At 45.9% G+C, this 72,089-nt stretch overlaps 2 protein-coding genes across 2 annotated transcripts; one reads left to right on the top strand and one right to left on the bottom strand.

The window, feature by feature from the left end:
* Positions 1 to 17,358: 17,358 nt before the first annotated feature.
* LOC123403126 (serine/threonine-protein kinase RIPK-like) lies at positions 17,359 to 20,017 on the top strand. The gene is made up of 3 exons (XM_045097089.1): positions 17,359 to 18,068; positions 18,183 to 18,319; positions 19,139 to 20,017. Exons 1-3 carry the CDS (start codon positions 17,510 to 17,512, stop codon positions 19,817 to 19,819), a joined length of 1,377 nt encoding a protein of 458 aa, XP_044953024.1. The 5' UTR covers positions 17,359 to 17,509; the 3' UTR covers positions 19,820 to 20,017.
* Positions 20,018 to 20,419: 402 nt separating this feature from the next.
* LOC123403125 (protein OPAQUE1) lies at positions 20,420 to 40,433 on the bottom strand. The gene is made up of 38 exons (XM_045097088.1): positions 40,156 to 40,433; positions 38,854 to 39,003; positions 38,217 to 38,362; positions 37,987 to 38,143; positions 37,775 to 37,833; positions 37,424 to 37,580; positions 32,885 to 33,034; positions 32,599 to 32,735; positions 31,747 to 31,893; positions 31,576 to 31,677; positions 31,193 to 31,250; positions 30,962 to 31,063; positions 29,873 to 29,910; positions 29,664 to 29,790; positions 29,421 to 29,594; positions 29,114 to 29,245; positions 28,545 to 28,654; positions 27,733 to 27,793; positions 27,298 to 27,475; positions 26,697 to 26,902; positions 26,245 to 26,364; positions 25,530 to 25,628; positions 24,992 to 25,213; positions 24,334 to 24,473; positions 24,122 to 24,209; positions 23,929 to 23,979; positions 23,755 to 23,841; positions 23,423 to 23,593; positions 23,175 to 23,321; positions 22,707 to 22,859; positions 22,486 to 22,617; positions 22,309 to 22,379; positions 21,834 to 21,933; positions 21,543 to 21,599; positions 21,396 to 21,452; positions 21,232 to 21,312; positions 21,068 to 21,150; positions 20,420 to 20,837 (listed from the first exon to the last, which is right to left on the bottom strand). The coding sequence occupies exons 1-38, from the start codon at positions 40,276 to 40,278 to the stop codon at positions 20,717 to 20,719; spliced, it is 4,494 nt and encodes a 1,497-aa protein (XP_044953023.1). The 5' UTR covers positions 40,279 to 40,433; the 3' UTR covers positions 20,420 to 20,716.
* Between the last annotated feature and the right edge of the window lie 31,656 nt (positions 40,434 to 72,089).

Raw genomic sequence — 72,089 nt, 5'->3', positions numbered from 1 at the left:
ACATGCATCTGCTTGTGGCATTTTTTTGGAAAAAGAGGATATACCCCCATCTTCTACGTCTCAGTGATGCATGCAGTCACTTTATTGATTATTCATAAATATCAAATAAAATAATACATCAGTAATCTTGAAGCCATCATCTAGGCAACACATGTTGCTACTCCCATCCCTTTGATAAAGGGATGAGGAGCCATCTAGGCAACACATCTTGCTACTCATATCCCTTTGATAAAGAGTTGTTGAATATCCGAGTCAAATACCAAACACACATCGCATCAAAGCCTAACATCTAAAGCCGGATGCCACAGCCCAGCCACATACCACGTGCATCGTCAATCTGAGATTTCTTATGGTGATGAATGGAGTTAATTGCAAAAAACATCGACATTGAATGCTAGGTTTGCAGGAATCACGAGTCTACCATTTTTTTGCAGGAACAATGAGTCTACCAAAACACTAATTCCCAGGCTTATTTTTTTGCAAAAAAACACTAGTCGTTCGATTCGGTCGTTTTAAGCATGATTAGGACAGATGGGTCCCGCTGGACAGGATGACATGACACGAAATAACGGGTCACTGATAGACATGATAGAAGGGACTACATTGTAAAAAAGGCCTAAGAGAATAAAATATTTTATAATTAAGAAAAGGGAGGATAAGGTTCCACCTTCGCCCATCGTTGACTGTCTCGATCGGGCCTCCCCTCCATGGGCCGGTGGAGCTCGAGCTCGCCGGTGTGCAAGCCAGTAGCAGCACTCGTGCGCCAGCCGGGCCACGAGCTCTATTGTGCCCCACTCCGAGCAGCTCGCCTAGAGCATGGTTGCGTGGATGCCGGCACCGCTGCTCATGTCTACGCGTGATCAGCGCTGTTGCTATTGCTCGTAGCCGGCACAGCTACTCGTGCACATGCGCGGCCGGGGCGCCGCTGCTCGCATCGACGTGCGACCGGCGTTGTTGTTGTTGCTCATTCCCTCGCGCGTCTGCTGTTGCTCGTTCCCATGTGTTGCCATCGTCGACGCAGTTGTTGCTGCTCGCGCCGGCGCAGCTGCTCATGCCCACAAACGATCGGGGCGCGGTTGCCGCTGCTCGCGCCCACACGCGGCCATTGCAGCGACTACTGCTTGCTCCCATGAGCGCCCGACGTCACTGCTACTGCTCACTCCGGTCTCTGAGCTTCGCCGCAGCCCATGTCGTGCCCCACATGAGCTTATGCCGCCCCTGCCCAACACTGGCACCGGAGAAAGGAGCTATTGCTCCGTCTTCGGGCTAATGCGGCCGTTGGCGCACGGGGAGGGAGTGGTCGCTGGTCTCCTCCATGGGATATGAAGGTCAGGAGGACCCGATTGCATTTTTAGGGGTCCTTTTGTAATAAAAATGTAACGGAATCTGATTGCCTTTTCTATTTGTCACGTCGCGTTGTCCAGCAGGACCCAACTGTCATAATCGTGCTTAAAACGATCAAACCGATCGACTAGCTTTTTGCAAAAAAAAGGCTGGTAATTAGTGTTTTTGGACATAAAACTGTAGACTCGTGGTTCATGCAAACCTAGCCTTCAATGTCTATGTTTTCTGTGATTAACTCGTGATGAACGGTAAGCTACATCGGATGGGATGTGCTTTGTCTTGCATGTCCATTTCCCCCTTTTCCCTTTTCCCTCTCCGCTGTAATCTCTCGATGTTGTGATGTTGTAAAATCATGACCTAAGTCCTACCTCATTTTAAGCTCAAAGAGACTTCCAAGTCAAATTGACTCCCGGGTTGGTTGCACATTGTTAGATCATATACAATCAAACCACACAAACCCTCTTCAAACGCCCGATCACGAAAATGCTACCCACACGGACCTCCCAAACCAGCCTCAAACGTGTGGACTAACCGGCACCCCCATTTCCAACCCAAATATGGGACAGATATGGGGGAACCCGGACGCGTCTGGGCATGACCGCCACGTCAGCCTGACGGCTTGGCCCCACGTGAACTCGTCGGTAAACCCAATGGTTCGATGGGCGCCTCAACCGTCGGCGCGGTGTGAACAGTCGCGTGGCGCCGCTCCGGCTTCCCGTCCGACGTTAGGGCTAGCTATTTAAGCCGGTCGGTGCCCCAAGCCCTAGCTCATTTGCCTCCTCCCTGTATCTGCCGCCACCCGAGCCCGTCTGCCTCCTCTCGCAGTTCCCTCTCCATCAGGATGGTCCAACAGCTCATCACCACCTACGTGCAGCTCACTATGGAGCGGCGCGTGCAAATCGAGGCGGAGATCCAGGCTCGTCGTGCCACCCGCATCGCTGCGGCCTCCCTCCGGACTCACCGAAGACGGAGGAGGAGGAGGAGAAGGAGGAGCAGGAGGAGGAGGAGTAGGAGGAGCCGAAGGCCATTGAGGAGGACGCCCCGGAGGTGGAGGCTAACCGTCGGCTCATCCGGTAGAGGCGGGCGGAGGCCGACGCCCTTTGACAAGCTGGAGGCGGATATCGAGGCGGAGGTGGAGCAACCGAGGCATCAAAGGCGCCGGAGCTGCGGTAGGCGGCCGTTTATCCACCGGAGGACACGGAGATCATCGACATCTCGAACGAGAAGTAGATAGATTCTACATAGTATGCAGGTTTGATATCTTGCATGTTTTTGTTTGGATTTGAGGATCTAATATGAGAGGTCCAGTTGTAAAATCAATTATTTAAAACGTGATCGGCCAGTGTCCGCGGACACGCTCGAGCATGTATCTACAGACGTTTGAGGGACCGGATTTGCAAGGTCCGTTGTAGATGCTCTTACAAGCGTGCGTGTCGCTCACTTTCAGCTTGAATGATCAAGGATGTCCTAGCCAGTAGTACTTGCCATATGGTCTCTGGGACTGTGATCTATGGCCTCAGATAGCGTGGCAGATAGTTACGGTGTGGTCGGCAAATCAATGCATAACAAGCGATCGATGAACAATCAGTTGGCCATGAGTTATCCGTCCCGCTTACTGGATCCAATGACTTTGTTCTGTGACAACACTGATGCCATTGCTCTAGCCAAGGAACCAAGGTTTCACAAGAAGAACATACACATAAAGTGAAACTTCAATTCCATTCGCGATTACATCAAGGAGGAGGACATAAGTATTTGCAAAGTGCACACGGATGTTAATGTTGCAGGCCCGTTGACTAAGCCTCTTCCCTGAGTGAAACATGATCAACACCAGAACTGTATGGGTGTTAGATTCATTACAACGTAAATCACATAGTGAAGTGAGATAGATTATTGACTCTAGTGCAAGTGGGAGACTGCTGAAAATATGCGCTACAGGTAATAACAAAGTGGTTATTATTATATTTCCTTGTTCATGATAATCGTTTATTATCCATGCTACAATTGTATTGAAAGGAAACTCAAATACATGTATGGATACATAGACACAACACTGTCCCTAGTGAGCCTCTAATGGACTAGCTCGTTGATCAAAGATGGTCAAGGTTTCCTGGCCATAGACATGACTTGTTATTTGATAACGGGATCACATCCGTAGGAGAATGATGTGATGGACAAGACCCAAACTATGAACGTACCATATGATCATGTCAGTTTATTGCTATCGTTTTCTGCATGTCAAGTATCTATTCCTATGACCATGAGATCGTGCAACTCACTTACAACGGAAGAGTACCTTGTGTGTATCAAACATCGCACGTAAGTAGGCGACTATAAAGGTGCTCTACAGGTATCTCTAAGGGTGTCTGTTGAGTTGGCATGGATCAAGACTGGGATTTGTCACTCCGTGTGACGGAGAGGTATCTCAGGGCCCACTCAGTAATACAATATCACAACAAGCTTGCAAGCAATGTGACTAAAGAGTTAATCACGGGATCTTGTATTACGTAACGATTAAAGAGACTTGCCGGTAACGAGATTGAACTAAGTATGGGGACGTCGACGATCGAATCTTAGGCAAGTAACATACCGACGGACAAAGGGAATTATATACGGGATTGATTGAATCCTTGACATCGAGGTTCGACCGATAATGATATTCGTAGAATATGTAGGAACCAATATGGGCATTTGGGTGCCGTTATTGGTTATTGACCGAAGAGTGTCTCGGTCATGTGTGCATAGTTTCGAACCCGTAGGGTCTACACACTTAATGTTTGGTGACGATATAGGCATAATCGAGTCATAGTGTTGGTGACCGAAGGTTGTTCGGAGTCCCGGATGAGATCCCGGACGTGACGAGGAACTTCGGAATGGTCCGAGGTGAAGATTGATATATAGGATGAAGGGTATCGGAGTACGGAAGTGTTTTAGGACATATCGGGGAAACGACACAGTGTCGAAAGGAGTTTCGCGCGGGGGGGGGGGGGGGGAGGGGGGCAAGTGTTGGGGGCCTCATGGGCCAAGGAGAAGTGGCACACCAGCCCACAAGGGGCTGGGCGCCACCCACACGTCAGCCCACTTCGGCCAAGGGAGGGCCTCACCAGAATGTCACCTGAATGTCACGGAGGGCCTCACCTGAATATGGAGAGGGAGAGAGAGAGGGCAACCGCACCTGAATGTGGTACGACGCTGCTCCTCCTCTTCCTTGTAGTTCTTCTCCTCTAAACATTGGGTGGTGAAACCCTGCTGAGATGTCACTACCATCACTTCACCACTCCGTCGTGCTGTCGGAGGACTCAGGCTGCTACTTCACCATCGCTCGCTGGATCGAGGAGGTGAAGGCGTCATCAAGCCTTACGTGTGTTGAACGCGGAGGTGTCGTCCGTTCGGCACTTGATCGGGAGTTCGTGGGACGGATCGTGATTGGATCGTGAAGACGTAGCACTACATCAAACGCGTTCTTGAACGCTTCCGCTTAGCAATCTACAAGGGTTTATAGATTGAATCTCTCCTCTCGTAGATGTGCATCTCTTAAATCGATCATGATGAGCGTAGGATTTTTTTGCTTCCCATGCAACTTTCCCCAACACTCCCACCATTGACTATCTCAGGTCGGGCCTCCCCTCCGCCGGCCGGTGAAGCTCGAGCTGGCCGACGTGCAAGCCAGCAGCAGTTCGCGTGCGCCAGTCGGGCCACGAGCTCCGTCATGCCCCAGTCCAAGCAGCTCACCTCAAGCATGGTCGTCTGGCCACCGGCGCCGCTACTCACACTCGCGCGCGGCTGTCGCGGCTGTTGTTGCTCACAGCTCGTGCAACAGCTCGTGCACCACTGCTCGCACTGACGTGCGACCGGTGTGGCTACTATTGCTTGTTCCTAAGTGTGGCGAGCGTCAGCGCGACTGCTGCTGCTTGTGGCCGATGCAACTCTTCGTGCCCACGTGCAGCCGACGCGACGGCTGCTGCTCATTACCACGTGTGACCAGCGCCGGTGCGGCTGTTGTTCGTTCCCACGCACAGTCGACGCCGGTGCAGCAGCTGCTGCTCATGACCGGTGCAACTGCTCGTGCACACGAGCAGCCGGGGTGGGGTTGCCGCTGCTCGCGCCAACGTGCGGCCGGTGGTCGCTCCCATGAGCGCCGAGCTGCTGCTCACTCCCGTCGGTGCGCTTCGCCGCCATCCATGTCGTGCCCCCACATTAGCCTCCGCCGCCCCCGCCCGACACTGGCGCCGGTGAAAGGAGCTGCTGCTCCGGCTTCGGGCTTCTACGGCCGCTGGTGCACGGGGAAGGAGTGGCCGCTGGCCTCCTCCATTGGACATGAAGGTCACGAGGACCCCCATTACGTTTTTAGGTAGAAAAAGTGTAACGGGATCTGATTGTCTTTTTTATTTGCCACGTCACCTTGTTCAGCAGGACCCAATTGTCATAATCGTGTTTAAAACGACCAAATGCTACTAGTGTTTTTTACAAAAAAGAAAATAACCTGATAATTAGTGCTTTTAACACACACCTGTAGACTCGTGGTTCTTGCAAACCTAGCCTTTAATATTGATATTTTCTGCAATTAACTCATGATGAACCTTATGCTACGTCGGATCCGTTGTAATCTCTCGATGCTGTTGATGTTGTAAAATCATGACCCAAGTCCTGTCACATTTTAATCCGAAAGAGACTTCCAAGTCAATTTTGACTCCCGGGTTGGTTGTACATTGTTACGGTGTGCTTGCAGGCACTCTATGTCCGTACGGTCGTGCCTGTCACTCACTTCCAGCCTGAACGGTCAAGGAGTTGCTGGAGCAGACACTGCCAAAGACGCCAACGCCATGCACGACCATGCTCCTTGGCTACGCACAGCCCAGTGCAGCAACGCCAACGCTCATGACGTTTGAGCCTCGGCGGAAACACCACGGTGGACTGACGTTTTCATGTATCAGCAACGTTACGGTGGACTTACGTTTCAATGTACACCGACAACGTCATAGAAGACTGGCGTTTCTATATACACCGACAACGTCACGGGTTCTGGCGTTTGTAAAAGGATCAGATCGTGAAATACTTTCACAATAAGTTTATTTTATGCTATTCTTTGTTGATAAAGGTTAAAACCGTGAAAAAACTCTATGGTCTCTGTGACTGTTATCTATGGCCTCAGATAGCCTGGCAGATAGTTACCGTGTGGTCGGCAAATCAATGCATAGCAAAGCGATCGATGAACGATCAGTTGGCCATGAGTTATCCATCCCGCTTACTCATTTTGGCTCCTGAAAACATCTGTACGCACGTGTCGATTACCAGCTAGGCCCATGTCTTGCTTCCACTGGATGGATGGGGAGTTTGTCGACCTGCTTGCGATAGCAGAAAAGCCCGACCGGCACTCCGTCGGCCGCGTCACGATGGAGATCGCGGACTGGACGATCGACATCGCATGTCGCATCAGGACCAATTAATCAAGGAAATGCTCCATCTTGTCAGTGCGATCGGTGGTGCGTCGTCGCCGTGGCGCCTCGCGTGCGTGATCAAGCTGCTTGCTTGCTTGTTTGTGCTTGTGGGAGGCTCCTGTAAACAAGTCGCACTACTAGCTAGTGGTGTTAAATTTTGACTTGGGAGTTTGTTTACGTACATAAAATTTGATTGACCGATCGACCGACGCGCGTTGTGTTGACCTGGATCGTTCTCGCTCGGTTGGCTGTCAAGTTAAAAGGCGTGTGAATGAATGGGGTCGCTTCTCGTCTCGGTAGTTAATTACCTGTAGAATGTCCTGATACCTTTGTTTCGACGAAACTAGCTACTAGTACCCGTAGTGCATCCTATGTAGCCCAACTTTAACATGTTGACAATACATGGTATGTACGTACGTCCTGATCAGCCCGCGCCGCTGGAGTTTCTGTTTCCATCAGCAAAGATAGAAAGAGACCACAGGTTTTCCTTGAACATGCCAAATCGACCGGGTGATGAAAAATTGCATGACCGGAAAAGGCAAATCAAAATCTCTAAATTGCGCTGGACCTAACTTTCAACGGCGCTAGTAGAACAGTAAAACACAAGAGAAGGCAGCACAGCTTTCTAGATTCTCATCTCTCAAAGAGAAATTAAAGGCCAGCTGAAAGACACACGTTCAAACGTTGACAAGAGCTACGTACGGGAGCTTTGTTCAGCATGCTAAGTAATCATAGGCAGGTTTTCCTTGTTCAGTTTCATGGACATGGTTGACATTCGGGGGACAAAAGCTCCCTTGTGACGACACAAATATACCAAGTCCGGAAGCAAAATATGAGCAAGAGAAAGCAGCTAGCTAGCTGCCTTTTCTCGGAGTCAACGGGCGCGCATTGGGACGTACGGACGGGAGAGGTCACGTACGTCACGCACGCGTATTGCACATTGGCATATTGCTACCGACGTCGTCGCACGCCCTATGCATGCGCCTTTGGGTGCTGCACGCTCGAGGGAGAGTCCAATCCAAACGTGCGCAATCCACCTTGCTTTACTTTACTGTTTCACGACAACAAGATGCTATACTATTCTTGCGCCTGGCCTTCCCAGCGACTGCCCTTTGAGGCTTTGACAAACGATGTATGTAGTGCAGAGAAAAACCACGCGGCTGGCTTATCAAATCCATATTTCTTCGTTGACAATTTTTTTCTAAACATAATACAAACACAAGCGAGCTCGTATACAATAGTATACACTTATTTTTATGAACGCATACAAACACATCATATCTCTATGACCATCTCCGAATGTTTGAGCCGACATATCATCTTAAGATTTAGGAAGTCATCGTAGACGTGTCGTCGGCAGCGGAAACGTCTCCTTCCACTGAATGCGCATGTCAAAAATCCTGAAATAAATTTAGAAATAATGCGAGCAACAGAATTTAAACCCTAAATTTTCTGATAAGCAGGGGATATCACTATCCATCTAACTATCCAACATATGTTGGTTCGCTCATACTATACAACTACTAGTATCATTTTTCGTCCAATAAAAAACTAGTAGTGTAGTAGTACTATTTTCTTCAAAAACACCTCCTCATATATTAATTATATAAAATATGACCTCTGCCATAATCATGATGTTGAGAACACATAATAGTATTACAATTGTTCATTACAACCTTTACCATACAGGGTCAAACACTATTAATGAACAAAGGCACTATGTGTCGGGCGGACCATGCAGCTTGCACGACAAATGAACGATGCCAATCCAACCGTATGTCACTTCACACATGATAACTAATTTTTAAAAACACTTTTTAAAACTTATAGCCGTATTATAAGTTTATTATTTTATCTGGTATATATTTGTCACATATAATAATATAATGCAAAGGTTTTTCATTTTTTTGATTTTTTTAAAAATTTCATTCCCATTTTAAAATGCGGTCAGAACGGCGGGTATGACCATTCCTAGGTAGTGGTCGAATCTTGGAAATTTTTGGATGTTTCCTGATTAAATAGATACTTATGTATCTAAAAATAATTTTTGAAAAAAAATAAAGAGCAAACTATGAGACACCTGCAGTTTAAATTTGACCGACTTCCTACTGAATCGTCGGAGATTTGTCTTTTTCATAAGAGGTGGATCAAAACTTCTCACACCCAACCATTTGATCAATTGTACATTAAATATGGCGTAATATTAAGAAAAACAAATTTATCGTAGGTCCTTCACAAAAAAATCTTATTTTAAGTACTCAAAAAATTACAAATAAATTTTTCGTCCAAAAAAAATGATAACTTCCTTAGGCAACATTGTCTGTCATTTCAAGATGCACCCTCTACACAATATGAGATCATTTGAACGAAGTATGCCATGAATATGGCCATAACATTCGTCATTTAACTTGAAAGTCATTAATCTTCACACATGATAGCTCATTTTTTAGAAGAAATTTTAAAATAATTATCGTATCACAAGTTTTTATTATCTTTCCTGGTAAGTGGGTCACATATAATGACACAATGAAAAGGTTTTCCATTTGTTTGTTTTTTTGAATTTTTCATGCGCATTTCAAAATGCGGTCACAACGACGGACATGATCGTTCCTAGCTAGTGGTTGTATCGGAACCCACAGCCAGTGCAGTAAACCTAAAGCGTACACCACATGCACACGTTTTAGACGCCGCCATCATCATCGGACCGCTGACCCATCTTCAGGAGAGAGATTTGTATCATCCTTGTCAGTCCGTCCATCTGTTGACGCCACCACGGCGCCCAACTGCGCCACCGCCCCGTGCTCGTCAGTCCAGACGCGAAGATTATGGAAGATCTTTCGTGCGTAGTACCTGCCGACCAGGCATGACACAACTTAGCACCTGTCGCCCAGGCATGACTTGACAGCTCCACCGAAAGCTCCGTGCAAGATGAAGCCGCTCCACCACCAGCCTCTGTCTTCCAGCTCTGCTCCACACACAATGCTCCCAAGAAAGAAAACGACGTCGCAGTACCGCCATCATCCGATCTGGAAGACCGGATCCTAGGGTTTCCTCCGGAGCAGCATGAGTGGGTCGACAATAGTTACACGACGATGCCTTCATCAAGGTAACGACACAGAACGCCGCCATCGTCTGTTATCGGCTCGGTTTTCACCGGCAACTATGTCTTCCCGACTCATAGCCGGAACTAGATGGCGGATCTCGAGATCTGACCATCCAACCTCAGACCGACCACCTTCGACGGAGGAGATGACCACCACCGTCGGCCACACGCTTCAGCCAGAGAGGACCTTAGCAGGGAGGGTGGTCCGCCACCCCATCCCAACTCGCCAGACGAGCTGCCAGATCCGCAACCCGTCAGCCGAACCACCAGCCGGCACCACCACGGCACCAAGCAGGAGGAACGCAGCAAAGGCCCCTCCAGGACGCGCAGCAGGGAGCCGAGCCTCCCTCCATTCCAGCACCACCGTCCTAGACGGCCGCAGTGTTAGAGGGTCTAGATTGGGTCCCGCAGCGGCGCGCCTACCGCCGCGATCAGATCTTGCGCCACACACGGGAGACCTCCTCCACCGCGAGCCAGGACGCCGCCCCGGAGCCAAGCGCCGGTCAGCTGCCGACCACACGCCGTATCCCCATCCCACGAACGAGGGGCAGCCAAAGAGCGCCCCGTCGCCGCTGGCTCCGCGCAGGCTTTCCCTGCCGAAGGCCACGACGACGACAAGGAGAGAAGGAGGCGGGAGGGGAGAGACTATGGGTCTGGAGCCGCCGCCCGTGTCGCCCCGGGGAGGGAGCGGCGCGGGGCCACATGCGATCTAAGTCTGCCGTCTGTCTTTCCTGGTGTAGTCTTCAGATCAACAATATAGAGTATCGTTTCGTGTGTGCCATTTGATCGGGCCGTGTGTGCTTAATTGCAGTCCAAGAAAAGGGAAGGATCGTGTCACACTCACATGAGTTAATTAACCATATCGATCGCAACGTATGGTTGAGTCTTTCAACACTGTCAAAGAAACACGTTTGAGTTTTTCAACAATTTCTGCTCAAGCGTACGTGTTGAAGATCCAGGCTAGAATATAAGATCAGTGAACAGCGTCATCAGCTTCCAGGGAAGATCTACTTTGAAATTTTCCTCCCTTTCCAAAAAATATAAATACATATGTTGTCAAGTTCCCTGTTATGGTTGAGAATTAAGTTAACAAGAGAAACATACCTACGCCCGAACTGGTCTTATCAAAGAAACCTCTTAATTAGCTAGCTAGGATGGTGGGTGGGTGCGTCGCCATCTTACCTTCGCCATGAGACGACGTACGGTACGACGAGGCAAAGCTAGAGCTAGCTAGCATAACAAAACAACTTAGCATAGTATAGTAGCCGGCCAAACGCTTCCTTTCCAAAAGCGAGAGACACCCACAAGAGTACTTCGCACACCATGACAGTGACACATCGTAACGCTCAGTTTCTTCCATCATCATCAAATTATTAATCACTTGACTTCTCAATGTCAAATGCTAGCTAAGAGCATCTACAGCCGGATCTCGCAAATCCGGCCCATCAAACGTCTGCGGACGCGCTCGGTCAAATGTGTCTGTTTTGAGTCCCTATTTTTTTTATCTATGCAGATGCATTTTTCAGATTTTTTCTCATATGTCCGGTCACTTGTAATTGATTGGTGGGGAAGAAAAGAGAAAGAGAAAAAAGAGAAAAGGTGGTTGGGGATGGGGTCGCGTCCTACGTGACACACTAGCCGTACATGTCCAAACGCGTCCGCGAGCCCTCATATCGTCTTTATATTTGAGATAGATATAAGGGTGCCGGTCATTCCAAACGTTTGAGATGGGTATGAGGGGTCCAGCTGGATCAATTTTTTATGACCGGTCAGTGATCGGGTTGGCTGTCCGAACATTTGAGGCTGGTTTGAGGGGTCCGAGTGTAGAAGCTCTAAAGGTGGCTAATTTCAGCGGCTCTGCTGAATCCATACTGCAATTTATTTTTATTTTGAGGGAATCTATGTTGCTAATCAGCTCAACACCTACTCGAAGATGCAGTGTTGGCTCGTCACCTTTCGCTTCGCTCCCGCGAGCGATTGGGAGGGCTAACCCTAGCGCCGTTGGGTCGGGCTCTCCCTCTCCTCCCCTGTCCTTGCTGCCGCCGGTGTGCGCCACCACGCTAAGCCCGGTGAGCGTCGGCGGCGGCGGGGCTCCTCACTCCCCCCTCGAAGACGACAACGCTGGCCGGGATGTTCGGGCGGCGGCGGCGCGGCGGCGGCGCGTGGGTGCAGTGCACGCCGGCGTGGTAGCTCGCGTTTGGCAGCGATGTTGCGGACGCGTGGCCCAATGCGGTGGTCTGCACGTGGTGACGCCCGTCGCGGCGGCGGTGGCCCGATCTGGATCCAGTGGCGTAGATCTAGTCGGCAGCTGGCCTGGTGGCCGCCGATGGCTCCCCCTGCTGCTCCTGAAGGTTCCTCGTGCCTTCATGGGTGCGTGGGGTGGTGGCTGCTCGGCTGCGGGGCTGGTGGCGGCGCGCTCGCCCAGACCTGATGGCGGGATTGGAGTGGGTGGAGCAGGTGGGGCAGCGGCCCGGCGTGGCTGGTGCTCCGGCCCTGGGCGTTTGCGCGTGGAGGCCCGACACGGGTTGTGGCCTCCTGGTGGCGCCGCGGCTACACGGCAGCTCGGCGGGCCGGCTGGGGCAGCGGCTGGCTTTCCGGCGTCGGTTCGTCTGTAGGCTGTCTGTTTCGACCTTCGGTCCCTCTCCTCGTCGTCTGGTTGCTACCTTCGTCGTAGGTTCGGCCCTTCCCCGACTACAGTCCATCACTCGTCTCGCGCCCGGCAGCAGGACCAACCTCGTCTCGCGCTCGGCAGCAGGACCAACCTCGTCTCGTGCCGGGCAGCAGGACAAGTCGATGGAGCCCTGTTGGGGACCACCCAGGGGTGTGAAAGGCGGGTCCTTCTCGCTCATATCTGTGGTTGGGGTAGCAGTTGTTCTCGGGTGAGGTGGTGTCCAGGTCTGGGTTGTTGGGGCGGCGGCCCTGATGATGATGCCGCGGTGCTCATGGTAGAGCCCGTGGCTAGGTGCTACCCGGTGCCCATGGCCGTGTGGGCGGCGTGGTCACGGGGTGTGGCTCTGGTGGTGGTGAGTGTTGACCGGGGTGAAAACCTGATCCATCTTTGGATGGACCGGCGGCGGCGTAGCTCGCTCCCTTCTTGAAGGCGTCGTCGTGGCTCTCATTGCCCTCATGTTGCTTCAGGGGAAACTCTGATCCTCGGGTCGGGCAGTGGCGGCATTCTGGTGTCGTAACCTTCCTGAAGGCGCCGCCTTGGAGCACACGGTTTGTCATATGCGGCTTCATCTCTTCGCCGTGGCGTGTTTACGACTGAGAACTCCTCTTGCTCTTGTAGTGCTAGGGGTAGTGTTGCTACGCTCACTGTCTATGTGTCCTGCCTTGGATGTGTGCGTGGTTTGTGGTGGTGTGCTTGTGTTGTGATGACGTGGGTCTATATAAGATGATCGACGTTGGTTGCTTTATTTATAAAACGGACACGAAAGTCTATTTTATAAGGTACAATGATAATAAAACGCTATCAGGAAAGATAAAATAGAAATGCTACAGTGTGCATCACAGCACGACACGTAGATGATGGCTGAAAATCTGTATACCCACCATGGAATTGCAGCATCCCTACTCTCTCTTTTTAATGAAATAACCGCATCTCTACTCTTACAGCAAAGTGCAAGAGCCACAACACTGTCAACACACGTGCATCCTGGTCATAAGTATATAATTAAATACTCGCTCAGTTTTATACTCCCTCCGTTCCATAATATAAGTCTTTTTAAAGATTTCACTAGAAGACTACATACGGATTTATATAGACATGCTTTAGAGTGTAGATTCACTTATTTTGCTCTGTATGTATATAGACTCTATATACGGATGTATATAGACATGCCCTAGTGAAATAGCTTAAAAGACTTATAGTATTTAGGCTGGCCATAGTGGGGAGTAACATAGTAGTAACATCACACATTACAATGCAAATTTGCTTATGTGGCAGTGAGTTAATGAGGAGAGAGGTGCTTGTGGTAACTAGCTATGTTACAGTAACATCACACATACCAATACAAAATGAGTCTATATCCTAATTAATATAACATCCCACAAATGTTACTACCCACTATGAAGGTAGTAACATAGACCAGTAACATGTGCATGTTACTTGGCTAAGTTACTCCCCACTATGAGCAGCCTTAGGAACGGACGGAGTATAATTAAATGCTCACACACACGGCCGGCCAGATCGCGGCGACGCCATCACACAGCCACGCAGGCACACGCGCGCCCATTGAGTTCTGGCTGGCTAGCCGCCGCGGCGTGTGGCGCAAGATCACACGTTGCTTCCGTTTACACGTCCGTCCGTACACGCGCGCGGAATTAGCAACGGCCAATCCCCATCCACCTGCCACTTCCATCGAGCTGCTTGCTTGCTTGTGGGAGTAGCACCTAGTGGTGTCAAATTTATAGTGTAAACCATTGACTTGTGGGAGATTGGAGTGGTTTATTCATATACTATAATTTGACTGGCTGACGTTCAGACGTTGTGAGAGGGAACGGTCGCGGTCGCGCGTTGTGTTAGACCCCGATCGATGGATCGGTTGGCTGACAAATTAAAAGACGTGTGCATGTGAATGAATGGGTCGCCAGCTTCTCGTCCCGTCTCGGCGGTAGTTAATTAATTAGAATGTCCTCAAGACTTTGTTTACACGCGGTAGAAGATGGCTCGATGCATGCAGTGCTTGTGGTTGATATATAGTGTAATATAAACTTGCAGCATATATAGTCCAAACTAACATGTTGACAATACACAGTATGGACGTCCGGATCAACCCGCGGCGCACAAGTTTATGTTGCTAGAGCATATCGGCAAAGAAAGAGACACCACAGCTTTCCTTTGAACACGCCAAATCGATGCATGGGGTGGCGAAATGTTGCATGGCCAGGAGAAAGGCAAATCTTTAGTTCCGCCTGACCTAACTTTCGACGGCGCTTAGTAGAACGAGGGCACGTACTTAGTTATTACTGCTACAGGAACAGCAGGTAGTAAAACACAAGAGAAGGCAACCCAAGCTTCTAAAAAAAAGGCAACACGGCTTTCTAGATTGTGATCTCCCAAAGAGAAAGACCAAACATCCACGCTCAAACGTTGACAAGTACGCCCGGCCGGATAAAGCTAGGTACGCACAGGAGCTTTCTTTAGCACAATGCTATAAGCAAATCGTAGATGGATTTTTTTATTCAGTTTCATGGAAAATGATCGACACTCGGGAGGCAAAAGCTCCTTATGATAAATAAAACATTATCATAGATGTACAAATAGCCCAGATGCAAAATCTGGTCCAAGACCTTTTCTCGGGAGTCAATGGACGGTTACCCGTCACCCTTTGGGACGTACAGGTATGTAACGGGAGGTCACGTACGTCACGGACGCGTAATGCATATCGCCAGGTCGTCGCCCCATGCACGCATGCATGCACCTCGCATGCCGCGCGCTAGCTCGAGGAAGAGCCTCCAATCCTAAACGTGCGTAAATCCACATGTTTCACCGTTGTTTTTTATGACAAAAGATGCTGCTCCAAGACCGTTGCCTCGGACAACACGTACGCACATGCAGATCGATATACAGAGGCGAAGAAGGTTCTGCGCTGCACTTTCGCCTGGCCTTCCCCAGCCACTGCCCTTTGACAAAAGACGTCTGTGCAGAGGAAGAAAAAAAAACCACACGCGACCAGTTGGTCAAATCATATTTCATCCTACGCAACTGCTAGCACCGTTTGATCGGGCCGTGCGTGCTTAGCTTAACTGCGTTATAATCAACTGCATAAGTGGATATCGATCGCAACGTGTGTAGTTGAGCCTTTCAACACTGTCAGCAAACATATTCGAGGTTTCCAACAGCTTCCTGCTGCTCAGGCATCTTCGTTTCCAACAGCTTTTCAGCTAGACGTACGATAAGATCGGTGAACAGCGTTATGAGTTTCCATGGCAGTGCTTTGAAATTTTCTACACTAATCTTTTCAAGAAAATATACATGTTGTCGAAATCCCCATAGTTGTTGAGAATTAAACTAGTATAGCAATTAACAGGAGAAACATACCTACGCCCGAATTGGTCTTGTCAAAGACGCCTCTTGATTAGGCTACCAGTGGGCGCGTCGCCATCTTACCTTCGACGTGAGAGCGACTGGCCTACGGTACGACGCTGCAAGCTAGCTAGCGCACAACAAAACACCTTAGCATAACCGCATGGCATATGTGGTAAGCAACCTATAAACTATTCAAACAAACAAAAAAAACGCCTTAGTATAGTACGATAGCCGGCCAAACGCATCGTTTCCAAAAGCGAGAGGCACCCACAAGAGTTCCCACAGCGCTGACACTGACACATATATAACGCGCAGCTCAACCCTTCCATCGTCAATCTCACACTATTAAACCGTTAATTTCCCCCATCAATCTCAAACTATTAAACTGTTAATTTCTCAAATGGTAACTAAAGGCAGGTGGCCATTTCTCAGCTTGTTTGCCCGATCGATGCTGCCGATTCCCTCAAAGCATCTCCAACAGCAGCACAAAAATAGCGCGTTCAATAAAAAATTTAGCACATCACTGTAGCACTTTTAAAACACGAGGACCGGAGTATCTTCAACGGATGCGCGTTAATGGAGCGCCCAATCCAACCCAATCCAACGACCCCACCGGCAGCAGCACAAAGTTTGTTACGCGCGCAAGCGGGCGCACCAAATATGCTACGCGCGATAGCGCTTTTCAAGGCGCGTCCAAAAGTTTTTAGCGTGCGCACTGTTTTACAGCGTCTATTGAAGCTGTCCGACATCCAAAAAACGAATTTTTTATCATGCGGAGCATTTTTTAAACAACTGTTGAAGATGGTGTCAGCAACCATCCGAACTCCGAAGACGCAGCTAGCGGTGTAAAAGAAACGCCATCGATTTCCCGGCAAAGAAAAGGAAAAGAGGAAATAATAATAATAAGTGGTAAACAAAATTACAACCCATCCCTCGAAATTTTTTTTTGCTACAGCTAGCGTGCATCACAGCGCGTCGACACGTACGAGCAGCATCCCTGTCATGCGCACTGGCCGGAAACCGCATGCCGGCAAGAGAATTGCAGCGCATGCACTCTTGGAGAGCCAAGCACACGAGCTAGAGTCCACACGCGTCGCCGTCGCTACGTACACACGTCGGACGCCGGCCGCCAGCTGCGTTCCGGGTCATTTTTTCCTTGCAGCTAGCCAGCTAGCTAGCGGTCGAGCCAGTCGCACTCACCTTCAACCCACCAGGCCAGCACACAACACCCAGCTCGCCGGAGCAACCTCGCCGTGCAGCATCGACGTCGTCACCGGCCGCGCAGCCCACGCGGGTTCCTTTCATTCGTCTACCTCGCCGCGTCGCTCCGGTCAAACCGTCGACGGGCCCTTCCGTTTACACCCTCCCCCCGTGACCAGGACCCGATCCGTCCGTCCGACCAACCCATCACCCTCACCCCGCTATATATACACACGCGCACGCGCCACCCACCCTCAATCATCCATCTCTTCTCGTCAACCCATCATCCATTCTCCCAATCCCCATTGTTCGTTGCACTCCATCACGACACCCACCAGGGACGAACCACTCGACCTCCATCCATCCATCGACCGCAGCATCGCCGGCGGCACGATGAGGGCGTTCCTGATGGGCTGCTTCCACCCGCGCGGCGGCGCCACGGACCCGGCCGCGGTGGCGGACGGCGACGAGGCGGCCACGGCCACGGCCACGGCCAAGGCCACGGCGCCGCCCACCAGGAAGGGCAAGAAGAAGTCGATGCGGCGGGCGCCGAGCGCGACGGCGAGGCTGCGCTCCCTCTCCTTCGACGACCTGTCCCGGACGCTGGCCTCGTCGGGGATGCACGCCTTCACGGTCGCCGAGCTGCGGGCCGCCACCCGCAACTTCTCCGGCAGCCACTTCATCGGGGAGGGCGGGTTCGGGCCGGTCTACAAGGGCTTCCTCGACGACAAGGTGGTCGCCGGGATGCAGCCGCAGCACGTGGCCGTCAAGTACCTGGACGCCGAGGGGCCGCAGGGCCACCGAGAGTGGCTCGCCGAGGTCGTCTACCTCGGCATGCAGCTCAGCCACCCGCACCTGGTCAAGCTCGTCGGATACTGCTACCAGGAGCACCACCGCATGCTCGTCTACGAGTACATGGCCCGCGGCAGCCTCGAGCACCACCTCTTCAAGAGTAAGCAGCACTGCACCAGAGTCGTCATCCATGAGAATTTGTTCGTCCATCACGGTAGTATACATGGCGCCGCCGACATGTTTGCTGATCTGGGATATGGTTCTCGTTGCGCAGATCTGCTGGCGAGCTTGCCGTGGGCAACGAGGCTGAAGATCGCGGTGGGGGCGGCCAAGGGGCTGGCGTTCCTGCACGAGGCCGAGACGCCGGTCATCTACAGGGACTTCAAGGCCTCCAACATCCTGCTCGAATCGGTCAGTGCTCTTCTTCCGTCCCATCCCTACCAACTCCGGCCGGCGGGCATATCATATCCCCGTTCATACCTCCATTAATTTCCTCCGTATACACGCACGCACGACTAGTTCGTACGAGTATATATGATATGATATGATATGATGACCGTCTCCTTCACCCGCTTCCTGCGTACGTACGTGCCAGCACGTTTTGAAACCAGCTAGTTGGCCGATCTCTGTCGGTTTGCTATTTTGTTTTGTTGATCTAGCTTCTCAAAGACTTGATCCGTTGAACGAGCAAAGCCATGGACTAAATCTCGATTAGTACTACTTAATTACCCGTTGGCCACTGACTAGCACAAGTTTTGAATATGCGTAGAAGCAGTAGCCTTTTTCCCGGGTTGAATTGCCCATGCCTCGGACGGGATCGCACAAGCATAAATTAAATGTCCCTGTCAGTGTGAGGAGGTAGGAAACGTACGTACCTGCCCTCGAGGATAATACAAAATTGGCCTCTTCTTGTTCCTAATTAATTCTCCTAGGCTAGGCTGCAGGAGCCGGCCAACATAGTCGCACATGTCTAAATCAACCACACCTACAGCATACATCTACTCCAGTATATATAATCATGATCACCTAACCCAGCCACCATACTTGACACTCCATCTAACCACGTACGTAGTACAAATGTCAAAATACCACACAAGCAGAAACAGTTGGGTACACATCCACCCAAACAACCCTGCACGCACATCACGTGTTTATTACTCCAGTAATTACCATTAACACACGTCGATCGAGCGGTGATTCTGACCTTGTGTGGTGGTTATGTTACTGCAGGACTACACGGCGAAGCTGTCGGACTTCGGGCTGGCCAAGGAGGGGCCGTCGGGGGACGACACGCACGTGTCCACCCGGGTGATGGGCACGCACGGCTACGCGGCGCCGGAGTACATCCTCACGGGCCACCTGACGGCGAGGAGCGACGTGTACAGCTTCGGGGTGGTGCTGCTGGAGCTGCTCACGGGCCGCCGGAGCGTCGACAAGCGCCGCCGCGGCCGCGAGCAGAACCTCGTCGACTGGGCGCGCCCCTACCTGCGGCGGCCGGACAAGCTGCACCGCGTCATGGACCCCAGCCTCGAGGGCAGCTACTCCGACCAGGCCGCCGCCAAGGCCGCCGCCGTCGCCTACAGCTGCCTGCACAGCGTGCCCAAGAACCGCCCCACCATGCGCGAGGTCGTCGACTCGCTCGAGCCGCTCATGCGCTTGTGCGGCGACGTGCCCGCCGGCCTGTTCGTCTACACCGCGCCGGAGGCCAAGCTCGTCGACGACGAGCCCGATAAGGCGGCCGGCGAGGAGGCCAAGGACGGCGGCGCTAGCGTGTCGGCGGCGGCGGCGGCCAGGAAGAAGTGCCAGCGCTCGGCCGTGCACGCCGAGAGCGCGGCGCCCAAGTACGCCAGCTCGGTGGCCGGGAAAGAGAGCCGGGGCTCGCCGAGGCAGAGAAGGGACAGAGGGGCGTGAGCAGAACGATGCCACGCGCGTGTTTGCGTGCGTGCGAGAGATGTTTTTTTTTTTGGGTCCAAATTGTGTAAAGTGTACATAGTTGAAAGAACCAGGATGTGTATTCTGTTGGTTGATTTATTTCTTCTTTCTTGGTGACGGTATTTTGTATCCCAAGAGCAAAAGCTGTTAGTACAAAAAAAAAATCCCAGGCCAAAAGCGATGGTGTTCTTTCTTCATTTGCTATCTGAGAGCGTTACCTTTACAAAACGAATCATCTGCAGCGGATTGTTTGGTACAGGGACTAAAACATGTTCAACCACTCCACCATATACTCCCTCTGTTCCAAAATAAATGACTCAAATTTATACTTCCATCATCTCAAAATAAATGGCTTAACTTTACACTAATTTTAATACAAAGTCGGATCATTTTAAAGTCATTTATTTTGATACGGAGTATCAATTAGTATAAAGTTGAGTCGTTTATTTCGGGCCTAAGGAGTAGCTATTAATGTCTTCGACTATCACTTTTGCTAGAACGCATCAGAGTGCGACAAGCTCTGCACCAAACAGAGACATTTTGCCACAGATGTAATCAATTTCGGGCAACCGCTTCGCATTTTCTACAGTATTTTTCTTTCTTTTTTGGCATGGTTCTACAGTATTCTTTGTACAACATAGATAGCCAAGACAACTGGACACCCACGAATCCAGGGCCTTTCGGCGTCTAGCAACAATTGTTGCTTTGGAACTGCATCCCTACAAACACCCCTCTTCCACCCTAGATCAAACTTGCTCTAGAAAAACTAAACAACAGTACAACATTGCTGAAGGGGTGCGACCCCATAAAAATCTGGGGATTCAACTGATCTTCACGGCAACCCAGACCTCGTTGTTCCATTACACAGGCAGTGGGTCATGATGCCGTGAGCAGAAACTGCGCGGACGGATAGTGATGAAGAGATACCGGCAGCTCCACGTCCGCATAATCTATCGCTGGGATGGCGATCGATAAATCCTCGGTCGAAAACGGTATACTGCACCAAGCAAGCATGAAATGTAAGTCCAAAATCCGCAACCACTTAAAACATACTACCTCCGTACCATAATATATGACGTTTTAGCAGTTCATTTGAGCTCCTAAAACGTCATATATTATGGTACAGAGGTAGTAGTATTCCACTTTTGGCAAACAAAAACGCACAAGTTCGAAAGAAGCATTTTCTACAGTGTGTTAAGCGGTAACTAACAAGACAACCACAGCTACCTTAAATCGTCATCCAACAAAAAGGAATTTGACGCGAGGTTCTGGGTATCTTTGTTGACCATCTCCCGCATTGCAGCAACAACCTGTAAAATCATAACATTCTCAAGACAAATAATGCAAGACAAAATCTAAAAGACGAAAGGTCCAAAGCTAAAAGTGCATACCTCATTTGATATTCCCTGGGTATTGTACTTGTCGTCCCAGTACATCGAGCATATCCTGTAGATTTGCCTAAGGCTCAAGGACTACACATGAAAAGGGGCTTGGTTATAGTCTGCAATAAAATGATGGTTAACTGTAAAAACAGAAGCTGTGCACATAGTCTTACCGGGCAGAGATCTTGACTGATCTCCTCAAGTGTCTTCTTCCTTTTTTGGTGTATAACCTACATTATGTAATCAGTCAGAAATATCCCAAGGCATAGAAGATGCAACAGAAATGGCACGGAGGAAGTGCGTCTTGCACAAGCAATTACCAAGAATCCGACAGCTTGTCTAATATAATTAAGCTCATGCCAAGAAGTTCCTGCAAACTAAAAGTAAAACGGATAATAAATTTGTGAAGAACAGAACAGAAAATAAGTAGCCACACAGAAAATGATGATTTCCAAGTGCTACTTTTTCTAAAAGACTAGATATAACAGGAAAAAGGGAACATGATTATTGGACATGAAACGACCGCAACCAGATTGTCAGGGTTTGTCATAGTCCACTTCCTGAATTATATACCAACCAGACAAGCAGAATGTAGAACTAGCACAACTTACCTCCTCAGAGACATCAGTAATCCATTTCTCCAGCAATGACAGTCCAGCTTTAACATATTCTCCATTGGAGAATGTACAACATTCACGCCGGAGAAGAAGACTGATGGCACAAAAAAATTGTTAGTATGGCTGAAAGTAAAGTAGAATCTCGTTATTCTGCTGGTCCCTTATCTGTACCATACTAACAAAGCATTTTCTGAAGGGTCAGTGTCCCATTACCTACAATTTTTTAACCCAAAGAATCCTATTTTGTTCCGTCACATATAGACCTTTTCCTCAACCCAGAATTATAGCTACAGTGATCTATTTGTAAATAAAAGGAACAATATTTTACCATTCGTTGAAGAGTTCTATTGTTTGTCAACTAATCTTAGGGGATCACTGTTGCAACGCATGCCACTGGCTATCATGAGTGTTGCTTGCATATTATTAAGACACAGATACCAAGTACTCAAATTCTAATAGAAGGAACTACCTGTTGAAAAGTTGTATGTTGACGAAGGAGAATAACTGAGTGATCAGCTTACGTATAAAGAACGATGGCACCTGCAGCACAAACATATAAGGTTAGTAGAATCACTTGGATAAAGCTATCAAATCCTTTCTAGTGGAGAGTTGTGCCAAAATAAGAGGAGTTAAATGAAAGGCTTACATGATTTTCACGCAGAGTATCCATAAGCAAATTTAGGAAACTGACAATGTTGTCCCAATGGGAGTTCGATGGCTGTTGAGCACCAACCCCTGGTGCTTTGGGAGCTTTTCCAGGTCGTGTTGATTTTGGAGCCTGACATGCAATTTTCCAAAGGATACGAAAATGATCTCTTTGTACAATGCTGTCTGTAACCAAATCACAAAAGAGAGGAAGGTATATACCTGAATGCAAAGACTGAGAAGAGGTGATATTTCCTTTTTTAGATTATCCCTTAGCTGCCCAAAGATCTTTTCAACACATGCTGTTAGTTGCTGTTTGAATAGTATGGCTGGATACCTAGCATCCACTTGTGCAGTATCACCACGCCCTGCAAGCTATTGAAGCAATCTCAGTGTCAGGGAGAAAACACATTGTTATTCTATTCTACAGAGATTTGCAAGAAAAACTACAAAGATTGCCAGATTGGCTAGTTTAGTAGTGCTGACATTTATGGCTGTGGTTATGCAGCACATTTACGAAAAAACATGGATATCTATGTTTCCATGTGTAATTTACGAAAGCGTACCCATGATTTTGCAAATTATATGTAATCTATATTCTTGCATAACTGTGACCATACCCAAAAGGATTCTTCAACATATACTAAATAGCTTTCAGAGCAAAAATGACTGGTGAGCTCAGTTCCTTACTTGGGCTAACTTCCCACCTAGCCCTCCAGCAGAGCGGCGAGATGGTGTACCAAAAAATCCGTTTGACCGTAGATTCTTCTGTAGAAGACACAGCAGTGCAGAAGTATTGGACAACCAATAAGGTAATCTACCAGCTGCTTCCTTTGCCTGGAATAGGAACAAAAATAAAAATACTAAACCCATTGGCTTCCACAAATGAAATGTCTGGTGCGAACAGCAAAACAAATGGGGGCTTCGAACAATTTTACCTTGAGAACATCGTTTATGGCTTCAATCACATGATCAAAAATAGCAGTCCTCTCTGATTCAAAAGCACGCCAATGTAGAAGGCATCTGTAGATGATACATGCAGCAACTGGTTTGCCATCCTTGAACCCTAAATTCTCCTTTATGCAACTTAACAGGATTTCATGGTTTCCCTGCAAGAAACAATACCATCACTAAAACACCTCAGAAATAAATTCTTACAAGAATACCGGAGACTCCTGAACAAACTATAAGCAATCTTATCTCTGAAGGCAACAACGGAATTCCATATGAAATGAAGAACATGTCAGGTTAAGAACAGTGCTGAATTCACCTCATGCCTTTCAACAGGCAACCTTGCCCTCCTTGACCCAGTGCTATGTTGAATAGGAGACGGATATTTTGTTGGTGTTGGGGATTCCTACAGTTTTACGTTTGACAGTTTCAAGCAGTTAGAAAAGAGTACAAAACACTGGAGGTATCCAACTTGAATCAAAAGAAATCTTACAAATGGGCGCTTCTGATCGCTGTTCGTCAGACCAATCGAGTTAGGAAATTTCTGTATTCAGGGAAACAAGTCAGTTAACTAACCAAAATGACAATGCAGCTAGGTTAGTTCTACGAAAAATAGAGGTGCTGGGACCAAAATAGGTGTGAGAAATACAAAGCATGAAAATTAGAGTGAGCACAAAGGAAAGAACCTCAGGCGGCGGTTTTGGAGTAATGCTAAATGCCTTTTGCCTTAGAACATGATTTTCATTTTCCAAGTTCGTAAGTTTCTCCTGCAATCTGAATGCAGGAAGGTCAACTGTTAGATACTAACGCTAAGCAAAAGAAATAACGCTCAAAAACCATAGACGCATGGATCATTCCAGAATCCTGCGGTTATTTATATGCGCAAGGGAAAACATACTTGTCCAAATTTTGCTGGAGACGGGTGCATTTTCCCTCCACATCTTTCAGTTTCTCCATCGTATCATCACTATTTTTACGAGCTGTGCTGAGTTCATTTTCCAATAATGAATTCTTCTCCGATAATGATTCGACTATGTTCTGTGGAAGCAAGACAGAACTGCTTCAGCGGAAGTAATTAATTAACAATCAGCAAAAGTATCAATGCTAGCATCAGTCAACAAGTCACAAAAGGTCACTATAATTCATATTCAAAAGAGGAAATGCCACAGCATATAGAACATTTAATGGAAAAACTATAACAGCAAAGCATAAAACCATAGCAGTTCCATGAATAATCCTTAGAATGAACCATGATATATATGGAAAAAGATACGAGTTAAGATCATGCACAGTGGCTAAAGTATTCGAGAACTTGAAATTTTTCACAAGAATGCATGAAGTACACCAGTTAGCTCGTATGAAGTAACTAAAAATATTCAAGAACTTGAAATTTTTCACAAGAATGCATGAAGTAACCTAAGAAGCAAACTGAAAGTATTGAAGAACTTGAAAATTTTCACAAGAATGCATGAATGAAGTAACCTAAGAAGCTAACTGAAAATGGAGGCAAATCAAAGTATTTATGATAACATATTAAAACAGAGGAGACTTCAAACCTTTAGATTAGAGTTCTCCTTTTCTTCTTCTGCTTTCAGAATCTTCTTACTGCGCAACATAGATATCTCTCTCAAAGAATCGTCCAACTGCCTCTGGAGAACCAGATTTTTGTCGTGTTCACACCGGGCAGATAATTTAGCTGCAGCACATTCTGCGCTTAATGTTTCGATTATTTTGTCCCGCTTTGATATCTCCACCAACTTTGTTTCCTCACCAGCAGCCTACAATTGAAAACCCATGCGGCAAGGAGCAAAAATTCACTATCATCAGAACCAAAATTAAGGAAAACTATCACAAACTCTGAACGGTGAACGCTGTCACATCTGCTGATTAATTTACATTCATAGAACATCAAATGCAGGATAACAACCATAGCAGAAATGTTCAGAAAAACAACGAATTTGCATGGGCGGAAAATATTTGTCCTTATACTGGCAGGAACAATAACTGACTCAAATCTACGATATGCAGGGTAGCACATGCAAAATAAAGGAATCACATTACGCACAAAAGCAATGAAGGCAGAGAAAAACATACCCGTATTCTCCTTTCCAGAGTAAGTCTTAAAGTAAGATCATCCAACTTTTTCTCAAGCTTATTCTTCGCCTCCCGGAGTGCACCAGCTTCATTTGCAGTCTGAAGAAGCAATCATAGCATAAGAATACCCCCGATGGACACCAATAAAACAAAGGCGTTACACAAGCTTGGGAATTACAAACAGTAATATTCACGGAAGAAATCGGAGATAACATTAGATTAGAATGCTTTTCTTTTAGGTGTATATGGTTGTTAGGACTGGCTCTAAATATAAACAACGTTAATCAGAAAAGGTGTATATGGTAGGCTCTCCCTCTAAACCTCGGCAACTTAGCCAGCCTACCCACACTCCTCAGAGTCATACACCTGTCTTCAGATGATCCGAGTTTAGACATGAAAATCCACAAGGAAACAGCGTTCAGAAGACCCTCGCTTCTTGGACTTAACCTGGCCCTCAAGATCTTAGCCGTGTCTAATTAAGATTTCAGGCTAAGCCACACAGCTGTTGCTTGACATGGTGCCGATAAGGTGGCTCCCTCAAACGAGTTGTGACATTAACAAAGGAAATTGTGCGGTGTTTTAGGAAAAGAACAGATCTTCAAAATTCTTAAACTGGGTACAGCAAATTAATAATGCTATTTTCAGTACTGCTAGAAACATGCCAATTAATTTATTAGGCCATAAATAAATTACAGAATTGCAACCAGAAAAATACCATTCTGAGTTTCCTTAGCTCCCTTCTTGCAAGCTTTTGTCGCCAAGCACACTGAATTGCTATAGCGGCTTGCTTGTAACGCTGGAAAAGCATGGCAACCTTCCGTTTTCTCCAGAAGGACTACGAAGAAGCAACAAGAAACTCATGTCACATAAATTCAACAATACAAAGTGTTACCTCTAATAAGCAAGTGATGACATAACTACAGTATAACATCCAATACCTTCCTAATACTCCAATTAATCTAGAGGTAGATGGACAAAAAAATTAACATGCTTATAATGTAGAGGATCTTACAAGTTAAATTTTCAACTAATTGCTTGCTAGCATGGCAATTATCCCCAGATAATCAAATTATCTTCTACTAAAATGGTATACTTGCTTTAAGTTTGTTTGCTTTCTTGCAGTGTGCATACGTGTCTGTGGTGTGGGGAGGGGAAGTTGAGGTGAACCTGTATCACTAACGCAGCCTTCTGCTCCCTGATGGCTGAGAAATAGTGGCGAGCAATAAACCCTCGAATACAAGACTGGATAAACAGAGCTGCTGAACATGTTTCATGGTAATTCCGCTGTAACAGTAACCTTCTTGCATACTTCTGAAGAATTATGGCAGCCGCTGTTTCTCTTCTGATCTTATACATTTTCCTTGCAAAACAACCTGCAGTATCCTTCAAAAATTAACAATCAGGATGTACCAGCAATTACCAAGATAACACAGTTCATACAAAATGCTTACAGACCTACCGGATAAGATTCTTGTAATTTGCAGGCCATGAACTTACCAGGCACAAGAGTACGGAACATAATTACTTATCAACATTCAAGAATAGAAAGATAAAAAACTACACGTACCAGCAAACTATTTCTATGCCTAGTCAGTGGTCACAAAATTTATCACTGTGGCAAGTGCACAATGAAGTTTGATATCTTAGGAAATCGTTTCTTCTATTTAGGTTGATTGCATGAAACTGTAAATGGTTATCTGAATTCAGATTGCAGGTTGGCGCCGTACAAGATAATAAACATAGCAATTGATTAAGGACACATATTTACCTCTACAATATGCTTGTATTGAAATTGTAGCCTTCTTTGTTTTCACAAACTCTTTGCGGGCGGCGAATGTTCTGAAACAATTTTGAATGCGCCGCGCAGCATTGTCCAAAACCTCAGCACGACGCACATCTAGTATCGCGATTTGACCGGCTCTAAGGAAGACCTTATTTCGACCAAGCTATCAGGTAAACAAAAGTGTCAAATTCTTATTTTCTAAACTTGAGATGATTTATTAGTAAACTATCAATTGATACTTCAAAAGGGATCAGAATGAGAGTGCTGAAAAAATGCAAGGGCACTTTTTGGAAATTACATAATCAATTAGAAAAGCACAAATGAAGAGTAATGGACAGACTGTGTGAATATGTTAATCATTGATATCATAAAAATATAAGGAAATGGAAATAATATAACATTATCAGGCAAGAAGCTTACTTGAAAATTGTCAAGCTTCATTTTTTCAAGAACTGCCTCTGTCAACGCCCTTTCATCATGACTGCATAATTGTTCATACTTATCAAATAATTAACTCTTGTTTATGCAAACAGCCCGGATAAACTCGCTGCTTTTTGACAGGGCTTCTCATAAACTACTAAAATTGAGGGCGCTGTCACTAACATGATGAGACAGTACGTAAATCAAAGTTGGCAATTTAGCATGGCACAAGCAAACGAGCATATTGGCAACCAAATGGCACGGAGTAGTTAATCTGCCTATGCTACATGCTGATTCACATATAGACTATAATAAAAGCACTGAATTATTCCACAAACAAAAAGGATTTAACAAAAGCTATGAAAGAATTGGTTTCACCTACAATGTGCTGTAACTAACAAGGGCATATTGTATCAAAATGGCACCACGAATGGCTTAACTGCCAGAAAAAACAATTGTCTTCGACAAATTAAAGACGTAAACCCATAAGATAAAGATTGTCCGTGAGGAACACGACCATCTACAGAGTCACAGAACCGTGTGTTGTTTATCAAAGCAAAATTATATCAAATTCAACACAGGCACGAAGAATCTGTTTAAACTAAAACAGTTGAACAAACATTTGGTTAAAAAAATGTGACCACAATGAATTGAGTTCTGCACTTCTGGTCAAGATCACCAACCCCATTAGCATTTAGCACAAAACAAAAGGAGAAGCTTTGTTGTTTATAAAGCAGTGCCGCCAACATTCACATTGTGAAGCAAACAACTTGAACCAAATTAGTTGCATAATGCATATATTAGGTAGGTACCTTCCGAACATCAGTTCAGGAACTAGGACTCCAAACCGATCAACAAATTCAGCATATGTCCTTCTGGTAGGATAGCCAGCAAGACTAATGCGAACAGCCTCTAAAACACCCTGCGCCACCACCAAATTACAATCTTAGGAAAAATATCACTAGTAGATCATGCATGTATCAAAACATGGAAGTAAAACAGCATCATTTAAGTAGGCTCATGACCTATATCCTGAAAGGGCATTATAGAGAACAATCACATAGTGATAAATAATGGTCAATTTTTAAGTGATCTCACACATGTGGTTCAAGATGCATGATTGAGATTGTAGGCCTCCTCAAGTCATATATGCAGGTATGACGTGTTACAAGATGAACTAATGAGTTGGGAAAAGATTTGCATAGCACTAACAAAGAATTTGGCATAAGATTAATTAGTCTAATAAAGCAGAAATAATCAGCATTAAGTCAGGTGTCAAACAGAACCAATATTTTCATGTGGATAGATGCGCTCGTAAGAAAAGCAACGAGGAAAGACCAAAAGAAATACACTATTTTATGCTTAAGGTGGAAATTCTTACTCCACAACGAAGTTGGTGCAAGACGCTTTGATTTTCAAAAAGCTGAGGTCGATTAACAGAATTCGGCTTCACACAGCGTACATAGTGAGGTTCTGTCGAGCTCAGCGTTTCCATGAGGGCTTGAAGTTGTTGCTATAGAACAATTGAATATAACATACCAGTCAGAAGAGTCAAAATGTTGTAGGCTTGTAGGTTGGTGCACATAAATTGACAAGGCATAGCAACCAGATAGAAAAAAAAACATAGCAGATACGCATATTACAAAGGGCAAAAGTAAAACAAAATCAATTGAATTTTGTATTGGTACCTTAAATCGGGAAGCAACTGATGAGAACTTGTACGATGATCTTAATGACTCTTCTGGCAAAGAACTAAAAAGTCCAGAAACAAGTGGACATCTTGAAGATGATAAAAGATTGCAGTGCTCTGCAACAATATAATCCCGGTTCTTCTCCAGAAAAGAATCTGTTTGATACGTCACCTACAAATGGTGGATTTTATCATAGTCAACACATGAAAAAATAATCAAATAATCTGGCTGCTGGCTTACCTTCCCAGCATAGTGAGAGATAGTAAAATTTGTTTCTGAGAACTTGGTCTTCTCAAGCCTAGGATGGGAAGACAAGTTTCTGAACATCTTTGATGCAAAGGTTGCGTGAGTAGATTTTGGAAACATACTGCAAAATCAAAGGATAACTCAGAATAGGAATTTGATTGTATATATAGAACTTCCATGGATAAATAAAACCAAGTATTTACCAAGCCTCATCCAGCAGTGCAATGATTCCAATAGGTTTCTGTTTGGAGAATATATGATAGAATTAGTCTCAGATGAGCACAATGTAGCATGTTATCCAGATCAAACAAGGGGCAGAAAGATAGCAAAGCAGTATTTCAATTCATTCCAAATATCAATTATTGAAGGCCAGAGCATGCAAAAAAGCAACGGCTACCGTAAGCATGCACAAGCACAACTACCAACCAGAACATACATACTGTTTATACTTTCTACATCAAGAAACTCTGTATCTATTACCTGCACGGGACAGTAATAATATTGCGGATATTAACAGCTTGCAGAATAAATATATTTAACAATCTCTTAGGAAATGGCAGCATTTCTGTAACACACACTTAAGTCACCTTGGCATTGTCATCCACTGTACCGGGTATTGACCACATGATCAATGATGCTATTTATTCCATGAGCAAGACTTTTACAGCCTACGTTCATACCCGATAATATTCATTCCAGAACAAAAATAAACACACCAAAATCTTGGGAGGATGGAATGCATGCTGTACACAACAAGTGTTACATGATAGATAGATAGATATTTAATTCCGTCACCAGAAACCTAAAACCAGGGAAGTGAGGGAACATGAGTGATTTCAATATAATTAGATGGTGATGAGGACATTTGAGGCCAGGGCAATACTTGCAATTAGTGAACTAATATTAAAAAAATGAGACCAACCAGGGACCCTTGGTGTCTTTTTATAGAAAGAGACAACCTGAGGTGCCCTGCGAAAGGTAGGATGGGTGAGCAGCATGTACACATGCACTTCTAGCCAACCAAATGCCACTCGGTTTTGGAAAATCATCAGTACACTTATGCTTGAGGCATAAAAGAGGCCACTCCATACTTGACATAATAACTTGTAAAAAGGTCACTCAATCCAAGTGCAAACAACTAAACACAAGGTAATAATCTAACCACTTAAAACTGAGAATATGATACGAAAGTCAACGAAATAAGAAATTAGCACACTAAATCAAAATATAAAGTGTAGATTGAACAACAACCACTTCTCATTAAACTAAATTAGTAACGGCAATGAAACAACCTTTTCGATCAAATCCAACATATCTTGATTGTCAATGAATTCAATGTAGCTCCAATTAATTTTCTCGCTTTTGTACTCCTCCTGCTCCATCTTGAATACGTGCTGAGGAAACACACGTGTAGCATTTGATGTTAACAAAAAAAAGTGAATTAAGTATGCAAGGGAACAGTATGTTGCCAACTTGTCATCCACTAAAAAAAACGTCATTCTATATCTGGCAGTGGAACATACCTCGTTAAAATGTTGCTGAAGCTTTTCATTGGCAAAGTTGATGCAAAACTGCTCAAAGCTACAGAACAAATGAAAAAGGAATAACATTAAGAACCAGACAGGAGTGCAAATTCAATATTTAATGCAGCCACTGGTGGCTAATTATTGCATGTTTTTACCAGCATTTTCCTAGATAGTTATAATATGTGCAAAACACAGAATAACTAAGCAGAAAGTGATTCTGAACCACAGTAATACTTCGGTGAAAAGATTGGCAGTCAGATGAGAACAGACAATAAATACCATCTTAAATACACATAAATCGGTAAACTGTTAAAAATTGCTTAAAGCAAACAAACTATTATGTAAGTGTATCATCCATATCAGCTCGGCTATTTAAAGACCTGTTGTGTTTGAAGCTTTCAAAGCCGTAGATATCCAAAACACCGATTTGTGCCTTGGAATCAACATCTTGACCAATTGACTTGTTAATATTCTCAACAAGCCTGAAAACATCAAAAGGTGTTACCATATGCAAGCATACAAAACTTATCGAACAAGGCAAGGGAAAATACCAGTCAAATAGTCTTGCGTATACAGTCTTTGCTAGAGCATCACGATTAGCCGCTGCTGCAGCACAATCTAATTCTTTTATAATTATTCCTTCATTGGTGTGTATAGACCGGCTACATAAAGATGAGACCAACAGATCTGGATCGCACCTAATTCAAATAGCAAAGTGATACTATAAGCAAGGATTTTAATTAAAAGAAGTATTTTCCATCACGTCCAGAGTATGACATAACTGCTGCTACACAAAAAGCATAAGATTCATGGTAACCAATAATATTATGCAAGTAACATAACATTGCATCGAAGGGAATATGAGATATATTTGTGCATATGTTAAGATTCATTGCACACGTTCGACGCGTTTTCATTAAAACTGTGGTTCATTCAACCTTCTGCAGAACTGCTGTGATAGCTAAAACAACAATGGTAGGTAGTTTGATATTATAAACTTCACTGATTGTAGATTCAGTCTTCACCAAGAAATATATGTTATGCACAGTTACCAGAGAAATGTCACTTACATGCGCACATATAAGGAGATTCAATTCAACTGAATATACATACATCACGTATGAATTATGATGACCATAGAACTAAGGTTATTTGTAGCTTGTTTCACTCCCATATTTGGATATTCACTAACATAGGGTATAAAAAGTATCCTCTGCTGGTCGGCGAAAAACTAGGGGCCAATTCATCTACATCCATGACCTCAACGGACAGGTCATTTAAATTAAACAGTTAACGAATTTAGGACTCGAAGTAATTTTATGTGACCATGATTAGTACAGACAGATGAGGATTATGAAAACAATAGATGTGTCACACACATGTGCCTATAAATAAATTCATACATGAGTAGTGTAGCAGTCATTTGAAGGTGAAAATTTGATGTTGAATCTTTAATTTTCGACGAATCAGAATCCTTTCCCGGAGAAAACTCAATATTGCCAAGATGGAGAATGGCTGCCAATGTCCGAAATATAGCATCCTGTATATAAAGTGCAGCACACACATTCATTTCTTATTTCTTACATAAAGAAAGGAAAAGGTACACAATATAAGTACTGTACAGTAAGCTTTTGGTTAGTATCGTATTTCCAAATTAGCATCTGTATATGGACAGGTCCTGTTAGAAACCTGATCGCTTCTGCTGATTCCGACAATATCCATTGCCCTTTTTGTCTTCCAGTACTCATCTTCATTCTTTGTCCCTTCCAATTCATAAGTCTTGCTTTGATTCAAGTAGTGAAAAGTGCTTGCATGACCAAGCTTGTATAACTCCGCATCCTTCAGAAACAAGGCAAGATCAAAATTAACTTCACAGCTGCATGGCTCCGACACGTGTATTGATCGATGACAGCACAATATTTAGTCTACACGAACTCCAGAATACTATCCAATTCATATTTAGTATACATGAACTCTACAATACTTCCATCCTTAAAATAGGAGTTTTGTCTCGAATGCACCAATGATGCTTATCAAATATTGACCACCAATATACTAGGGAAGAATTTCAATGAGTCACGTGAAAGTAACATTAGCATCTGTCATTAGCCATATCTATCAGCATCAATTGACACAATTCACATCATGACCATGTCAAAGTATAAACAACAACAACCAAGCCTTTCAGTCCCAAACAAGTTGGGGTAGGCTAGAGTTGAAACCCATAAGATCTCGAAGCCAAGTCATGGCTCTGGAACGTGGATAGCTAACTTCCACGCACCCCTGTCCATGGCTAAGTCTTTGTCGATATCCCAAACCTTCAGGTCTCTCTTAACGGACTCCTCCCATGTCAAGTTTGGTCTACCACGACCCCTCTTAACATTCTCAGCACGCTTTATCCGTCCGCTATGCACCGGCGCTTCCGGTGGCCTCCGTTGAATATGTCCAAATCATCTGAGACGATGCTGGATCAGCTTCTCTTCAATCGGTGCTACCCCAAGTCTCTCTCGTATATCGTCATTCCGTACCCGATCCTTCCTTGTGTGGCCACATATCCATCTCAACATGCGCATCTCTGCTACACCTAACTGTTGGATATGTCGTCTCTTGGTTGGCCAACACTCCGCGCCATACAACATCGCAGGTCGGATGGCTGTCCTATAAAACCTGCCTTTTAGCTTTTGTGGCACTCTCTTGTCACAGAGTACGCCAGAAGCTTGACGCCACTTCATCCACCCAGCCTTGATTCGGTGGCCCACGTCTTCATCGAATCGCCATCCTTCTGCAACATGGACCCCAAATATCAAAACGTGCCTCTCTCCGGTACCACCTGCCCACCAAGGCTAACCTCTCCATCCTCGTGCCTAGTAGCACTAAAACTGCACCTCATGTATTCAGTTTTAGTTCTACTAAGCCTAAAACCTTTCGATTCTAGAGTCCGCCTCCATAACTCTAACTTTCTATTAACCCCCGTTCGGCTATCATCGACTAGCACCACATCATCCGCAAAGAGCATACACCATGGGATATCTCCTTGTATATCCCTTGTGACCTCATCCATCACCAAATCAAAAAGATAAGGGCTCAAAGCTGACCCTTGGTGTAGCCCTATTCTAATCGGAAAGTCATCGGTGTCGCCATCACTTGTTTGAACACTTGTCACAACACTATCATACATATCCTTGATGAGGGTAATGTACTTTATTGGGACTTTGTGTTTCTCCAAGGCCCACCACATGACATTCCGAGGTATCTTATCATAGGCCTTCTCCAAATCAATGAACACCATATGAAGGTCCTTCTTTTGCTCCCTGTATCTCTCCATCAGTTGTCGTACCAAGAAGATGGCTTCCATGGTAGACCTCCCAGGCATGAAACCAAATTGGTTTTTGGTCACGCTTGTCAACCTTCTTAAGCGGTGTTCAATGACTCTCCCATAGCTTCATAGTATGGCTCATCAGCTTGATTCTGCGGTAATTAGTACAACTTTGAACATCCCCCTTGTTCTTAAAGATTGGTACTAAAATACTCCGCCTCCATTCTTCGGGCATCTTGTTTGACCGAAAAATGAGGTTGAAAAGCTTAGTTAGCCATACTATCGCTATGTCTCCAAGGCCTCTCCACACCTCGATGGGGATACCATCAGGACCCATCGCCTTGCCTACTTTCATCCTTTTTAACGCCTCCTTAACCTCACACTCCTAGATACGTCGCACAAAGCACATGCTGGTATCATCAAAGGAGTCGTCTAGCTCAATGGTAGAGCTGCCAACCTCTCCATTGTAAAGGTTGTCAAAGTACTCCCGCCATCTACGCTTGATCGCCTCATCCTTCACAAGAAGCTAATCATCTCCGTCCTTGATGCATTTGACTTCGCCGACATCCCTCGTCTTCCTCTCCCTAATCTTGGCCATCTTATAGATGTCCCTTTCGCCTTCCTTAGTGTTTAAACGTTGGTAGAGGTCCTCATACGCCCGACCTCTCGCTTCACTCACCGCCCGCTTTGCAGCCTTCTTCGCCACCTTATACTTCTCCATGTTAGCTGCACTCATGTCCAGATACAGGCATCTGAAACAGTCCTTCTTCTCCCTAATAACCTTCTGGACCTCATCGTTCCACCACCAGGTGTCCTTAGCTTCCCTTCTACTTCCCTTGGTCACCCCAAACTCCTCTACAGCGACCTTCCGCAAGAAGGTCGCCATACTCGTCCACATCAAGTTTGCATCGCCTCCTTCCTCCCAAGGGCCCTCCTTAATGACCCTCTCCCTGAAAGCCTGGGATGCCTCCCCTTGAGCTTCCACCACTTCGTTCTAGCGACTTTGGCGCGCTTATCCGATTGGACACGAATCCTAAAGCGGAAGTCAGGAACCACCAGCTTATGTTGAGGGACAACACTCTCTCCAGGTATCGCTTTACAATCAATGTAAGCGCGTCTGTCTTCTCTTCTAGAGAGGACAAAATCAATCTGGCTAGAGTGTAGACCACTACTGAACGTCACTAGATGGGATTCTCTCTTCCTAAAGAGGGTGTTAGCTACAACCATGTCGTAGGCTAGAGCGAAGCTCAGGACATCTTCTCCTTCTTGGTTCCTGATGCCATAGCCAAAGCCCCCATGCACCCTTTCAAAACATGTGTTAGATGTACCCACATGGCCATTGAGGTCTCCTCCTATGAAGAGCTTCTCACCAATAGGTACCCTCCTAACCAAGTCCTCCAGGCCTTCCCAGAACTCCCTCTTGGTGCTCTCATTGTGGCCTACTTGCGGGGCATACGCGCTGATAACATTGAGGACTAATTCCCCAACTACCAGCTTGACAAGGATCATCCGGTCCCCTTGCCTCTTAACGTCCACAACTCCATCCCTAAGGCTCTTGTTGACCAAGATGCCTACTCCATTCTTGTTTGAAGTTGTCCCCGTGTACCACAACTTGAAGCCGGTATCCTCCACCTCCTTCGCCTTTTGTCCCTTCCATTTGGTCTCTTGGACACAAAGGACATCAACACGCCTCCTCACCGCCGTATCAACTAGCTCCCGTAACTTACCCGTCAGGGACCCTACGTTCCAGCTACCTAAGCGTATCCTCCTAGGCTCGCATGTCAAAGTATAAAATGGAACTTATTTCAGAAAGACAACCATGAGAATAGCAAAAAAAAATACATATCTCTGGCATGATCATTCTCCTCACCAGATAAATTACATAACCTTAGGATACCGAAAGTTAGGTCGGACACATAGCCCAAAAGGCAGGATATCAAATTATCGATAGCCTAACATAATCCATATCAATACAGACGCTATTACACATCTGACGCATATCATGGAAGTACCAAGTTTTCAAATTAAAAGATAAAAATCATAATACATAACAGATACAACTTCCGTACTTCTCAACCCACAAAACATCTAAACCTTCGATTACTGTGAATTTGGCTAGTTTACACATATCTCGGCAACATTATACTCAAATGAAATGCCAAATGATTGCAAGTCCAACAGTCTTGTAAGTATATACCCAATTAAATCAATAAATCATGAACCAAGGAAATGTATGGATGAATTTGCAATCGAGTATGACTAAAGAAGTTCGCGTCCTTCAATCTCTACTAATTATAAAAGCGTGAGTTCCAATTCTTCTGACTTCACCAAAGTTACTGTACAGAGAACAACTCACAACCCATGATGTAATCCATCTAACAAAATCTAAGAACAGGTATTGCTTCTGTGGTCTGTCATCCAATCCAAGGGCTAATATTCAATGTTCTGCCACAACCCAGAAGGACGTCCTGCCCCAATCACGTAGCCACGACCTCCCTCAAATAACCCTCCCCTATTTAATAGCATGCCCAATATCCATGCTACAACAACAACAGCAACAAAGCCTTTAGTCCCAAACAAGTTGGGGTAGGCTAGAGGTGAAACCCATAAAATCTCGCAACCAACATGCTAGCGCTAACCAATTAATTACATCCTACCTAATATCAATGTGCAATTAAGATCTTGTCAAATATTAGTGTGTAATGCAATTAATATATTGCCTAATACTAACATGCATTGCACGTACACGACTACTAGTTATTATTGGGGGCTTGGCTTTTCGGTAAAAAATATGTGGGCTTTACCGACTTCGTAAAAAAAATCAAAACCACGCTACATAGCAGTGGAACTCATATAACATACACAAAAGTAACAAGTAAACAAATAGCGATAAATGGTACTGGTACACATACCTTCCCCGATGCGCATAATTGATAAAAACAATGAAAGTTTCTTTCAGGATCAGTAATTTGCACAACACGAGATCTTTCCAGAAGATAGGTCCTAATTGCAGCTCCGGATATTCTACCACTTGTATCAAACTGGATCTCGACAAATTTTCCAAATCGGCTGCAACCAAGACAGAATTATAAGTTGATATTGTATAAAAAAAAGAACTTCTAAATGGTTGAGTTTTACGAAATAGTGAAGACATGAAATGTTCTCCCGCTTGGCAGTTATCAGTTAGTTTCTAAGTGAAGAACACATCTGAAATATTGCACACAACTGACCCAATATTAAGGACTGTAGGAGTAAAGCCTCACCTCGAGTTGTCATTTCTAACTGTTTTTGCATTCCCAAATGCCTCCAAAAGAGGGTTAGACTGGAGGGAAACAAATAAAAACATTATAAGATAATGCCTTCAACATTCCCTCTGTGAAATCAAATACTTCACAAAAACAAAAAATGGAATGGGTCAATGGAAAGACCATGGTTTCCAGCAATCACTGCGGAAATAATGTGGGGTAAAACTTACTTCGAGAACTTGTTGCTCAACTGATCGATCATCAAGAACAGCTCTACCACCAACATATGTGAGATACCGCATGATGAGCTTTGTAGTTTCAGTCTTTCCAGCACCGCTTTCACCACTAACTAAGATAGACTGGCTCCGGGAATCATTCAGCATAGCCCTACATTCCATTAAATTTAAACAGTATATTACATTAACAGGACGTCATGACTGAATCAGAGTGTAGCACCAACCTGTATGATGCGTCAGCGACCGCAAAAACATGTGGACTCAACTCTCCTAACTGGACACCCTTATATTGCTCCATCATGTACTCATTGTACAGGTGAGGCAGCCTCGTGAAAGGATTAACAGCAATCAAGATGCTTCCAGTGTATGTCTATCTCGATAAAGACAAGTGGAAAAGATGTCATAAAAAAAGCTCCCATAACTAAAGCAGAAAAACATAAGTGCGCCTATTCACTAAGTCATGTCAACAAATGAAGAAGAGAAGACTAAGAAGAGATTATAGTTGATGATTAAACTTGAAAAATCAGAGGAACAGGAATTCGTCCCAAGTAATCCGTCTCAATTTTACACACTGCAACAATGATTTTCATCCTCTGCATCTTTCCATGTACAATTACATAGTATATATTAAACATGTTTCAACATTGCCATGACTAGATAAATTTAATTGCAGCAAACGCACCATCAAGATGAGAGATGACCTTCCTATTTTGTTTCAATTTCATGAGATGTTTTTCCTATGGGTTATAGTTTTAATACTGCATATATTTCAGTTTTTAATTTCAACGGATTTAGCAGGTGCGAGATTCACGTGATAAAAGTCTTTCCATCAAATAAAGGCAGTGCTAGTGAACTACTTACGTATATCTCATTTAATGCATATCTTCGCTTCAGATTGTATAGAACACCCGGTTCATTAAGATAGGTCAGTTTGGTCATGTCATCAACATGGCCCCCACCGAGATCTTCATCTGTGTCCCTAGGCAGCAATTTCTCCGGTAAAACTGAAATCTAAGAAAAGAAAAGGAAGGATAAATAAACTGAACAAGATAAATATCCATCAGAATAACCAAAACCAGGTCTTTGTAAACTTGTTAGACAGGAAGACAAATCTCAAAGATACTTCTCAAATTCTGTTAGAAGTATTGAGCAAAAAATCCTAGTATAAACCAAAATTGACCACGTAGCAGATCACGTCAACATTTATCTGTGGACTGGACCCAAATTTTAACCAGATGCAAGTCCCAAATAGCTAACAAAAGAGGAGAGGTTCGAAACTAATGCTACAGAAATTTCTACCCATTATATGTTCTCGATAAACATTTAAAAAGCAAAGTTACCTACAAGTGAACATGTAGGACAATCTAATTCAAAATAAGGAAAGGCGTAAGATCAAAGCAAACAAGCAGCATAACTCAAATACAGCTCATACAGATAAAATTCAACTGATGGCAGTCCCCTGCCATCGTAATTCAAAATTGATCAGCACGAGCAACCCAGGGTAACTTGCAGAACTCCGTGTGTTCAAGAGACCGTATAATAATGATCCAAAAGTACTCTTACTGAAGCTTGGAGCCATTTCTACCACAGTATAAGTCAAGCAAGTAACAACTCCTAACAGAATTTAAATCTAAACAGTCGAGTATTACAAACTTGGATCAAGTTAACACAACAACTGCAGTCAGTAATCTGTGAATGCTGCAACCTGCAACCAAAATCCCCCTGGAATTAACCGCTGCACTTTCAGGACACAGTACAAAGTCGTACCAACAAAGTTACGGATTCAAATTAAATACCCACTGGGAGCGGGGCTACTTCCGCCAATTTGAATTGACTTCTCCTCGCCGGCGCAATTTGCACAAAACCTACTCCAAACCATTTCAAAAACAGGAATAGTAAACTAAAAAAATTTAACAATACTCTGAACAAAACTAACGGCGGAACTCAAAACCACTCTCCTGCAGACTCGAATCTAACAGGGCGCAAACCGGCTCCACGTGACCAGTGTCCACATCCGCAGCCACGCTCGCGCGTCCACGAGGGGGAGAGAGAAAAAAATTCAGACGGCGCGGCGCAAACTTCAACCGCACGGAACGGAATGGGGGGCGACAGCGACAGAGGCAGAGGCAGGGGAGGAGGAGGAGGAGGAGGGATTCGCGGCACCTTCTTCCGCTGGCTCGTGAGCACGACGACGGCGCTGCGGTCCTTGGCCTCGACCACCTCGGCCTCCACCCAGCCCTCCCCCTTCTCCTCCACCCAGACCTTGGACCCCTTCCGGTAGCTCATCCCGCCGAAACCCTAGGGGGGGGCCTCCCAGCCCTAGGCAGGCCCTCTCCGCGGAGGCCGGCGGCGCGGGCGGCGGCGAGCACGAGGCGCGCGAGGGGGGCGGGGGGGGGCCGTTCGGGCGCCGGGCGGGAGCGGCGCGTGCCTTATCGGAGCCCCGACTAGAGCGCCGCAGGGTGGACTCGTGGGCTCATGGCGAAATTTTTTGCTTCGGCTTGGCGCTTCTTCCCTCCCTCTCGTGCGCTTTCTACTAGCGGACGGAAAGGGCAGGGACGGAGATCCTGGGTTCGTCGGGGTGGTGGGCGCAAATGCGGCCCGCGGACGTGGCACCGGAATTTGAACTGGCCGGGGGGCGGAGGCGTCGTTTCCGCGTGCGTGGCGGACGCTTTCAAGGCGGTGGGCACGGCGGTGGGGCCTACCGGCAGAGGGCTGTCCTCTCGGTTGGGAGAGGCTGCTTGGGCCCACGGGGAGGCCCGGTCGGTTCGAACCGGCCGATCTGGCCTATTTAAAACCTTATATGTTTGAATGCGTGGTGTGGTGTTTTCGGATAGGCCCCTGCTGTGTTTTTATTTACTAACGTGTTAAGGGCGGATGCGTAAACGGCTAGGTTGCGGATGGTTGTTTTTTAGAGGAATCGTGTATGTATGTGTCGTGTAAAATTTAAACAGGCTTATCACAAGGATAGAATCTCATTTTTCGGTTTTTACATTGTAGGATACAAATATGGAGGTATATATAAGATAAACAAAATATGATTTCAGTACTAAAAAAATTACTTCTTTTGTTAACTAATATAACCTAAACAGCGATCGGAATACAGAAAAAAATATTCCAACAATTGACACCCAATCAAGTTTTGTCCAACGCAAAAAAAACATGTGGGTTACAATGAAATTTACTAAGATGGTTTGATGCTCATAATTGTGTCTCAAGTCGAATGACTGGAACGTTCCATTCAATTGCCCATCATAGTTTAATGACAAAATTATAATTGTTAATGCCTTCAGCATAGTAGATGATATAAATGTTGCTCGAAGACGAAAGATAACTTCTTTGGAAACAAAAGCTTTTCACTGGATTTTAGTGAAGCCTATAAAAAACAAGCAATGGGTTTACACAACATTAAGCCAAACATGTATGACGACAAAAGGAGTTTTAAATGAACTATTGCATTAACAATCGGCGACAAAAGAAGTTTTAAATGAACTAATGCATTAACAACTCATGACTAACCGGTGTTTGATTGAAACATGTGGCTTATTTCTCCATCGAGCTTTTTTCACGCATCTTCGCTTGCTTCTTCGTCCATGCCTACTAGAACGCTTTTGTATGTTCGCCACCTTTTGTCAGCTTCTCTCGGTACACCATGGAACACACTGGTCCAATTACCGTGCATGGACGGATGAGCTTGCCCGCATGCCTCGCATGATAATGTCTAAACATAACTATTTATGTCCCTCTTGATCATCTCCTACCCATCCCATCCCACCATATATTAGTCACATGTGTACCTACTTGTTTCTATTCAACTCAACTATGTATGTGTGTCACTTTACATCTATAAAGCCCCTAAAATGAGCTTGAGCTCACACAGACATGCATTCTCGACAATACATCCTCTTCCCTAGGTAGAGGCAAGTACGTTCTAATATAGAAATCGACACCAATGTGTAAAACCATTATTTTTTCGCATCAAGAAATGTGAATCATGACGGTGATTTGGTTTTCACCACAATTTTTGTACTATGATTGGATCATGTTGATTTTCATTTATACTTATAATATCATTTGGATAATAACTTGATATTAAAACATGACCTAACTAGATTTTATCCAATCACTCCGAAAATCTCAAAAAAAAGTTAATTGAATGAGTAGCCACTGATGGAAATATGCCCTAGAGGCAATAATAAATTGGTTATTATTATATTTCCTTATTCATGATAATCGTTTATTATCCATGCTAGAATTGTATTGATTGGAAACTTAAATACATGTGTGGGTACATAGACAACAGACTGTTCCTAGTGAGCCTTTAGTTGACTAGCTCGTTGATCAAAGATAGTAAGGTTTCCTGGCCATAGACAAGTGTTGTCGCTTGATAATGGGATCACATCATTACGAGAATGATGTGATGGACAAGACCCAAACTATAAACGTAGCATATGATCGTGGCAGTTTATTGCTATTGTTTTCTGCATGTCCATGTGTCTGTTCCTATGACCATGAGATCATGCAACTTCCGGACACCGGAGGAATACCTTGTGTGTATCAAACGTCGCAGCGTAACGGGGTGACTATAAAGGTGCCCTACAGGTATGTCTGAATGTGTTTGTTGGGTTGGCATGGATCAAGACTGGGATTTGTAACTCCGTATGGCGGAGAGGTATCAGGGCCCACTCGGTAATACAACATCACAACAAGCCTTGCAAGCAATGTGACTAAGGAGTTAGTTACGGGATCTTGTATTACGGGACGAGTAAAGAGGCTTGCCGGTAACGAGGTTGAACTAGGTATGGAGATACCGACGATCGAATCTCGGGCAAGTAACACACCGAAGGACAAAGGGAATCGCATACGGGATTAACTGAATCCTTGACATAGAGGTTCAACCGATAGAGATCTTCATGTAGGAGTCAATATGGACATCCAGGTCCCTCTATTTGTTATTGACCGGGAAGTGCCTTAGGTCATGTCTGCATAGTTCTTGAACCCGCAGGGTCTGCACACTTAAGGTTCGGTGACGTTTCGGTATAATTGAGTTATAGGTGTTAATGACCGAAGGTTGTTGGGAGTCCCGGATGAGATCCTGAACATCACGAGGAACTCCGGAATGGTCCGAACGTAAAGATTGATATATAAGAAGTCCTATTTTGGTCACCGGAAAAGTTTCGGGCTCGTCGATAGTGTACCGGGAGTGTCGGGAGGGTACCGGGGACCATCGGGAGGGGTGTCACGCCCCAAGGGGCCTTATGGGTTGTGGGAGGATACAAACCAGCCCCTAGTGGGCTGACATAAGCTCCCACTAAGGCCCATGAGGTTTGAGAAGGAAAAAACACAAGGTGGAAAGAGTTTCCAAGTGGGAAGTGTTGGAATTATGCCCTAGAGGCAATAATAAATATAGTTATTATTATAATTCCTGTATCAACATAATCGTTTATTATCCATGCTATAATTGTATTGAATGAAGACTCATTTACATGTGTGGATACATAGACAAAACACCGTCCCTAGCAAGCCTCTAGTTGGCTAGCCAGTTGATCAAAGATAGTCAGTGTCTTTTGATTATGAACAAGGTGTTGTTGCTTGATAACTGGATCACGTCATTGGGAGAATCACGTGATGGACTAGACCCAGACTAATAGACGTAGCACGTTGATCGTGTCATTTTTGTTGCTACTGTTTTCTGCGTGTCAAGTATTTTTTCCTATGACCATGAGATCATATAACTCACTGACACCGGAGGAATGCTTTGTGTGTATCAAACGTCGCAACGTAACTGGGTGACTATAAATATGCTCTACAGGTATCTCCGAAGGTGTTAGTTGAGTTAGTATGGATCAAGACTGGGATTTGTCACTCCGTGTGACGGAGAGGTATCTCGGGGCCCACTCGGTAATACAACATCACACACAAGCCTTGCAAGCAATGTGACTTAGTGTAAATTGCGGGATCTTGTATTACGGAACGAGTAAAGAGACTTGCCGGTAAACGAGATTGAAATAGGTATACGGATACTGACGATCGAATCTCGGGCAAGTAACATACCGAAGGACAAAGGGAATGACATACGGGATTATATGAATCCTTGGCACTGAGGTTCAAACGATAAGATCTTCATAGAATATGTAGGATCCAATATGGGCATCCAGGTCCCGCTATTGGATATTGACCGAGGAGTCTCTCGGATCATGTCTACATAGTTCTCGAACCCGCAGGGTCTGCACACTTAAGGTTCGACGTTGTTTTATGCGTATTTGAGTTATATGGTTGGTTACCGAATGTTGTTCGGAGTTCCGGATGAGATCACGGACGTCATGAGGGTTTCCGGAATGGTCCGGAAACGAAGATTGATATATAGGATGACCTCATTTGATTACTGGAAGGTTTTCGGAGTTACCGGGAATGTACCGGGAATGACGAATGGGTTCCGGAAGTTCACTCGGGGGGGGGGGCAACCCACTCCGGGGAAGCCCATAGGCCATAAGGGTGGCGCACCAGCCCTTAGTGGGCTGGTGGGACAGCCCAAAAGGGTACTATGCGCCATAGAGATAAAAATCAAAGAGAAAAAAAAGGGGAGGTGGGAAGGAAGGGAAGGACTCCCACCCACCAAACCAAGTCCAACTCGGTTTGGGGGGGGAGCCTTCCCCCCTTGGCTCGGCCGACCCCCTTGGGGCTCCTTGAGCCCCAAGGCAAGGTCCCCTCCCTCCCACCTATATATACGGAGGTTTTAGAGCTGATTTGAGACGACTTTCCCACGGCAGCCGGACCACATACCTCCACGGTTTTTCCTCTAGATCGCGTTTCTGCGGAGCTCGGGCGGAGCCCTGCTGAGACAAGGTCATCACCAACCTCCGGAGCGCCGTCACGTTGCCGGAGAACTCTTCTACCTCTCTGTCTCTCTTGCTGGATCAAGAAGGCCGAGATCATCGTCGAGTTGTACGTGTGCTGAACGCGGAGGTGCCGTCCGTTCGGTACTAGATCATGGGACTGATCGCGGGATTGTTCGCGGGGCGGATCGAGGGACGTGAGGACGTTCCACTACATCAACCGCGTTCACTAACGCTTCTGCTGTACGATCTACAAGGGTACGTAGATCACTCATCCCCTCTCGTAGATGGACATCACCATGATAGGTCTTCGTGCGCGTAGGAAATTTTTTGTTTCCCATGCGACGTTCCCCATGAGTGGTATCAGAGCTAGGTTCATGCGTAGATGTCTTCTCGAGTAGAACACAAAAGTTTTTATGGGCGGTGATGTGCGTTTTTTTGCCCTCCTTAGTATTTTCTTGATTCCGCGGTATTGTTGGATTGAAGCGGCTTGGACCGACATTACTCGTACGCTTACGAGAGACTGATTTCATCGTTACGAGTAACTCCGTTGCTCAAAGATGGCTGGCAAGTGTCGGTTTCTCCAACTTTAGTTGAATCGGATTTGACCGAGGAGGTCCTTGGATGAGGTTAAATAGCAACTCATATAGATCCGTTGTGGTGTTTGCGTAAGTAAGATGCGATCCTACTAGATACCCTTGGTCACCACGTAAAACATGCAACAACAAAATTAGAGGGCGTCTAACTTGTTTTTGCAGGGTATGCTTGTGATGTGATATGGCCAACGATGTGATGTGATATATTGGATGTATGAGATGATCATGTTGTAATAGAAATATCGACTTGCACGTCGATGGTACGGCAACCGGCAGGAGCCATAGGGTTGTCTTTATACTAACGTTTGTGCTTGCAGATGCGTTTACTATTTTGCTAGGATGTAGCTTTAGTAGTAATAGCATGAGTAGCACGACAACCCCGATGGCAACACGTTGATGGAGATCATGGCTCACGCGACAGTCATCCTGAATTTTAATACGTTCCTAGAGAAAGCTAAGTTGAAAGATGATGGAAGCAACTTTGTAGACTGGGCTCGTAATCTTAAGCTAATCTTACAAGCTGGGAAGAAGGATTATGTCCTTAATGCTGCGTTAGGAGATGAACCACCCGCGACGGCTGATCAGGATGTTAAGAACGCTTGGTTAGCACGTAAGGAGGACTACGCAATAGTTCAATGTGCAGTCTTGTATGGCTTAGAACCGGGACTTCAACGTCGCTTTGAGCGTCATGGAGCATTTGAGATGTTCCAGGAGTTGAAGTTTATCTTTCAGAAGAACGCCCGGATCGAGAGGTATGAGACCTCCGATAAATTCTATGCTTGCAAGATGGAGGAAAACTCGTCTGTCAGTGAACATGTGCTCAAAATGTCTGGGTACTCAAACCGTCTAGCTGAGCTGGGGATTGAACTCCCGCAAGAAGCTATCACTGACAGAATCCTTCAATCACTGCCGCCAAGCTATAAAGGCTTTGTGTTGAACTACAACATGCAAGGGATGAACAAGTCTCCCGGCGAGTTGTTTGCGATGCTGAAAGTCGCAGAGTCTGAACTCCGTAAAGAGCATCAAGTGTTGATGGTGAATAAGACCACTAGTTTCAAGAGAAACGGCAAAGGCAAGAAGGGCAATTCGAAGAAGAGCGGCAAGCCTGTTGCCAATCCGACGAAGAAACCCAAAGCTGGACCTAAACCTGAAACGGAGTGTTACTATTGCAAGGGTATAGGTCACTAGAAGCGCAATTGCCCCAAGTATCTGGCAGATAAGAAGGCAGCCAAAGAAAAATCACGTATATTTGATATACATGTTATTGATGTGTACTTAACCGGCTCTCGTAGTAGTGCCTGGGTATTCGGTACCGGTTCTGTTGCTCATATTTGCAACTCGAAACAGGAACTGCGGAATAGACGAAGGCTGGCGAAAGATGAAGTGACGATGCGCGTAGGAAATGGTTCCAAGGTTGCAATCGCCGTCGGCACAGTGTCACTTCAGTTACCGTCAGGATTAGTGATGAACTAAAATCATTGTTATTTAGTGCCTGCGTTGAGCATGAACATTATATCTGGATCTTGTTTATTGCGAGACGGTTACTCTTTTAAGTCAGAGAATAATGGTTGTTCTATTTCTATGAGTAACATCTTTTATGGTCATGCACCGAATGTGAGAGGATTGTTCATATTGAATCTTGATAGAGATACGCATATACATAACATTGAGACCAAAAGAGTTAGAGTTAACAATGATAGCGCCATATTTTTGTGGCACTGCCGCTTAGGTCATATTGGTGTAAAGCGCATGAAGAAACTCCATGTTGATGGACTTTTGGAGTCACTTGACTCTGATTCACTTGACACATGCGAACCATGCCTCATGGGCAAGATGACTAAGACTCCGTTCTCCGGAACAATGGAGTGTGCAAGTGACTTGTTGGAAATCATACATACCGATGTGTGTGGTCCGATGAGCGTGGAGGCACGCGGCGGATATCGTTATTTTCTCACCTTCACTGGCGATTTAAGTAGATATGGTTATGTCTACTTGATGAAGCACAAGTCTGGAACATTTGAAAAGTTCAAGCAATTTCAGAGTGAAGTGGAAAATCATCATAACAAGAAGATCAAGTTCCTGCGGTCTGATCGTGGGGGTGAATATCTGAGTTTAGAGTTTGGTACTCACTTAAGACAATGTGGAATTGTTTCACAGTTAACACCGCCTGGAACACCACAGCGTAATGGTGTGTCCGAACTTCGTAATCGTACTCTATTAGAGATGGTGCGATCTATGATGTCTCTTACCGATTTGCCGTTATCGTTTTGGGGTTATGCATTAGAAACAGCTGCATTCACTTTAAATAGGGCACCATCAAAATCCGTTGAGACGACACCATACGAACTGTGGTATGGCAAAAGGCCAAAGTTGTCGTTTCTTAAAGTTCGGGGATGTGATGCTTATGTCAAAAAGCTTCAGCCTGAAAAGCTGGAACCCAAAGCGGAAAAGTGCGTCTTCATAGGTTACCCAAAAGAGACAGTTGGGTACACCTTCTATCTCAAATCCGAGGGCAAAGTGTTTGTTGCTAAAAACGGAGCTTTTCTCGAGAAGGAGTTTCTCTCGAGAGAATTGAGTGGGAGGAAGATAGAACTTGACGAGGTTGTCGAACCTCTCATCCCTCTGGATGGTGGCGCAGGGCAAGGGGAAACCTCTGTCATTGCGACGCCGGTTGAGGAGGAAGTTAATGATGATGATCATGAAACTCCAGTTCAAGTTTCTGTCGAACCACGCAGGTCGACGAGACCACGTGCTGCTCCAGAGTGGTACGGTAATCCCGTCTTATCAATCATGTTGTTAGACAACAATGAACCTGCGAATTATGAAGAAGCAATGGTGGGCCCAGATTCCAACAAATGGCTGGAAGCCATGAAGTCCGAGATAGGATCCATGTATGAGAACAAAGTGTGGACTTTGGAGGTACTACCTGAGGGCCGCAAGGCCATTCAGAACAAATGGATCTTTAAGAGGAAGACGGACGCTGACGGTAATGTGACCGTTTATAAAGCTCGACTTGTGGCAAAGGGTTTTTCACAAGTTCAAGGAGTTGACTACCATGAGACTTTCTCACCCGTAGCGATGCTTAAATCCGTCAGAATCATGTTAGCAATAGCTGCATTTTTCGATTATGAAATCTGGCAGATGGATGTCAAAACGGCGTTCCTTAACGGTTTCCTTCAGGAAGAATTGTATATGATACAACCCGAAGGTTTTGTCGATCCTAAGAATGCTAACAGGGTGTGCAAGCTCCAGCGATCCATTTATGGACTGGTGCAAGCATCTTGGAGTTGGAACAAACGTTTTGATGAGGTGATCAAAGCATTTGGGTTTATACAAGTGGTTGGAGAATCTTTATTTACAAGAAAGTGAGTGGGAGCTCTGTGGCGTTTCTAATATTATATGTGGATGACATATTACTGATTGGAAACAACGTAGAGTTTTTGGAGAGTATAAAAGGTTACTTGAATAAAAGTTTCTCTATGAAGGACCTAGGAGAAGCTACTTACATTCTAGGCATTAAGATCTATAGGGATAGATCAAAACGCCTGATAGGACTTTCACAAAGCACATACCTTGATAAAGTTTTGAAGAGGTTCAAAATGGAACAGTCCAAGAAAGGGTTCTTGCCAGTTCTACAAGGTACGAGATTGAGTAAGACTCAGTGCCCAGCAATTGATGAAGATAGAGAGCATATGCGCTATGTCCCCTATGCTTCAGCCATAGGTTCTATCATGTATGCAATGCTGTGCACTAGACTGGATGTTAGCCTGGCCATAAGTATGGCAGGTAGGTTCCAGAGTAATCCAGGAGTGGATCACTGGACAGCGGTCAAGAATATCCTGAAGTACCTGAAAAGGACTAAGGAGATGTTTCTCGTGTATGGAGGTGACGAAGAGCTCGCCGTAAAAGGTTACGTCGATGCAAGCTTTGACACAGATCCGGACGACCCTAAGTCGCAAACCGGATACGTATTTATTCTTAATGGGGGTGCGGTAAGCTGGTGCAGTTCCAAGCAAAGCGTCATAGCAAATTCTACATGTGAAGCGGAGTACATGGCTGCCTCGGAAGCGGCTAAGGAGGGTGTCTGGATGAAGCAGTTCATGACGGATCTTGGAGTGGTGCCAAGCGCATTGAATCCAATTACCTTGTTCTGTGATAACACGGGTGCCATTGCCTTAGCAAAGGAACCACGGTTTCACAAGAAGACCAGACACATCAAACGACGCTTCAACCTCATCCGCGACTACGTCGAGGGAGAGGACGTAAATATATGCAAAGTGCACACGGATCTGAATGTAGCAGACCCGCTGACTAAGCCTCTTCCACGGCCAAAGCATGATCAACAGCAGAACTGTATGGGTGTTAGATTTATTAGAATGTAATTCACATGATGATGTGAGGGCTAGATTATTGACTCTAGTGCAAGTGGGAGACTGTTGGAATTATGCCCTAGAGGCAATAATAAATATAGTTATTATTATAAATCCTGTATCAAGATAATCGTTTATTATCCATGCTATAATTGTATTGAATGAAGACTCATTTACATGTGTGGATACATAGATAAAACACCGTCCCTAGCAAGCCTCTAGTTGGCTAGCCAGTTGATCAAAGATAGTCAGTGTCTTCTGATTATGAACAAGGTGTTGTTGCTTGATAACTGGATCACGTCATTGGGAGAATCACGTGATGGACTAGACCCAAACTAATAGACGTAGCATGTTGATCGTGTCATTTTTGTTGCTACTGTTTTCTACGTGTCAAGTATTTTTTCCTATGACCATGAGATCATATAACTCACTGACACCGGAGGAATGCTTTGTGTGTATCAAACGTCGCAACGTAACTGGGTGACTATAAAGATGCTCTACAGGTATCTCCGAAGGTGTTAGTTGAGTTAGTATGGATCAAGACTGGGATTTGTCACTCCGTGTGACGGAGAGGTATCTCGGGGCCCACTCGGTAATACAACATCACACACAAGCCTTGCAAGCAATATGACTTAGTGTAAGTTGCGGGATCTTGTATTACAGAACGAGTAAAGAGACTTGCCGGTAAACGAGATTGAAATAGGTATACGGATACTGACGATCGAATCTCGGGAAAGTAACATACCGAAGGACAAAGGGAATGACATACGGGATTATATGAATCCTTGGCACTGAGGTTCAAACGATAAGATCTTCGTAGAATATGTAGGATCCAATATGGGCATCCAGGTCCCGCTATTGGATATTGACCGAGGAGTCTCTCGGATCATGTCTACATAGTTCTCGAACCCGCAGGGTCTGCACACTTAAGGTTCGACGTTGTTTTATGCGTATTTGAGTTATATGGTTGGTTACCGAATGTTGTTCGGAGTTCCGGATGAGATCACGGACGTCACGAGGGTTTCCGGAATGGTTCGGAAACGAAGATAGATATATAGGATGGCCTCATTTGATTACCGGAAGGTTTTCGGAGTTACCGGGAATGTACCGGGAATGACGAATGGGTTCCGGAAGTTCACCGGGGGGGCAACCCACTCCGGGGAAGCCCATAGGCCATAAGGGTGGCACACCGGCCCTTAGTGGGCTGGTGGGACAGCCCAAAAGGGCCCTATGCGCCATAGAGATAAAAATCAAAGAGAAAGAAAAAAAAAGGGAGGTGGGAAGGAAGGGAAGGACTCCCACCCACCAAACCAAGTCCAACTCGGTTTGGGGGGGAGCCTTCCCCCCTTGGCTCGGCCGACCCCCTTGGGGCTCCTTGAGCCCCAAGGCAAGGTCCCCTCCGTCCCACCTATATATACGGAGGTTTTAGGGCTGATTTGAGACGACTTTCCCACGGCAGCCGGACCACATACCTCCACGGTTTTTCCTCTAGATCGCGTTTCTGCGGAGCTCGGGCGGAGCCCTGCTGAGACAAGGTCATCACCAACCTCCGGAGCGCCGTCACGTTGCCGGAGAACTCTTCTACCTCTCCGTCTCTCTTGCTGGATCAAGAAGGCCGAGATCATCGTCGAGCTGTACGTGTGCTGAACGCGGAGGTGCCGTCCGTTCGGTACTAGATCGTGGGACTGATCGCGGGATTGTTCGCGGGGCGGATCGAGGGACGTGAGGACATTCCACTACATCAACCGCGTTCACTAACGCTTCTGCTGTACGATCTACAAGGGTACGTAGATCACTCATCCCCTCTCGTAGATGGACATCACCATGATAGGTCTTCGTGCGCGTAGGAAAATTTTTGTTTCCCATGCGACGTTCCCGTTCAGGAAGGAGGAGTCCTAATCCTACTAGGATTGAAGGAGGACTCCTCCTTGCGGCAAGGAAAGGGGCCAGCCCTAGGGCGCAGCCTCCTACCTCCCTCCTCCTATATATACTAGAGGTTTTTTATGGTTTTGAGACACAGAAAAATAGCCACGTGCTGCCCTCTCTCTAGATCTGTTTCTCCTTTAGTCTATTTTCAGCGGTGCTTAGGCGAAGCCCTGCTGGAATAGTTTCACCACCACCACCACCACCACGCCACCGTGTTGGAGAACTCATCTACCTCTCCACCCCCGCTTGCTGGATCAATAAGGCGGAGATCGTCATCGAGTTGTACGTGTGCTGAACGCGGAGGTGTCGTCCGTTCGACACTAGATCGGGATGGATCGTGATGGGATCGCGGGACAGATCGTGATGAGATCGCGGGCGGGCTGCGATTTGGATCGCGAAGATGTTCCACTACATCAATCGCGTTATATACGCTTCCTCTGAGCGATCTACAAGGGTACGTAGATGCACTCTCCCCTCACATAGATGATCATCACCATGGATAGGTATTGCGTGTGCGTAGGAATTTTTTTGTTTCCCATGCGACGTTCCCCAACGGTGGCATCATGAGCTAGGTTCATGCGTAGATGATATCTCGAGTAAAACACAAAAGATTTTGTGGGTGTTGATGTTCAATCTACTGTCCTCTTAGTCTTTTCTTGATTTGGCGGTATTGTTGGATTGAAGCGGCTCGAACCAACTTTACTTGTACGCTTTCGAGAGACCGGTTTCATCGACTGACATGCAACTGTTGCATAAAGATGACTGGCGGGTGTTTGTTTCTTCAACTTTAGTTGAATTAGATTTGACCGAGACGGTCCTTGGAGAAGGTTAAATAGCAATTTGCATATCACCGTTGTGGCTTTGCGTAAGTAATATGCGATCATACTAGATACCCATAGCAGCCACGTAAAACATGCAACAAAAAATTAGAGGACGTCTAACTTGTTTTTGCAGGGTATGCATGTGATGTGATATGGCCAAAGACATGATGTGATATATTGGGTGTATGAGATTATCATGTTGTAATAGTTAAATATTGACTTGCACATCGATGCTACGACAAGCGGCAAGAGCCATAGGGTTGTCTATAAACTAACGTTTCTACTTGTAGATGCTTTTACTATATCGCTAGGTTGTAGCTTTAGTAGTAATAGCATAGATAGCGCGACAACCTCGATGGCGGCATGTTGATGGAGATCATGATGATGGAGATCATGGTGTGGCACCTATGACGATGGAGATCACGCCGGTGCCTTGGTGATGGAGATCAAGAAGCACAAGTTCATGGCCATATCATGTCACTTATGATTTGCATGTGATGCTAATCCTTTTATGCACCTTGTTTTGCTTAGGACGACGGTAGCATTATAAGCTGATCCCTCACTAAAATTTCAAGAAAAAATTGTGTTCTCCTCGACTGTGCACCGTTGCGACAGTTCGTCGTTTCGAGACACCACGTGATGATCGGGTGTGATAGACTCAACGTTCACATACAACGGGTGCAAAACAGTTGCACACACGAAACACTCGGGTTAAACTTGACGAGCCTAGCATGTACATACATGGTCTCGGAACACAAGAGACCAAAAGATCGAGCATGAAACATATAGTTGATATGATCAACATGGAGATGTTCACCACGGAAACTATACTCAACTCACGTGATGATCGGACTTGAGTTAGTGGATTTGGATCATGCACCACTCGAATGACTAGAGGAATGTCTATTTGAGTGGGAGTTATTAGTAATATAATTAGCTAAACTCAATTATCATAGTCAAAAGGTATTTGCAAATAATTTTGTAGCTTGCGTTGTAGCTCTACTAATTTTTATGTGTTCCTAGAAAAAAAATAGTTGAAAGATGATAGTAGCAATTATGCGGACTGGGTCCGTAAACTCAGGATTGTCCTCATTGCTGCACAGAAGGCTTGTGTCCTTAATGCACCACTCGGTGTGCTGAATCTCGAGCGTCGTGTGTGGATGTTGTGAACATCTGACATGCATGTTTTTTATGACTACGTGATAGTTCAGTGCGTAATGCTTAACGACTTAGAATTAAGGCGCCGAAGACGTTTTGAAACGTCACGGAACATAGGAGATGTTCCAAGAGATGAAATTGAGATTTCATGCTCGTGCCCCTGTTGAGAGGTATGAGACCTCCGACAAGATTCTTTGTCTACAAAGTAAGGGAGAAAAACTCAATCGTTGAGCATGTGCTCAGATTGTCTGAGTGCTACAATCGCTTGAATCGAGTGGGAGTTAATCTTCCAGATGAGATAGTGATGCTTCTCCAAAGTCACTGCCACCAAGCTACTAGAGCTTCATGATGAACTATAACAAACCAGGGATAGATATGATGATCCTTGAGCTGTTCGCGATGTTTGACACCGGGAGAGTAGAAATCAAAAAGGAGCATCAATTGTTGATGGCTAGTAAAACCATTAGTTTCAAGAAGGGCAAGGGCAAGAAGGGATACTTAATGAAATGGCAAACCAGTTGTTGCTCTAGTGAAGAGACCCAAGGTTAAACCCAAACCCGAGACTAAGTGCTTCAGTAATGAGGGGAACAGTCACTGAAGAGGAACTATCCTAAATACTTGGTAGATGAGAAGGCTCCCAAAGTCAACATAAGTATATTGGATATACATAATATTGATGTGTACTTCACTAGTACTCCTAGTAGCACGAGGGTATTAGATATTGGTTCGATTGCTAAGTGTTGGTAACTCAAAATAAAAGCTATGGAATAAACGAGACTAGATAAAGGTGAGGTGACGATAAGTGTTGGAAGTGTTTTCAAGGTTGATGTGATCAAACATCGCACACTCCCTCTACCGTCGGGATTAGTATTAAACCTAAATAATTGTTATTTGGTGTTTACGTTGAGCATGAACATGATTAGATCGTGTTTATTGCAATATGATTATTCATTTAAAGAGAATAATGGTTATTCTATTTGCTTGGATAAATACCTTCAGTGCTTTATTGAATATTGATCGTAGTGGTACACATGTTCATAATATTGATGCCAAAAGATACAAAGTAGTAATGATAGTACCACTTACTTGTGGCACTGCCGCTTGAGTTATATTGGTATAAAATGCATGAAGGAGCTCCATGCTGATGGATCTTTGTACTCACTCATTTTTGAAACGTTTGAGACATGCAAACCATGACTATTGGTATAAACGCATGAAGAAACTCCATGCTGATGGATCGTTTGGACTCACTTGATTTTGAATCACTTGAGGCATGCAAGTCATACCACATGGGCAAGATGATTGAAGGCCTATTTTTTCCAGTGAGATGGAACAAGAAAGTAACTTGTTGGAAGTAATACATTTTGATGTATGCAGTCCAATGAGTGCTGAGGCATGCAATGGATATCATTGTGTTCTTACTTCACTAACGATTTGAGTAGACACAGGAGTATTTGCTTGATGAATCACAAGTCTGAAATGTTGAAAAGTTCAAGTTATTTTAGAGTGAAGATCGTCGTGACAAGAGGATAAAATGTCTACGATATTATCATAGAGATGAATATCTGAGTTGCGAGTTTGGTACACAGTTAAGACAATGTGGAAATTGTTTCACAACTCATGCCACCTGAAGCACCATAGTGTGATGGTGTGTCCGAATGTCATAGCCGCGCCTATTGGATATAGCGCATACTATGATGTCTCTTATAGAAATACCACTATCGTTTTGGATTAGGCATTAGAGACAACCGCATTCATTTTAAATAGGGCACCACGTAATTCCGTTGAGATGACAACGTATGAACTATGGTTTGGAGAAACCTAAGTTGTCGTTTCTTAAAAGTTTGGGGCTACGACGCTTATGTGAAAAAGTTTCAGTATAATAAGCTCGAACCCAAAGCGGATAAATGCATCTTCATAGGATACCCAAAACAGTTGGGTACATCTCCTATCTCACATGTGGAAGCAAAGTTTTTGTTTGTAGAAACGGGTCCTTTCTCGAGGAAAAGTTTCTCTCGAAAGAATTGAGTGGGAGGATGGTGGAAAATTGATGAGGTTATTGAACCGTCACTTCAACCAGTATGTAGCAGGGCGAAGAAAGTTGTTCCTGTGGCGTCTGCGCCAATTGAAGTGGAAGATGATGATAGTGATCATGTAGCTTCGGATCAAGTTACTACAAACCTCGTAGGTCGGCAAGGTCACGTAATGCTCTAGAGTGGTACGGTAACCCTGTCTTGGAGGTCATGTTGTTGAACAACAATGGACCTACGAGTTATGGAGAAGCGATGGTGGGCCCGGATTCCGACAAATGGCTGGATGCCATGAAATCCGAGAGAGGATCCATGTATAAAAACAAAGTGTGGACTTTGGAAGAACTACTTGATGGTCGTAAGATTGTTAAATACAAATGGATATTTAAAAGGAAGACAGACAATGATGGTGAAAAGGCACCATTAAGAAAGCTCGACTTGTCGCAAATATGTTTCTGACAAGTTCAAAGAGTTGACTATGATGAGACTTTCTCACTCGTAGCGGTGCTAAAAGTTTGTTGGAATTATGTTAGCAGTTGCTGCATTATTTAATATTGCACATAGGATGTCAAAACATTGTTTCCTCGACAGTTTCGTTGAGGAAAGGTTGTATGTGATACAACCACAAGGTTTTGTCGATCCTAAGGATGTTAACAAATATGCAAGCTCCAGCGATCCTTCTATGGACTGGTGCAAGCATCTCAGAGTTGGAATATACGCTTTGATGAGATGATCAAAGCTTTTGGGTTTATACAAGGTTTGTGAGAAACTTGTATTTCCAAAGAAGTGAGTGTGAGCACTATAGAATTTCTCATAAGTATATGTGGTTGACATATCGTGGATCGGAAATAATGTAGAATTTCTCGAAAGCATAAAGGGTTGTTTGAAAGGTGTTTTTCAAAGGAAAACCTGGATTAAGCTACTTGAACATTGAGCATCGAGATCTATGGAGATAGATCAAGACGCTTAATAAGAACTTTCAACGAAATGAATGCCCTCACAAATTTTTGAAGGAGTTCAAAATAGATCGACAAAGAAGGAGTTCTTGGTTGTGTTGTAAGATGTGAATTTGAGTAAGACTCAAAGCTCGACCACGACAGAAGAAAGAGAAAGGACGAAGATCGTCCCCTATGCATTAGCCGTAGGCTCTATAGTATGCTATATTGTGTATCGCACCTGATGTGTGCCTTGCCATGAATCTGTCAAGGGGTACAGAAGTGATCCAGAATGGATTACTGGACATCGGTCAAAAGTTATCCTTAGTAAATAGTGGACTAAGGAAATTTTCTCGATTATGGAGGTGATTAAGGAGTTCGTCGTAAAGGGTTACGCCGATGCAAACTTTGACACTAATTCAGATGACTTTGAGTAGTAAACCGGATTCGTATAGTAGAGCATGTTGGGTAACGTAGCATAAATTCAAAATTTTCCTACGCATATTCAGATCTTCCTATGGAGAGACCAGCAACGAGAGAGGGGTAAGAGCATCTTCATACTTTTGAAGATCGCTAAGCGGAAGCGTTGCTAGAACACGGTTGATGGAGTCGTACTCACAGCGATTCCGGTCGCGGTGTGATTCCAATCTAGTGCCGAACTACGGCACCTCCGCGTTCAACACACGTGCAGCCCGCTGACGTCTCCCGCACCTTGATCCAACAAGGAGGAGGGAGAGGTTGGGGAAGAACTCCAGTAGCACGACGGGATGGTGTCGATGGAGAGACGAGGTCTCCCGGTAGGGCTTCGCCAAGCACCGACAGAGAGGAGGAGGAAGAAGGACAGGGTTGCGCCGAGGGAGAGGGAGAAGTCTGTCTTCCAAGGGCCAAAACCTCTCTCTATTTATAGGAGGAGGGGGAGGGGTGCGCCACCCCTAGGGTTCCCCCTAGGTGGTGCGGCAGCCACCGGATGGGAGGGGGGCGGCGGTCAGGGCAGGGAAAGGGGGCGCGCCCTAGGTGGGCCTTGGGCCTCCCGTGCGCCTAGGGTTCCCCCTTCCCCTTTCTCTGGTGCGCATGGGCTGGGTGGGGCGCACCAGCCCACCTAGGGGCTGGTTCCCTTCCCCACTTAGCCCATCTAGCCTCCCGGGGTCGTTATCCCCCTTCGGTGGACCCCCGGGGCCACCTCCGGTGGTCCCGGTACGTTGCCGGTGACGCCCGAAACACTTCCGGTGTCCGAAACCATCCGTCCTATATATCAATCTTTACCTCCGGACCATTCCGGAGCTCCTCGTGACGTCCGGGATCTCATCCGGGACTCCGAACAACTTTCGGTAACCTCGTATAACAATTCCCTATAACCCTAGCGTCATCGAACCTTGAGTGTGTAGACCCTACGGGTTCGGGAGACAGGCACACATGACTGATACACCTCTTCGGCCAATAACCATCTGCGGGGTCTGGATACCCATGGTGGCTCCCACTTGCTCCACGATGATCTCATCGGATGAACCACGATGTCAAGGATTCAATCAATCCCGTATACGATTCCCTTTGTCTGTCGGTATAGAACTTTCCCGAGATTCGATCGTTGGTATACCTATACCTTGTTCAATCTCGTTACCGGTAAGTCTCTTTACCCTTTCCGTAGCACGTCATCGTGTGACTAACTCCTTAGTCACATTGAGCTCATGATGATGTTCTACCGAGTGGGCCCAGAGATACCTCTCCGTCACACGAAGAGACAAATCCCGATCTCGATTCGTACCAACCCAACAGACACTTTCAGAGATACCCGTAGTGCACCTTTATAGTCACCCGGTTACGTTGTGACGTTTGATACACCCAAAGCACTCCTACGGTATCCGGGAGTTGCACAATCTCACGGTCGAAGGAAAAGACACTTGACATTTGAAAAGCTTTAGCATACGAACAATACGATCTAGTGCTATGCTTAGGATTGGGTCTTGTCCATCACATCATTCTCCCAATGATGTGATCCCTTTATCAATGACATCTAATGCCCATGACCAGGAAACCATGATCATCTATTGACTAACGAGCTAGCCAACTAGAGGCTTGCTAGGGACACATTGTGATCTATTTATTCACACATGTATTACTGTTTCCTGTTAATACAATTATAGCATGAACAATAGACGATTATCATGAACAAGGAAATATGATAATAACCATTTTATTATTGCCTCTAGGGCATATTTCCAACAGAGCAGTCATTTGGAATAGTTCCAAGTGGCGCGTAGTAGCAGCATCTATAGGATGACATGGAGATTTGTAAAGCACACACGGATCTAAAAAGTTCAGATCCGTTGACTAAAACCTCTCTCACAAGCAATACATGATCGAACCCCATAACTATATGGGTGTCAGATTCATTACAATCACACAATGATGTGAACTAGATTATTGACTCTAGTGCAAGTGAGAGACTGTTGGTAATATGCCCTAGAGGCAATAATAAATTGGTTATTAGTATATTTCCTTATTCATGATAATCGTTTATTATCCATGCCAGAATTGTATTGATTGCAAACTCAAATACATGTGTGGGTACATAGACAACACATTGTCCCTAGTGAGCCTCTAGTTGACTAGCTCGTTAATCAAAAATGGTCAAGGTTTCCTGGCCATAGACAAGTGTTGTCACTTCATAACGGGATCACATCATTGGGAGAATGATGTGATGGACAAGATCCAAACTATAAACGTAGCATATGATCGTGTCAGTTTATTGCTACTGTTTTCTACATGTCAATGTATTTGTTCCTATGACCATGAGATCATGCAACTCCCGGACACCGAGGAATACCTTATGTGTATCAAACGTCGCAACGTAACTGGTGACTATAAAGGTGCTCTATAGGTATCTCCGAAGGCGTTTGTTGGGTTGGCATGGATCAAGACTGGGATTTGTCACTCCGTATGACGGAGGGGTATCTCGGGGCCCACTCGGTAATACAACATCACAACAAGCCTTGCAAGCAATGTGACTAAGGAGTTAGTTACATTGCAACATCTCCGTACTTGATGTTCAATTTGCTTGCAAGGCTTATATGTGATGTTGTATTACCGAGTGGGCCCCGATATACCTCTCCGTCAAACGGAGTGACAAATCCCAGTCTTGATCCATGCCAACTCAACGGACACCTTGAGTGATACCTGTAGAGCACCTTTATAGTCACCCAGTAATGTTGCAACGTTTGATACACACAAGGTATTCCTCCCGTGCCAGTGAGTTACATGATCTCATGGTCATAGGAATGAATACTTGACACGCAAAAAACAATAGCAACAAAATGGCACGATCACATGCTACGTTTATAGTTTGGGTCTTGTCCATCACATCATTCTCCTAATGATGTGATCCAGTCATCAAATGACAACACTTGCATATGGTCAGAAAAACCTTAACCATCCTTGATCAAGTAGCTAGTCAACTAGAGGCTTACTAGGACATTGTTTTGTCTATATATCCACACATGCATTTATATTTTCATTCAATACAATTATAGCATGGATAATAAAAGATTATTTTGAAACAGGAAATATAATAATAACTATTTTATCATTGCCTCTAGTGCATATTTACAATAGTGTTTTACCCTAGAAAAAAAATCATAAGTAACCTTTCGGGATGAAGCGACGCGGTCTCGAGGTGGAAACCTGTGCAGAGGCCATTTTGCTCTCCGACAAAGCGTTTCTGTCATGGAAACCTCCCTCCGGGAGGGGGAAATCGAAACCATCATCATCACCAATGCTTCCTCCTTCGCGGGAGGACCAATCTTCATAAACATCTTCACCAGCACCTTCTCATATCCAGCTCTAGTTCATCTCATGTATTCAATCTTTGTCTCAAAACCTCAGTTTGGTACCTGTGGGGTACTAGTTGTGTTGATTACATCTTGTAGTTGATGCTTGTTGGATTACTTCGTGGATATTCATATTCTTAATAATAATTATTATACATCTGATCTTGAAAATGTTGTTGAGGTGTCACTAGTTACTATTATTCTCGAGGACATGTGAGGAGTCTTGTTGTAAGTAATCATGTAAAGTTGGTATTCATTTTATATTTTGATGATTGGTATTCATTCGATATTTTGTTGATATGTATGCTGTTACTTATTTTAGTGGTGTCATGTTAACGTCGACTACATGACGCTTCACCATGCTATGGGCCTAAGGGAAGTCATTGTGGAGTAACAAGTAGATGATGGGTTGCGAGAGTGACAGAAACTTAAACCCCAATTTATGCATTGCTTCATAAGGGACTGATTTGGATCCACGCGTTTAATGCTATGGTTAGATTTGTCTTAATTCTTTTCTCATAGTTGCAAATGCTTGCGAGAGAGGGTAATCATAAGTTGGTTGTTTGTCCAAGTAAGAACAACACCTTAGCACCGGTTCATCCACATATCAAATTATCAAAGTAGCGAACGCGAATCAACACAACACGATGAACATGACTAGACATAAATTCACATGTGTCCTTGGGAGTGCTTGCTTAATATAAGAGTACTTCCAGGCCCGTCCTTTGCTACAAAAAGGATTGGGATACCTTGTTGCACCTTTGCTACTATTGTTACGGGTCACTTCTTATGAATTATCTTGCTACAAAACTATTTATCATTGTTACTCACAACATTTTTAGAGAATACCTTGTTGAAAACCGCTTATCACTTTTTTCTGCTCCTTGTTAGGTTCGACACTCTACTTGTCGAAAGAACTACGATTGATCCCCTATACTTGTAGGTCATGAAAGGGTTGCGTGTTACTCTTATTGGTTCGATAACCTTGGTTCTCACCGAGGAAAATACTTATCTATAATGTGCTACATTATCTGTTCCTCTTCACGAAAAAACCAGCGTAGATCACAAGTATCAAGCTCACATGGGCATCCGCTACCAGCGACACCCCTCCTCCTCCTCCCTTCCCGCTTGGACTCGTAGTGGTTTGATTAGATAATTCTAGATCTACGAAGAGTACCGAAGGTTCTGCAGGAAGCCTCCGCACTAACTATCCCCTCCCCCCCACCCTCGAGTTTCACTAGGGTGGGGCCCTCCCTCTTCCTAATCCTTCTAGAAAGTGCAACCTAACTTCAATATGTAAAACCTATTTGTAACTCTACCATTACTTGAAAAACGAACCGGAGAAGAGTCCATGAATTAAGGGAGCTTTATCGGATGGATCCACATCATTAGACGACGTATACAATATACTTCCTCCGTTAACTAATATGAGACGTTTTATATCTAAAACTAAGAGGGTGCTTGGATGCAAGAGACTAAAACTAGTGTGACTAAAACTAGTCTCTTTAAGAGGCTAAAGTTCCAAGCACCCCCAACTAAAGAGAGGCTAAAACTAGTCTTGAGACTAAAATATTTTAGTCAGGGGTACCCCTACTAAAATGTGCATTAGTCCTCTCTCTCCTCATTTAACTCCTCATGCAAGTTCTGGATTGGAGGGTTTGGAGGATAATAAATGTTCATTAACTTGATTTTAGTCTCTTTAGTACTTGGATCCAAGCATGGGTGAGGCTAGCAAATTTTAGTCTCACTATTTTTATTAAAGCGTATCCAAACACCCTCTAATATAAGACGTTTTATACTAGTGTACACAAGGTTAAGAAAACAATAAGTTGATAGGATTGTCGATAGAATAAAGTAGCCACTCTGCACTTTGTAGATGTGGGGCATCGTACACCGTTGCTACTTGCTAGTACAAAGAACATGCGTGTGCAAATGCTTCGCTACGGCCGTCCGATAGAAACACGGTTGGCTCATCCGACGGCCGGTGCGCCCAAGTAAAATCAGGTCCACGAAAGCTGCCGCGATTCGCTGGACAGGCATCGTGACTACCTGAGGCTTGGAAACCTGACAGTAATTTCTCCTTTTTTTTCTTTAACACTGACAGTAATTTCTCTATTCACGCCTGTACACAAGATTAAAAAAATAAGGTCGCACGGTCGCACGGTTAAAAAAACAAGGTCGAAAGGTCGCACGCAGCTGGCCGAGCCGAGGCGACCACGTACTACTACGATGCGAGGGCAAGAGCGTATATCGCCTGGCGCACGCGGACGCAGCGCGGTGCCGTGGCTCGGTCCACGATCTTGCGTGTGGTGGACAGGCTCGCCCGGCGTGTGCGATTGTAGTACAACGGGGGAGGGAAATTCGAGAAAGCAACACGAAAAACCGCTTGTTTGAGGGTTGCTACTTGCTACGCCTTGGACGCCTCACGAGTCACGAGCCATGGGTTGAAAATTTTCGCAGTCATTGGATGTCCTTTTGTAACTGTATATTATTTTGTAACAACGGCAAGTCTCCTCGCAACACAATTTTTATTGTAAATTCGTTAAGAAAAGCAATTTTTATTGCAAATTGTTGCAGCAGGGATATTTTTGTAAAAAGCTTTCTCGCGACGTGGACGTTATTGCAAAAACCACGGATAACTTCCGAGGCCCATAATTTATGAAGTCCTTGTAAAACGAATCCAGCCCTCATGTTAAGTAATGACCAAACCAAAATACGAGAGGCTTGGTTTCTAGAGATTTGGAACTTTTTAGATCGACACTTCTAGTCTCACAAGACTAGTGCATCTACAAACTCTCGAGTCCTTGAACGCCACAGTTTTGAATGATGTTTACTTTTTCAACACCTTCATATTTGAGGCTCAGTTGGGGCCATATGCCCGTTGAATATTTGGAAAGCGGTCCTAAAAGGAGGAGATGTTCTAGCTAGAGGCCTTTGTAGCCGTATTGGAAATGGAAACTTACTTCCATTTGGTCTCATAACTGGCTATCTCGTGAAGAGTTTCCACCTTGTTGTCTCCCTTGTACCGAATACACGTAAAATGGTAAGTGAGCCGATTGATTCCCGCGTGGCGTGGTGGAATGAGGAGCTTATTTAGCGAATATTTTTTCATGAGATACAGCTGCGGTGCTCTCAATGCTTTCGTGCATCCGACTGATAAATGATTTTGGGTCCTGTTGGGGATATTATCTGTTGATAACCCGTCCTAGTTGGACCGGGTCACCAAAGCTGGCGACTCATCTAAAATGTAGTTTGGGCCTTGGTCTGGTGAAACGGAGAGTGGTATGGCGGTTTATGACTTTCAGAAGGAGTCCATAATAAAGAAGGTCTCCAAGCCTCGGAAGGGTGGCGACTTAGAGATTGCAAGAGTCACGATTTGTGTAAAGGAAAGGATCCTTGTAAACCCTAAGGACTCGACCTGTATATAAAGGCGAGTCCCAGGGAAGAAGAGGGAGGTTAGAAATCATCGAGTGCTAGGTCTGGCGAGTTACGCCCTCCTTGTAATCGAAACTCCATCAATACAACTCAAAACAGGACGTAGGCCTTTACCTCCTCACGAGGGGCCAAACCTGGGTAAATCGTCGTCTCTCTCCCGTTCAACCCCTTTGAGTCGCCACCAAAGTGCGATGACTCCAATACTAAGTCTTTTCACGAGGACATCTGTCGTGACAAAACCACGACGGTTGGCGCCCACCGTGGGGCCTGCGCACGGTGGAGTTGAGTTCTCAAAGGGAGCCCTATCAGGGTTTGGGAGCTACGCGACGGGGCTCATGACCCGGAGCCGCCGTGGGAAGTACTACGTCAACAACATGCAATGGGGGCCCGAGGCGGATTCGATCGAATCTAGTTACAGGGTCCCCTTCGGCAAGATCAACGTCTTTATCGGCATGATCGGATCATCCGTGCCTGAGCCGGACATCTCCACCGACATCGTCGAGCCGGCCAGGTACGTCCGCCCAGTAACGACGCCAAATCTGACTCGCCCGGTCTTTGTTGGGTTCACGCAGGGATCGGAGAAACCGGAACACTCAGCGACCCAGGAAACCACACCAGTCAACACTGATGACGAATCATCCATGGGCGATTCAGATTCAATCCGGTCTCTACATGGGGATTGTCCTGGGAGCTTGTCGTTGGCCATGGACCCCGAAGTTCTTGACCGAACCCGCCGCCAGATCGCCATTTACATGGCTGGGTTGACTCAACCCTCGCCAAACCCGACAGGCGGGGACGGAACTGGCGAGACATCTAGAAGCCCGGCCGCCGTCTTGGTGGAATTAGTAGCGGAAATTACAAGGCTTATGGCGACCCCCATCACACCGGAAAACCAGGAGGCAGTAAACACGGAATTGACGAAGCTAAGAGAAGCAGTGGCAAAGGCTCATCGGGATGCCGAGGTGGAGTCCGCCAGGATCGAGACCCGACAAGCTCAAATTACTGTCGAAAGAACTCGCTTAAATACTGATAACTGGCGGCTCAAAAGACACTAGCGCGCATCTGACGCCGTCCATCAGCGGAGGCACCAGGGTCGCCTACCCCCTGATCTCAACCCGACCTGTCTGTTTGATACTCCGCGAACTCCCGGGGCGGGAGCCGCCCCAGGAGGAGGACCAGACCAACCACCTAACCCGCCGGTTCAACCAATTGAGGATCACGTTCCCCGATTCCGGACACCTCAAGATCACTTTTCCAACCCAGTGGACAACGTCCTTGCTGCAACTCGCCATTTGGAATCTCTTCCGATTCACGACAATACTCCTGCCGAGATAGAAGCAAGAAACACCATTGAGATGTTGAAGACGGCGGTGGTTCAAAACGCCCAGTTCTCGCATAGCCTAGATAGGCTGCATTACACTCTCAGGCGAGTCACACCAGGAGTCGGCCAGAGGACCAGCCCGCTGTAAACAGCATACCGCGACTCATCCTCCAGGACAACCCGCCTGATCACCAAAACCCGCCGGGCTGGGATCTCCCGAACATCCAAGTCACCCCAGTCCCTCTCGTCGGGAGCGGTGGACGAGTGGGGGTGCCGTGCTTGGCCCCCGCCCTTCGCAACAAACGAATGCCCAAGGATTTTAAAGGACCAAGAAAGGTGCCTAACTACACCCCGGACCTTGAGCCGGCGTCGTGGGTCGAGAGTTATGAAATCGCCATGGATATGCTCGACGTAAACGAAGCAGTTTGCGCCAGATACTTCACGATAATGCTCGAAGGGTCAGCACGTACTTGGTTAAAAAACATACCTCCAACTCCATCCAGACCCGGGCTGAATTGAAAGAGCGCTTTAGCAAAAACTTCTGAGGAACCTGCAAACGTCGAATGACGATTGTCGATCTGCAGCACCGTGTTCAGCGCCCCGATGAGTCGGCCCACCACTGGTCACGGCGGGTCGCGGAAATTATTCATTCATCACACGGTATTACGGCGGCTCAGACTGTGTTGATCCGCGAGCAGAATTGCCACTACGAACCCCTGGTGCAGAAGTTGGGGCGACTCAAGCGAAAGGTCCAAGACATGGGGGAGCTAATGGATACCCTCACTAGATATGTTGAAGCGGACGACACCAGAGATCTCGGTGAGGATGGTAAAGCTAACTCGCCAAAGAAGGGCGAGTCATCCAAAAATCATACCCGTTTCGAGGGACGTAACCGCCACAATCAGGGAGCCAATGGCAAGAGAAGGAAGCAAGAGGAATCTTCGGATTTAGTCGCCAATACCAACACCAACAATGGCAACCAACGCCAGAAGAAAAACAGGGGATACAGTGGTAAGAAGCCGCGTAACTATGAAGAGTTACTCAAGGGCCCTTGCCCGCACCATGCCATGGCAGACGGACCGGCGACTCATTCCTGGGAGAACTGTTTCGTGATGCGGGAGTTTCGGGCGGAAGCGATCAAGAAAGGCCAAAATGGTGACCCGGACCAACGGCACGAGCAGTTTGCTGCACCCAACCAATGTCCGAACCCCTTTGGCGGTTTTCTCGAGCCGGGGGCTCAGGGGGGCTCGCAGCCGAGCAGTGGCCAATATCCGGTGCATCACCAGCGGCGGTATTAACCCGCCCGGAGCTTTTCAGCAACCGCCCCCACAGGGGGCTTCGCAGGGTCAGGATGACAACGGCGACTTTCGCAACAACCCCAAACAGTTAAGCAATGGGCAATAACACGTTTTCACCACCAATGCTTGCAGGCGTGATAAGAAGGTGAGTCACCGGGCATACAGTGTGTTTGAGCCGGCACTCCCCAGGTACCTCCACTGGTCCGAGCAGACCATATCATGGAGTAGGGAGGATCATCCGCCAAGAGTTGATAATCCTGGCAACTTAGCGTTGGTCGTAGCTCCCCAAGTTGGGGGGTACACCCTATCGAAGGTACTAATGGATGGTGGCAGCAGCATTAATATCTTATATTTTGACATTTTCCAAAGGATGAACCTATTGGAAAAGGATTTGATGCCTTCAACTACGGTGTTCCACGGAATCGTCTCGGCTAAGTCGGCGTACCCCATAGGCCGAGTCAGACTCACAGTTGCATTGGGAACAACACATAACTACAGGAGTGAGTCACTGATGTTTGAGGTGGTCAAATTGAAAAGCCCCTACCATGCGCTATTTGGGCGGCCGGCTTACGCCCGGTTCATGGCTCGCCCATGCTATGTTTACCTTAAACTCAAGATGCCTGGTCCTAAGGGACCCATCACAGTTGATGGTGATAGAATAATTGCAAAGGAATGTGAAGAAGGGGATGCGGCTTATGCGGAAGTCGCCTGCGCTGCAGAGGAGCTCAAACATCATCGGGCCAATGTTGATCCGGTTGACATGTCACCCTTAAAGAAGCCGACGACAGATGTTGAGTCGTCCCTCAAGTTCAAACCAACGGATGACACTAAAACGGTTGATTTCGTTCCTGGCGATTCATCCAAGCAGTTCACCATTGGGACGGGTCTAGATCCCAAATAGGAAAGCGCGCTCATCGAATTCATCCGTGAGAATCGGGACATCTATAAGTGCATCTAGTGCCCCTTAGTGATTTTGGTGGTTTGAAGACTTATAGGTTAAATATCTAATGTGTTTATAAGTGTACACAAGATCTATAAGTCATTGAGGAGTTTGAGATATTTGAAGAATATCGACCCCTAAAAATATATGTCTTCAGTTGAAGAAATTGGTCTGAAGCTCAAGAAATGAATCACGAGGAATCTGCGATGAAATTGATATTCCTCATGAAGATATTGATATTGAGAAGACCGGTGGTTCGTGAAGAAAATCATTCTGAAGAAATTGAAGTGTGAAGATTTACGTTTTCTGTTTTACTTTCTTCGCATTTGATGAATAGGAACACCGTACTGTTAAAGGGGGTCAAAGTAACGCTATGGAATGAATTTCCTCATGATGTTCAACCCAAGCCAAATCCTACCAAAAGCCTCAAGTGAGGAATATGAGTGACATGAGGACTCTCACAGTTGAGGGTCCCGACCGTTTCGATAGCCACGCCAAGTCACTGGTCTTATCCACTCCAACGGTCATATTATTTAAGGGCATTAGTGTCAAATCATGTCGGGATGCTCCCAGGCTATAAATAGCCGCCCCCCACAACCACTAGCTGGTTGGCTGCTCCATTAGAAACTGACACTTGTCATAAGAGCAACCCAAATTCCTCAGAGCCTTCGAGAGTAAATCATCAGTGAGGAAATACACTCACCGAAACCACAAACCAAACCTAGTGATTGAGCATCACTGAAGAAGTTGTTCCTGTGTGGGACTGAAGCCTTTTACCTTTGAGGACTGTGCATCCTTCAGACGGTTAGGCGTCATGGTCTAGAGCAATCCAGCAGTCAATTGTGGATCACCGGGTGACCGAGTTTGTGAGGGTTTGGAAGTCTGACCTGAAGACTTACCCCGAGTGTTGGGCGAGGACTGTGTGTCCTTAGCTCAAGGAGAATACGGTAGGGACTGTGTGTCCCGGGACTGGGTGTCCTTTGGTTTCAATACCAAGCCGCTCCAAACCAGATGTACAACTGTCACAGCAGTTGGAACTGGGTCATCAACAACAGTCTTCACCAAGAATCGGGTTCTAATTCCTCAACTCTTTACATTCTCTGTATTATGTGTTGATGATATTCACTGTGACTGTTTGAAGAATTTGCTGAAGACTTTCTCTGAATTTCCTCAACCCCAATTTCTTCACTTGAGTTAATCATCATCTGTATTCTGCGTGCCTGCTTACTGTGCAATCTGTTTTCACAATCTTCACTCTGTAATACTGCTGTTGTGAACATTTGCACGACTGATCCTTAACTGTTTCCGCTGTTAGTTAGTCATCAGTGAGGAATTTCCTCAAAAGGAATTTCCTCAGTGATGAAATTCTAAAAATCTCCTATTCACCCCCCTCTAGTCGATATAACGCACTTTCAACTGGTATCAGAGCAAGGTACTCCCTTGTTCTGTGTGATTTTGGTTTAACCACCTGGAGTTTTAGTTATGTCGACTGCAGGCATGTTTAAGGTGACTGCAGCATGTCCTACCTATGAAGGAAAGAACTTTCCCTTCTGGAAGAACAAAATGCAAATGCATTTACAAGCTATTGATAATGATCTCTGGTATATTGTGGAAAATGGAGTCCCCATCATCTCTGCCAGTGTCACTGCGACTGATGTGAAGAAATTCAAGCAACTCGATTCTCAAGCGAAGAACATCATCTGTGGTCATCTGAGTCCTTGCCAGTTTGGAAGAGTAAGTGCCTTGGGCTCTGCAACACTGATCTGGGAGAGATTGTGCAAGGTAAATGAAGGAGTATCAACCCAACGTGACTCTCGTGTTGATATTCTTCGCAATCGCTTCAAGAGACATGACAATGAAAGCTGCCAAGACACCTTTGATCGCCTCACTGACATATCAAACGAACTGCAAGCACTGAGAGCTCGAGACATCACTGATCACGAAGTTGTGAAGAAACTGCTGAGATCCTTAGATTCTTCATTTGACACTCTAGTTCTGATGATTCAAAAAAGACCAGACTACAAGATGCTAGATCCAGCTGATATCCTCGAAAGGCTAAATACTCATGAATTCCAGCTAGAAGAAAAGAGAGATCTATATGGACAAAGCTATTCCAGACCACGTGCACTAAAGGCAAGAGCAATTTCCTCATCTGAAGAAGAAGACACAGATGACAGCAGTTGTGATCCTGAAGAATTTGGTCAGGAACTTGCAATGCTTGTGAGGAAATTCCAGAGATTTACACGATGAGGCCAGTTCGGTAAATCATCAAGAAGAGACATGAGGAAATCAGAATCTGCATCTGAGGACTACAAGAAACGGACCTATCACAAGTGCAAGAAATCAGGTCATTACATTGCTGATTGTCCCCGCTGGGGAAAGGAATCAAAGAAGAAGAAATACAAGGATGACAGTTCTGATGACTCAAAGAAGAAGAAGAAATCTTCAAAATCCTCATCTTCAAAGTCCTCCTCACACAAGAAGACTAGCTCCAGAAAGGCTCGGGCACTTATTGGCAAGGAAATGGATTCCGAGGCAGAATCAGAGGAATGTGATGAAGAAGAAGGCTCTGGAGAAGACTCAGAATCCGGACAGGCTAGTCTTGCACTAGCAACCAATTTCGTCAGCAAGTCAATCTTCAATCTTGAAGAAAATGAGTGCACCATCCATATTGATGACTATGCTGACGACTTCGCTCCAACCTATTGCTTCATGGCAAAAGGTTCAAAGGTATCAAATAATGCCTCCTCCTCTGATTCAAGTGACTGTGAACATGATGATTACAAGAAACCCAGTTATAGTAAACTTGCCATCTGTTGGGGATATTGCCTGTTAAGTGACCCGCCGAATATGGGCCGGGTTACTGTTAAGGCGATTCATCCTTTAGGGCTAGTTGGGCCTCAGCCTGGGCGGTTCCAAGTCGCAGGATGGTTATGATTTACGGAAGGACTCTGAGTTTTGCAAGACGGCGACTTAGAGACCGCGGTGGTCACGATTTGTAAAAAGGAAGGGACTCTTGTAAACCCTAAGGCTTCGACCTATATATAAAGGCGAGTATGGAGGGGGAGAGGCAGGTTAGAAATCATCGAGTGCTAGGTTTAGGCGAGTTACGCCTTCCTTGTAATCGAATCCACATCAATACACACAAAGCAGGACGTAGGCTATTACCTCTTCTCGAGGGGCCGAACCTGGGTAAATCGCTGTGTCTCTCCCGCCTAACCCCGTTGAGTCGCCACCAAGGTGCGATGGCTCCAGTACTAAGTCCTTTCACGAGGACATCTGTCGTGACAAAACCACGACAGTTGGCGCCCACCGTGGGGCCTGCGCACGGTGGATTTGAGTTCTCAAAGGGAGCCCTACCAGGGTCTGGGAGTTATGCGGCGGCACTCATGACTTGGAGCCGACGCGGCATCGCCTACATCGACAACCGGCGATGGGGACCTGAAGCAAATTCTCTCGAATCAGGCTATAGGGTCCCCTTCGGCAAGATCAACATCTTCATCGGCATGATCGGGTCATCTGTTCCTGAGCCGGACACCTCCTCCGACATCGTCGAGCCGGCCAGGTACGTTCATCCAATCGTAACACGGAATCTGACCCACCCGGTATTTGTGGGGTTCACGCAGGGGTCAGAGGAGCCAGAGCATGCGGCGGCTCAGGAGGTTACCCCCATCAACTCTGACGACGAATCATCCATGGGCGATTCAGATTCCATCCGGTCCCTCCACGGAGACGGTCTCGGTGGCTTGTCATTGGCCATGGATCCAGAAATCCTCGATCGAACCCGCCGCCAGATCGCCATCTACATGGCCGGGGCGACTCAACCCGCACAGAGCCCCGCCGGAGGCGATGGGACCGGCGGGACATCCAGAAGTGCGTCAGCAGTCCTGGTGGACTTAGCGGCGGAAATCACAAGACTAATGTCAACCCCCCTCACGCCAGAGAACCAAGCAGAGATAAACGCAGAGTTAGCAAAGCTGAGGGAGGCGGTGGCAAAGGCCCATCAGGATGCCGCGACGGAGTCCGCCAGGATGGAAACTCGACAGGCCCAGATTACGGCCGAAAGGATGCGATTGAACACCGACAATTGGCGGCTTGAAAGACAGCAGCGCGCATCCGACGCCGTCCATCAGCGGAGGCACCAGGGACGCCTGCCCCATGATCTCAATCTGACTCGCGTGTTCGACACTCTCCAAACACCCGGGATGGGAGCCGCTCCAGCAGGAGGGATGGGCCGCCCTCCTAACCCGCCGATTCAGCCGACTGAGGGTCAAATTCCTCGTTTCCGTACCCCCCGAGGCCACTTCTCTAACCCGGTGGATAACGTGCTTGCCGCAACTCGCTATCTGGAGTCTCTCCCGATCCACGGCAACACCCCAGCTGAGATCGAAGCAAGGAACGCCATCGAGATGTTGAAAACGGCGGTGGTCCAAAACGCGCAATTCTCACACAGCCCCGAGCGATTGCACTCCACCCCCCAGGCGAGCTATACCAGGGGTTGGCCGGAGGATCAGACAGCCGTAAACAGCGCCCCGCGACACCTCCCGCAGGACAACCCACCTGAGCGGGACCCGCCGGGCAGAGGTCCACCCAACACTCAAGAGGCTCAG

Source organism: Hordeum vulgare, chromosome 6H, assembly GCF_904849725.1.
Source record: "Hordeum vulgare subsp. vulgare chromosome 6H, MorexV3_pseudomolecules_assembly, whole genome shotgun sequence".
In the NCBI taxonomy this organism is placed as follows: Eukaryota; Viridiplantae; Streptophyta; class Magnoliopsida; order Poales; family Poaceae; genus Hordeum; species Hordeum vulgare.
Note: the sequence above shows the minus strand (reverse complement) of the source record. Positions and strands in the feature narration are given on the sequence as shown.

Coding starts and splice junctions, on each gene's coding strand:
- LOC123403126 (XM_045097089.1), top strand. CDS start 17,510: ATGAGGGCGTTCCTGATGGGCTGCTTCCACCCGCGCGGCGGCGCCACG. Junction 18,069..18,182: donor CGAGCACCACCTCTTCAAGA/GTAAGCAGCACT, acceptor CTCGTTGCGCAG/ATCTGCTGGCGAGCTTGCCG. Junction 18,320..19,138: donor CCAACATCCTGCTCGAATCG/GTCAGTGCTCTT, acceptor ATGTTACTGCAG/GACTACACGGCGAAGCTGTC.
- LOC123403125 (XM_045097088.1), bottom strand. CDS start 40,278: ATGAGCTACCGGAAGGGGTCCAAGGTCTGGGTGGAGGAGAAGGGGGAG. Junction 22,380..22,485: donor ATACTCTGCGTGAAAATCAT/GTAAGCCTTTCA, acceptor TTTGTGCTGCAG/GTGCCATCGTTCTTTATACG. Junction 21,600..21,833: donor TTACTGATGTCTCTGAGGAG/GTAAGTTGTGCT, acceptor TTTTACTTTTAG/TTTGCAGGAACTTCTTGGCA.